General features: G+C 36.3%; 2 long non-coding RNA genes across 2 annotated transcripts; both read right to left on the bottom strand.

Annotated features, from left to right (window-relative positions):
- Positions 1-46,289: 46,289 nt before the first annotated feature.
- Positions 46,290-47,656, bottom strand: LOC130459953 (uncharacterized). Its single transcript, XR_008919718.1, has 2 exons — positions 47,519-47,656; positions 46,290-46,471 (listed from the first exon to the last, which is right to left on the bottom strand). It is a non-coding gene; the product is annotated as an uncharacterized lncRNA (long non-coding RNA).
- Positions 47,657-70,015: 22,359 nt separating this feature from the next.
- On the bottom strand, positions 70,016-71,382 carry LOC130459980 (uncharacterized). Its single transcript, XR_008919752.1, has 2 exons — positions 71,245-71,382; positions 70,016-70,197 (listed from the first exon to the last, which is right to left on the bottom strand). It is a non-coding gene; the product is annotated as an uncharacterized lncRNA (long non-coding RNA).
- Positions 71,383-72,089: the final 707 nt, after the last annotated feature.

Here is a 72,089-nt window from a genome sequence, read left to right as displayed (position 1 = left end):
AGATATGCGTGTGATACACATAGGACCAATTAAGTTTTACGTACTCCCACTAAACTTCTTATACATTTATAAGAATCATGTACATCTTATGAAACTAAAATACTTATTAGCTTCACTAAAATACCGTTCCAATTCCCAATTCACAATTGCTTGCTTAAATCAATACCCGAATTTCATAAGCCAACATTTATTTTTAAGCATTATTTGGATTCACAAATCCTATGACATACCATGTACATATTTTCTTCCAACATTTGATTGAGGAATTCTTTTTGTCATCCAATTGCCATATGTACCAATATGAAATCATTGCTTGATTCATAGACTTGAGCATTACGATTATGCATGAGGTTTCAACACAATCCACGCCATGAATTTTCTTGTAACCTTTAGAAACTAATCTATCTTTGTGTGTGAACATAATTCCATATTTGATGGTTTTTATCCTTAAAACCAATTTGCAACCAATAGATGTAAACCATTCTTGCAAATCAACAAAATTTCAATTTTGTCATCGAAACATTGAGTATGTTTTATGGCCTTTAACCATCTAAAACATTTGAGTCTATATATGGCCTCTAACCATTTTAGGGAATCTGGGTTTCGTCATAGCTTTCTTATAAGTCACAAACTCATTAATCTTCATGATAATAGTTTGACTGCAAGTTGTAGGTTTCTTCACTATCTAATAGAAGAATCTCATAGTTTTAGTGACCTGAAATCTATGTTTCTTCACTATCTAATAGAAGAATCTCATAGTTTAAGTGATTTGAAATCTATGCCTACATGGGTTAGAACATCAAACAATAAAATATCAATAGCCACTTTTAAAGTCCTTTGAATATTCTATTCTCTTTGAAGCACTTGTAAAGTCGTCTAAGAGATATCTATTCTTTAAAGCCACTTCTAAAGTCCTTAAAGAATAAGTGTTCGGAATTTCTGAAGAACTTCGAAAAGCCTCCGGAATGTCCGTTTATGTTTGTTGTTTGCCTCGAAGACTTTTGAGGTCTATTTTCTCCCACTTGTCATTTTGGAAACGAATCTCCAAAAGGACATTATTTCGAGCAAACAAACATTATGTTCTCAAAAATTCGTGGTAGAAACAATACCTTTGTGTCTCATTTGAATAAATCACAATGAAACATATATCTATACTTGGGCCTTAGTTTGTCGAATAACAAACACTAAGCTCCCACTGAGTTTAGCAACTCTTTATATATATATATATATATATATATATATATATATATATATATATATATATATATATATATATATATATATATATATATATATATTCTGAAATTACTTTTCAACAACTTTGACGAATTTGGTTTAGTTTTTGGTGGTAGTTGAGCATTTTGTTTAGAAATTATAGGAAAAATATTTATGATTCATCATTGATCAAATCAAGTACTAATTGACTTCGATCATTTCAATTTAGATATACCATATCTTATGGAGCTCGATCGTGAATTTACAACACACAATCATTGATGATCATTATTGACTTAAGTAATCATCAACATGATCTAACCTAGATCTTTATGATTTCTTGCCAAGTGGGTTTTATTCTTCTGAATCTTTGAACTAGCCAAACAGATTCAAATTTATATCACATTGAGTAAATAAACCTATATTCACTCTAATTCAGGTGAAATAATAAAGTTATACAATATTTCTTTAGCTTTGAACTTTATTGTCTAGGTGTTCTAACAATAGTTCATATCTTTTGTTACTTTCAACAAGTAAGACTAGCTTGTCTTGAATTGATCTGGAAATCAATCAACTTTCAAAAATCCATCAAAATAGAGCTTTTGAATGTTAACTTGTTGATATGGTCTAAGTAACAATGCCAAAGATTTGTAGAACTCAAATCAAGATATTGATTTGAACCTAGTAAAGTTCTCATTGTTAAAGAGTTGTTTGTTTTAATCAAGCATACTGACTCAACGCGTAAATGACCATTTCATTCAAATAAACAAACAAACAAACATTGTTTTTGTTTTTCTTGAATATGAGTCTTTCTGTGTTTGAAGCAGAAATTTAGGTATGCCGATTATGGAACAAAACAGCTATTAAGTTCCAACCATGAAAGGATCAACTTAAAACAAACTAGATGACCCTAGAAGTAATGTAGCAATGCCATGCTTCATTTTCCACTTGTAGGTCATTAGTGTAGCCTAGCTTCCATTGTTTGAGTTATTACCGAAGTAAGACCTCAAGCGGTATATGATACCAAGGAAGTTTGATTGCTAGGTCACTTCTCTTTAAACATAAATGTATAGGTAGATACAGAATCGTAAATTGCTTTCATTTGTTCCTTGTTTTCCTATTTCTTGTACCCTTTCTTATAGTCTTAAGAATTGATTTCTCTAGTGTTGACTTTTATACTTTGTTAGACATGTCCAATGTCACTCCAACAAAGTTCTTACCATTTTATTTATGTTGAATATTCTGTTTCAACTAGATGATCTTACCAGAAGCTTCTAAAGTTCTCTAAGCATCAATCTATTCGAATGTCTAGGGACTAGACTCATTCGAGAATTAAATGGACAAAGATATTAAGTTGTTAACCATTGGTAAAGCTGAGCGTTTAAACTCAATGCTTTATGATCTCAAAACTACATTGTATTTTGAATTCACAAGCACCAATTGGTTTTCCATTCGACTTTTCATACTCGAAAACGACCATAAAAGTCTCTAAAAGAAACGTACATTTTAAATTGCTCACTTTTTCTCATTTCCGTGAATCGTTCTTGGATTCATTACCAATCGAGGAAATTTACTGTTACCTTTCTAAAAGGATTTACTGCAGTAAAAGATATTTAATTATAAACAATAATTAAAACATACATTGAAGTAAGCAAAGTCTAAACATTTATCATGAGTAATAACTTGAAAATTAAAGCAATCATGCAATTTAAACAAGTCATTGGCATTTTATTCGAATTTATTGTTCCGGCAGGTGTGAATAAAATGAATCCAAGATCCTTAAATCATTGAAGAATTAAGCACATTATGTATTTAGACTCAATTCTAAAATATTTTAGGTAAGCAAATCTTTGCTAATAGTCTAGAAATAACTCTTGGTTGATAGGTTCGTCTAAGAACTTATTAGGTAAACCTATCTCATTTGCCACGACATAAAAGGACTCCTTACTTATATCGTTGAGTTTCACCAAAACTAACATGTACTCACAATTATTTGTGTACCTTACCCCTTCAGGATCAACAAGTAACACCTCGCTATGGCGGAAAACTATTACTTAGATTGATGTAAAGGTTATCCAAGTAAGTGTTATTTTGGCATGGCACCTTTTAACTCAATTTTTTTAAAAGTTTGGAACTTAAGGCTATTACTATGTTGGTTAGATTTTAAGTGAACTAAAATCCTTAATCATGCAACATAATCAAGCCATAATCTCATGCATAATTAAGACATATTTAAAGCAATAAATAACTTAAAGCATGCATAAGATTTAAATGTGATCTAGTATGGCTCGACTTCATCTTGAAGCTTCAACTTCAAACTCCGTCTTTCAAAATGGATTGGAAACTCCGTCTTGAATTTCACCATGGGAGTCACAATTTTCTTCAAATAGGATATTCTATAATTAAAACTAACTACAACTATACGCAGACCATATTTAAAATAAAAACTTTGGTGCATTAGACCAATTTTACATTCAAATTAATGGTACGCAGACCATATTTTCTATCCTATTTGGGCCATACTAGTCACTTTCCATAACCTTCAAAACAGTACATTTACGATATACCATTCACCCATTCATTTATCAATGAATGGCCCACATAGCAAGCTAGTAGAAAAAATCATGCATCACATAAACATTTGCAGCAACTAATTAAAGTTTCCAACAATCTACAAATTCAACCTTATTAGTTCTAATCGAGTTCTTTTAACCTTAAAGGAATGTAGACCTAATCAAGAGTTTAATGACTTAAAGCTCCCACTAAAACAAGAAATTTTCATGCTTTACAAATTTTAAACATAAAATTGAATTTCCTAGTCCAACCAGAAACTTACAAATTTAATTAAAATTTAAATCTCATATAAAATAATATTTAAATCCCTTAATTTTATTTTCAGTTGATTAAAATTAATTAATTTAAATTTTATCAAGGTTTTAATTTAAGTAAAATAATTAGTATAAAATAATTTAAAATAATTAAATTAAAATTAAAATTAAATTCCGAGATAAAATTAAATTACGAAATTAAATTTAATTAAAATCGTTTTCAACCGAAACATAAACAAAACGGCCCAAACGTGCCAAGGCAAGGCCATAGGCCGAAGCCCATGCCTCGCCCAAGCACCAACGCCGCAGCGCCCATGGGCCGCACGCACAAGGCATCGCCCAGGGCCTGCATTGCTGCTGGCCAAGTGATGCACCACAACAGCGCACAAGCCTCGTGTTGTGCCTGCTGCTTGTTGCTTGTGCGCTGGCAGGGGCTTGCGCAGCGGCATACGAGCTCCCTCTCTCGTTGTGCTGTTGCCTTGCCTCGTGCCTTGCGCTATGATGCATCGTCGCCCCTTTTGTCGACCACCCGCACACCACACACCGCACAGGGCCTAGCCTACCGCGCATGCTCGTGCTTGCTCATTGCTTCGTACCGCATGGGCGACGAGCTGCCTTGCTCGTCGTCGCATGCCCGCACTATCCAACACCCCTTTAAGGGTAACACTTAGACTCCATTGCTTCGTGCGTGCAAGATTGGTGATCGTTTTATAAAAATTAAAAAATTTTATATTTTAAATTTAACGACAAATTAATAAATCATATTAATTTCACTAAATTTAGAAGAAAAATCGAAAATTTATTATTCAAATTAATTTCCAATTATATTTATTTTAGGGATTAAAATCTAGGTCATAAATTTTTTAAAACTTTACATTTTTAACAAATTTTATGGTGGTTTTTAATCATAGGATCCTAATTAAATTATCAATTAATTATGAAATTCAAATCAAATTCTAAATTATTTGAAATTCAACAAATTAATTACAATTACAAATTAGGTTGTATAATTAACAAGATTAGGCCTTAAAATTGTTAAACATTTACAGTAGGTCAATCACAGATTTAAGATTTACATACAAGATTCGCAAATATTTAATTTAACATCATAAAAATTACAACTTTTGCATTCGAAAAACTAAAGCTTCCGAAAAGTCATAGTTAGGCTTCGAATTTGGGAATTCTGGGTTCGGCGTCAAATCTTTGATTTTTTTCAAAATTTTAAAATGCCGTTTACATGCGAAATTCACTATAAAAATATAAGATTCCGACTATTATTGACAAAACTGCCGAAAAATCCTGCGAACATATAATCAAATAATCCCACGAATTTGCAATTAATTACATGCACGAAATTAATCACCCTTTTAATTCATTGCAAATTTGTAAAATTTAATCCATGTTAACTATAATTGATTATGGAATTAATTAGAGGCTCGTGATACCACTGTAGAGTTACGAATAATATAAACAATATAATTCATGCGGAAAAACCATAAAGCCAATAATCCAAATTAATTGCCACATAGTCAATTATCATAATTAGTATACATACAATGTGATGCGTGCCTTCCCTAGCTGCTCCCGAACCGAACAAGAACAAGTACAAGACTCCAAATGTCGCCCCTCCGTAGATAGTCCACAACACGTTTGGATCCGCCTTAGATTCAACCAACTAGAATATTCTCTAAGGTTTTATGTGCACTGGGGACACTCACAATAGTGATAGGCAAGTATTAAATTCTCTCTTGAATTTAATGTGATAGAATAATATATTGAATTGCATTATAAATTGTGATCATGAACCACATATTTATAGGGTGGAAATAGAGGAGTTTGAATTCAACTAGGAATCGATTAACTAAATCAATTAGGATTCTAGTTAAGTAATAACATTAGAATTCTAGGGATAATCAAATACTAAGTATTTCAGATTTACCTAAATCATCTAATTTCAGTAAAATTAGGAAAACACGATTACTTGACTCGCAAGCAACCTAGCCGGCCAAGACTTTGAACGTGTGGCCTTGAGCCCACGTTGCTTGGTCGTGCAGCACACAACCCACAAATGGACGTTGCTGCCTTGCTCGGCCCATGCGCGCTGGGCGTAGCAGCAAGCAGCACGCGGCCCACTCATTAGGCGTTGCTGCCTTTGCTCGGCCCATGGCTTGCTGCTCCGCGCAGGCTTTCTTGGCGCTAGGCCCGGCGCTTGCGCTGGGCCTTGCGTCTCGCAAGCTCGTTCGTCGACCGTTCGCACGTAGCGCTTCTGATACGTTTTCTGTTTCCGGAATTCATTTCCGATTCGAAAAAAATATTTACGTTTCCGTTAAAAGTTCCGTTTCCGGAATTTATTTCCGATTCCGCCAATATTTCTGATTCCGGTAATATTTCCGTTTCCGGCAATATTTCCGACTCCGTCAATATTTCTATTTCCGATAATATTTTCCGATACAAACCATGTTTCCGTTTCCGGCAACATCTACAACTTGGATATTATTTATATTTCCGCCATGATCCATATTGCCGTTTCCGACAATATCATAATTTCCGGAGCATTCTATATTTTACCTTTTGACGATTTCAGCTCCCACTGGAACCGAGATCCGTCGTTTCCGAATGCTCATAAATGGAGTATTTAATGAATAATATATTCACTTAAATACTTGATTCGTTCACGTACTATTTGTGTGACCCTACGAGTTCAGTCAAGAGTAAGGTGTGGATTAATATTATTAATTCCACTAGAACTGAAGCAACCTCTAGCTAGGCATTCAGTTCACTTGATCTCACTGAATTATTACCTTGTTAATTAATACTGAACTGCATTTATTAGACTTAGCATTAAATGCATACTTGGACCAAGGGCATTATTTCCTTTAATCTCCCACTTGTCATTAGGGACAAGTGTGCATTTCATAATTTCTTTGTCGCTTGATGCATTCTCATGAACATCAGGTAAGAGTAGTCATCCTTATTATGTCCAGCGGTATTTCTCGGTTTTAGAGTTCACCTGATCAAATAAACAAATAATCATAGCCTATGATTCATCTTAGCACGGCCATGCATTTTTCATTTTCTAGCTCTCCGAGTGGCCTTGTACAACTTTCAGCATCTCATCCCGATTTATGGGAGGATAATCCCAATCTTGTGATCTTGAGGTCAGACTTCGTTTGATAGGTGATTACCTGAGCGTTGTTGTTATAGTCTCCTTTTACGGTGCGACGCTTGACAACGTCAAAGTAACCAGTTCTCAAACAAGTAATCTCAAATCACTCAGGTATAGAGGATTAGTGTCTAATAATGAAATGAAATTTACTTATGACAGATTTTCATATCTTACAGTAAAGTTTCATAGGTCTGTCCGATACTAATCTTCTCAAGTAAGTATCTATGCAAATGATTGCGACATTGCCATGTCCACATAGTTCAAGAAACTGAACTACTAGTCATCTTGAACTCTAATCGTCTAGCGTTTTCTGTGCGTCCACCTTTATAGAAAACTTCAAACCAGGGACCATTTTCAACTTTTGACATTCAAGTTCACTTGTAGACATTTCTTTGTCACAGCACTGGTCCCAACAATCTGTCTTGAATATATCATCAAATTGAAAGGACTCATCATTTAATAAACCACAAAATCAAATGAAAAAATGAATTCTATTCATTTATATGAATGGTTAACCACAAAAGTTTTACAAAGTATTAAACTCGAAAACTTTAAAACATTTATTAAGAACATCAAAGCCATTCTCCAACATGCTTGATTCCCATAGATGTAGTGTGCGAGTTATGCTTCGCTTGCCGCAGAGGTTTAGTTAATGGATCTGAGATGTTGTCGTCAGTTCCAATCTTGCTTATCTCGACTTCTTTTCTTTCCACGAACTCTCGTAGAAGGTGAAATCTACGAAGTACATGCTTGACTCTCTGGTGATGTCTAGGCTCCTTTGCCTGTGCAATAGCTCCGTTATTGTCACAATATAGAGCTATTGGTCCTTTAATGGAGGGGACTACACTAGTTCACCTATGAACTCCCTTAGCCAAATAGCTTCCTTTGCTGCTTCATAAGCAGCAATGTACTCCGCTTAAGTTGTAGAATCCGCATTGGTGCTCTGTTTAGAGCTTTTCCAGCTTACTGCACCTCGGTTGAGGCAGAAGACAAACCCAAACTGTGATCTGAAATCATCTTTGTCGGTTTGGAAACTTGCGTCCGTATAGCCTTTAACAATTAATTCATCATCTCCACCATAGATCAGGAAGTCATATTTGTGCCTTTTCAGGTACTTTAGAATATTCTTGGCAACAGTCCAATGTGCCTCTCCTGGGTCTGACTGGTATCTGCTCGTAGCACAAGTGCGTACGCAATATTCGGGCTTGGTCATACCATAGCATACATTATTGAACAAATCAATGATGCATATGGAATCCCACTCATTCGTCTACGCTCATCCAGTGTTTTTGGGCACTGAGTCTTACTTAGAGTCATTCAATGAGACATGGGTAGGTAGCCTCGCTTGGAGTTAGCCATATTGAACCTTTCAAGCACCTTATTGATATAAGTGCTTTGACTAAGTCCAATCATCCTTTTAGATCTATCTCTGTAGATCTTGAAGCCCAATATGTACTGTGCTTCTCCTAGATCCTTCATCGAAAAACATTTCCCAAGCCAAATCTTAACAGAGTTCAACATAGGAATGTCATTTTCGATAAGTAATATATGGTCGACATATAGTACTAGAAAAGCAATTTTGCTCCCACTGACTTTCTTGTATACACAAGATTCGTCTGCGTTCTTGACGAAGCCAAAGTCACTGACTGCTTCATCAAAATGTATATTCCAACCCCTTGATGCTTGCTTTAATCCATAAATGGATTTCTTAAGCTTGCATACCTTTTTAGCATTCTTTGGATCCTCAAAACCCTCAGGTTGTGTCATAAACACAGTTTATGTTAAAACGCCGTTTAAGAAAGCGGTTTTGACATCCATCTGCCATATTTCGTAATCGCAATATGCAGCGATTTCTAACGTTATCCGAATAGACTTTTGCATTGAAACTGGTGAAAAGGTTTCATCATAATCCACACCGTGGACTTGCCTGTATCCTTTTGCAACCAATCTAGATTTGAAATCTTCTAGTTTCCCATCCCTGTCCTTTTTCAGTTTGAAAACCCATTTGCTTCCTATTGCTTGGTAGCCATCTGGAAAATCGACCAAATCCCAAACTTGGTTTTCAGACATGGAGTCTAATTTAGATTGCATGGCTTTTTGCCACTGCTTGAGCTAGGGCTCGTCATAGCTTGTTTGTAAGTCGCAGGTTCATCGCTTTCCAGCAATAGAATTTCATGGCTATCATTCGTCAAAATACCTATGTATCTTTCTGGTTGAGACCTATATCTCTGCAATCTACGCGGGGTTACATTTCTAGTTGGTTCTTGATTCTCAGCAGATACTTCTAAAGATATCTGAGTTTCAACCTGAATGTCATCTTGAGCATTCTCTAGAGTTTGTCGTTCGACTCGAATTTCTTCGAGGTCTACTTTTCTCCCACTTGTCATTTTGGAAATGTGATCGTTTTCCAAAAAGATACCATCTCGAGCAACAAACACCTTGTTCTCAGATGAATTGTAGAACTAATACCCCTTTGTTTCCTTTGGGTAGCTGTAACACCCTAATAATTCCTTGCTTTTTATAAAACATTTTGCAACTTAAAACAAAGGAATTACCAAGATATTACCGCCACCGTGATAATGACTAAGGCTATTTACCAGAATTACGCAGCGGAATGTAACTAACTTTCAAAACATATTAAATAGTTAATGGTCATTAAAACAAACTGGAACCATCAAGGCCCAAACCAACATTAAATAGTTTGTAAAATCCATTAACTAAGTTTCAAACCATAATAGCAATAGTAGTAGTCATGACTATAAATAGAGTTTATAAAATACGGAAGATTAAACTCTCAACACGAATCCCATGATAACTTCTCCCGCAAGTTATCTCTACAAACCTGCTTTATTAAAATCTACTCCCCAACAACGCAAGTGGAATGATGGATCATCATAGGGTCAGTAAGGAGAAGGCCATGACCAGAAGACATGAAGCACGAAGTCAGCAAAAGTTGAGTACGAACAAGCTAGAATAACATTCTATCCTAACATGCTTCACTCAACGAATTAATAATCCACATGCAAAAGCCATTTAATAAACAAGTAAACATGGAGACAAGACTCGACACTTGACACGACTCTTGACTCACAGTTTAATAAAGAAAGTAGCTTCGAACGGGTAAAATAAAGTATCCTCAAAAGGAAAGAAAAGGGTGATGGGAGCTCACCATACACCAAAGAATAACAAGTCGGACTCCTACCGACAGTCGGACCATACCGACGGAATTCCAATGAACAACGACCTAAAACGAAAGAATGAAACAACGTCTTGTATCATTCAAGGAGTACAAGTTCTCCGACAAGACTCCCACCATTGTTCATACCCAAGGTATATACGTTCCAAGAGTTTTGAAGCTCATTCGGGTTACACTTTACGTTAATTAGTATGTTATGTTCAAGGCGACTCAAGACTCTACACAAGACATAACATGCAAACAATTAAGCAATGAAACAACTCAACAATGACACTTCGTTTTAATCCTTTAGGACTTGTGATCAAACATAGACTCAAGTGAAATTACTCCCATTGTTCCTTCTCAAAAACACTGGATAACCCGACATTTCCCATTAACAAGCGGGGTGTGCCCTTAGCACGAATTTTCCTTAGGTCAATTCACATAGACTCTCTAAACATATTCTACCCCTGTGGTAGAATAAACAATGAACTCTGGCAATATTCAATAGGCTCAACACATGCTAGACATCCCGTACTATAGCAGAATCATAATAACTTGCATGCACAACACTCATACATGCAAACCAACTTGAACAACATGCTTGACATAATTCAACGATTATAAAAGTCCATAACATGATAGTTCAACAGAATCTATAAAGCATAATTCAAATCATAACATGCTCGTTCACATAGATTCAATAATAATAAACGTATGCTTGTCTACACATCAAACATGAATTCCCAACATATAAGTTCACATGATTCGCATTCAATACACTTCACAAAGTCCTCAAGGGATGGGAGGTCACCCTAGTCTTATACGTACCTGGAATACCTAAGTACGGGGGCCACTGTGCGAATCACGACTCACTAGAAATCAACTCCAATAAACACAAAGGAGAAACTTAATTATTAATCATGTTTACTAAATTTCCAGAAACTATTTAAGAAACTAAAACCCTTGGTTTAATTAGAAATTAATCGTTATTCATTAAATTAATAGTCTCAAATAGTCAACTCAAGTCCTAGCATAAAAACATTGACTTTTTAGCTTTAAATTCATTAAAAATCAACTCTTTAAAGCTTATAAACAAATCTGAAAATTTAAGTTGATTTCCCATAATTTAAATCGTCATTAAATTATGTGAATCAATCTATTAAACACTCGGAATTAAAATCCTACAAATAGATTATTAATAAAACCATGTTTTGACCTTAAAAATTGACACTTTAATAAATCATTAAATCTGGAAATTATAATTCTTTGAATCAAAAACCAATCTCATCAATTCGAATACTAAATATTAAAACACGGTGTTCATAACCGTTCCAATCAATCTAAATAACCCAAACAATAAATAATCACAATTAAATAATTAAAACAATTTAAAAACTGAAAATTAAAAGTTCAAAAGTATACAATTTGATTATCACCAATCAACAACACACACACACACACAACAATTGATGTTTTGTGTGTGTGGGAGCGACGGAGCAACGACAACAACAACACACGCATAACACGCGGGCAGTGCACACAAGCACCGCGCACACGAGCAGCGTGTGGGCGAGGGGGCAACTACGAGGCTGGGCGCTGGGCGAGGGCACGCGAGTGCGCTGGACAAGAGAATGAGAGGGGCACGCGAGTGCGCAAGGCAGTAGCAGCAGCAGGCACGAGTGTTGCGCTGCGGGCTGCGAGGTGAGGCGAGGCAAGGCAGGCACGGCACGCGGGGCTAGCAGCGAGCCAAAGCAATGCTCGTTGCTTGGGGCAGAAGGCAAGGGCGGACGAAGGAGAGAGGAGGTGCCGCAAGGAGGAGAGAGAAGAGAGAGTTTGCTGAAAATTTGTGAGGGTTTAATGAGGGGGTGTATTTATAGTTTTTCCTTACCACATAGGCTAGGTTTTGGGAGTTTTGAGTTGGGCTTGCTTTCGGGCTTAACTAAAATTAATCCTTGCAAGCCTTGTTGGGTTTGACAATGAAATTGGGCTAGGCTTAGATTAGAATTAAATTCGTTTTCAAAATACGACCCAACAATTCCCGAATGAATAAATTCGTTGAATTTATTTAATAAAATACGATTTTCGTAATTAATTAATAATTCAATTAATTAAAAATAAAAACACATTAAATCCTCATTAAATGAAATTAAATTCTTAAAAATACTTTATAAATATAACAAAATACTTTATAAATATAATAAAATATATTTATAAATACAGAAAAATACGAGGTATTACAGTCTACCCTCCTTAAAAGAAGTTTCGTCCCGAAACTTGGGCACGGAAATCACAATTTAAAAATCTAGACTTGAGACTTTATGAGACTTTAGTGCGTTTTCTTCGTAAAAAGTTTTAGTTGTTGTACTCTTTACGTAATTCAACATCACAATAAACAGTGAAACTTCACTGAAAACAACAAATTAGGCATACCGTAAGGGGCAAATTAGGTAAATAAGGTAAAAAGCGCGAAATTCTACCGCACTCTACCCCCTTAAAGAAAACGAGTTACGGCCCCGTAACTCAACTAACCTCGGGAAAAAGCTCGGGATATTTCTTTCTCATTTCTTCCCCGGCTTCCCTGGTAGCTTCCTCAGATTCTTGGTTAGACCACAACACTTTAACAATCTTAACATCCTTAGTCCGTGTACTACACACTTTGCTATCAAGGATTTTGACAGGTCTCTCCTCAAATGTCAAACTTTGGCCTAACTCTATGGTCTCCGGTTGCAGTACATGAGACTTGTCCGGGATATACTTTCTCAACCGAGATACATGAAACACATAGTGCACTCTATGCAAGTCCATGGGCAAGGCTAATCTATACGCTACCTTCTCTATCCTTTCCAGGATCTCATATGGGCCTATATACTTTGGGCTTAGCTTTCCTTTCTTCCCAAATCTCATTACACCCTTCATTGGTGAAACCTTAAGCAACACTTTGTCGCCTATTTGGAACTCTTCATCCCTACGCTTTAAGTCTGCGTAGCTCTTTTGGCGATCTTGCGCGACTTGGATTTTGGATTGAATAGTCCTAAACTGATTCATAGTGTCCTCTATCATTTGGGGACCTAGTACAGCGGTTTCACTGATAACACTCCAACATAAGGGACTTCTGCATTTTTGCATATTCCAATATTGGCATGATAGCTATTGTTGTATGAAAACTCAATTAGGTCTAGGCTATCTTCCCATCCTCCTTGAAAATAAATCACACAAGCTCTTATCATATCCTCTAAGGTTTGGATAGTCCTTTCGGTTTGTCCATCTGTGGCTGGATGGAACGTTGTACACATTTTCAATGTCGTACCAAAGTTCTTCTATACACTCTTCCAAAAATTCGAAAGGAACCTAGAATCCCTATCTGATACGATATCCTTAGGAACTCCATGTAATCTTACTACATGTTTGATGTAAGCTTTGGCAAGTTGTTCCATTTTCCAGGTTTCTTTCATTGGTATGAACACTGCCGACTTAGTCAACCTATCACTACTACCCAAATGGTGTCATTCCCACTTTTCGACTTGGGTAAACAAGTGACCAAGTCCATTGAGATACAGTCCCACTTCCAAATCGGAATCTCTAAAGGTTGGACCTTTCCCTGAGGTCTCCTATGCTTTATCTTAACCTTCTGACAAGTCAAACATCTTGCCACGAATTCAGCCACTTCATTCTTGGCCACCAATAGACCTTTTTACGATTCTTATACAGCTTATCACCTCCCGGTGAACAGAATATGGTGTATTGTGACCTTCTCTCATCAACTTTTCCTTCAGTTCACTACACTTTTGAGGAACGCACCATCGTCCTTTGTACCTCAAACTTCCATCATCGTGGATCTTAATTAAAATCCATCTCCTTTCCTTGCGAAATCTTTTCCTTGATCCGCTCTAACTTAATATCACCAGCCTGATTCTCCCTGATTTCATCAAATACTGACGGCTGGATGGTTAAGGCATTCATCATTCCCTCAAGACATTCTCCACTCACTATTTCTAGATTCAATCGCTGCATGTCCTTACACAGCTCGTTAGCAACTACTAACACATTCACAATATGACTTGATTTCCTGCTCAAGGCATCTGCAACTACATTGGCTTTTCCCTCATGGTATTGAATGTCCAGATCATAATCCTTGATTAACTCCAACCACCTTCGTTGGAGCATATTCAAATCCTTCTGTGTGAAGATGTATTTCAAACTCTTATGATCCGTGAATATCCTACATTTCACACCATACAGATAGTGTCTCCATATCTTCAATGCAGACACTATGGCGGCTAGCTCTAAATCGTTGGTAGGGTAATTGGATTCATATGGTTTCAACTGTCTTGATGCATACGCAATCACCTTTCCGTCCTGCATCAGTACACACCCTAAACCATTCTTAGAGGCATCACTATATACATCATAGGTATCACTATCATCAGCAAAGTTAACACCGGCGCAGTTGTCAATCGCGTCTTCAAATCTTTGAACGCTTCCTCACACTGGTCATTCCACTCAAACTTCGCTTCCTTCTTCATCAAGGTTGTCATTGGTTTGGCGATTCTAGAAAAATCTTGCACAAAGCGTCTATAATAACCCGCTAAACCAAGAAAACTTCGAATATCGGTGACACTCTTAGGTGTAGGCCACTCACTAACAGCTTTTATCTTTGCAGGGTCCACTGCAACTCCTTCCTTGGATACAAAATGTCCTAAGAATGCAACTTTCTCCAGCCATAATTCACACTTCGAGAATTTGGCATACAACTGGTTGTCTCTCAGGGTACTCAACACTGACCTTAAGTGTTCCGCATGATCTTCCTCACTCTTGGAGTATACCAGAATATCATCTATGAAAACCACTACAAACTTGTCCAAGAATGCATGGAATACTCGATTCATTGAGTCCATAAAAATTGCAGGCGCATTGGTTAATCCAAAAGGCATAGCTGTGAACTCATAATGACCGTATCTAGTCCTAAATGCAGTCTTTGGTAAATCGTGCTCTGCGATTATCAACTGATGATAACCTGATCCCAAATCAATCTTTGATAACATTCCCGCTCCTTTCAACTGATCAAACAGATCATCTATCCTAGGCAAAGGATACTTATTCTTGATTGTGACCTTATTGAGCTCCTTGTAGTATATACAGAGTCTCATACTTCCGTCCTTCTTCTTCACAAACAAGACTGGCGCTCCCCAAGGCGATGCACTTGGTCTAATATAACCTTTCCCTAGTAATTCCTCAAGTTGACCTTTTAACTCACTCATTTCCGCCGGAGCCGTCCGGTATGGGGCTTTCGAGATAGGTGCAGTTCCGGGTAATAGGTCTACGGTAAAGTCAATTGGTCGATTGGGCGGCATTCCCGGGATCTCCTCCAGAAACACGTCCAAGAACTCATTTACCACTGCAATGTCCTCTGGTTGCTCTTTCATCATATGTTCTAAGTCTCTTACGTTGCATAAGAAAATAGGGTAGACTAGAATGTGGTTTTGGATATGGTTAAAGGTACATTTCTATGGATCTTAGTGCACTTCACAATCTCACCGGTTGGTATCACTATGGGTACTTCAATCTCTTCGGGTTCTTTCAGCTCTAACTTCTCTAAGATACCCTTTGATATAAATGAATAAGTCGCACCAGAATCAAATAGTACTTTAACTAAAATGGAGTTAATAGAAAAAGTACCAGCTATGACGTCAGACGAGTTTTCAGCTTCTTGCCTAGTGATTACATTCAGCTTTCCTTGGGCAACTCCCTTGTTATAGCCACCTCCATTGGCATTTCCATTGGTATTTCGGTTCCCATTATGCTGATAGTTTCCCCCAGGCTTTCTGTTACTCTGGCCATTATTGCCATTGTTACCATTCTGGTAACCCTTTTGGTTTCCAACGTTGTTTCCTCCATTCCGTTTCTGGTTATTCCGGTTGTTGTTCTGGCGGTTGCCTTGGTTGGGTTTCCCATTCTTGGCCCAACACTCAAATTCTCTATGGCCTAGTTTCTCGCAGAACCTACAAACAACTTGGTTTCCATTACAGTCCCGTCCTGGGTGATTATTATGGCAACGTCTACACTCATAGACTCTCGTTCCATTCCCTGCAGACTGGTTCTTATCTCCATTATTGTTGTGGAAATTGTTTCTGTTCCCACCATGATTTCCCTTGAACTGGAAATGATTATTTCCCTTGTTTCTCTTAAAGTTCTCTTGATTCTGTTGGCCACCACCTTGGTTTTGGTTACCAACATCCTTCCTCTTTTCACCAGTTCTATTCTTCCTTTGCTGCAGACCATACAAATGGGCAACCTTTCCGTACAGGGTGTCAAGAGATGTAAAGGTTGTTAGGTTATGATACATATGACAATTCATAAATCATGCGGAAAAACCATAAAGCCAGGAAAGCATATTATTTACACATAATCATTTAGCATAGTTTAGATGCATACTCTTTGTTGCGTGCCTTCCCTAGCTGCGCCCGAACCGAACAAGAACAAGTCTTTAGGACTCCAAGTGTCGTCCCTCCGTAGATAGTCCACAGCACGTCCGGATCCGCCTTAAGCTTGACCAACTAGGATCGCCCTTAAGGTACTTAGAATTTTCGGCACATATAGGCAATTGTATGACTGAATATTTGCTCTCAAAAATCACTTTGAATACTTGAATACTCAATATAAATTGTGAGCATTGATCACCTATTTATAGGGCATGGGTATCGGATATTAGAATCCTACTAGGAAACGATTTAGTGAATCTGAATTAATCTAAAATTCAATCACTTAATTTATCTAGTAGACTTAGGAAATCAATCTTATACGAATCCTAACCGATCAAGGTTTCGTACGCAAGCACAAACACATACGCAGGCGCAGTGATGAATCATATTTATATAGGGTATTCTAGGCTCATTTAGGTTGCATTTCTAGGCATTCGTCTCATTTTAGTTGCATTTAGAGTCATAATTGCATAAGTCGTCGTTATTGTACTCTATTACGCTCCGTTTGTGTTTTCTTTGATATTTCAGGTGATTTTACAATCATTTGGGTGCTTTCGGAGTGTTTGGAGGTGGAACGAATGATCACCGGATGGTTTGAGTCGGAGACGAAGTGTTTGATCGGAGAATTGAGTTTTCCGGGGATGATTAACTCGATGTATCGCTTGTGCATAGCCTCGCAAGATCCCCCGTTGGCTCGCAAGATCCCTCGTTGGCTCGCAAGATCCCTCGTTGGCTCGCTACATTTATCGTTGGCTCGCTACATCTATCGTCGTGCCTCATCGCTTCATGGTTGCTTGCTTCACTAGGCCAGCGAGGGATGGCTCGCTAGCTCCCTCGCTGCCTCGTTGCTCGTCGTCTTATCTTGCTGCACTTCACTAGGCCAGCGAGGGATGGCTCGCTAGCTCCCTCGCTGCCTATAGCTTCGTCGCTTAGCTTGCTACACACACGCGCAGGGCAGCGAGGGATGGCTCGCTAGCTCCCTCGCTGCTCTACCTTCTTGCTAGTCGCTCATCATGATGCCAGCGAGGGATGGTGCGCGAGATCCCTCGCTGCCCATGCCTCGCCATCTATCTTCCCGTGTGCGCGGCTCGTGCTCGGGTTTGGCTGCCACATCATCGCTCCATCGACCAATCATCGACGACTTTTATTTTTTATTTTCATATTTATTTATTTATTTTATTTTAGAAAATAGGAGCATATAAATACTCAAGGGAACTAATTTATTTCCCTCATGTTATTATTTCCTGAGAATTCTTTTAAACGCTCAGTTTTATTTCTCTCTCTACACATTATTGAGCCCTAGTTCATTCCATTCAATAAATCAATATAGAGGTATTTTTCATAATTTCTTTTGCTTTAATTTATTATTATTGTTTTCGTTCCTTAGTTTAATTTTTCCTTTGATTATGAAATTCATGTTTATTATTTCTATCATGTTTATTAATTCAATTATGAGCGAGTAGTCGTACTCTAGGGCTAAGTAAGGGAAGTCATGTTTATACCATGATTATTATGCATAAAGTTCGTTAATTTATAGATTATTGCTTGAGTATTCCGATTGATTTGTTTTAATTGTTGATTCATGTTATCGGCCAGTTTCATGAATTGATTATCTAGCTAATAGGAATTAGAATCGAAAGATCGTATTTTTAGAGGCTTAGTGCAATCGGCAATTCTGATTATGTTAGCGACCGTACTGCATATGTTGAATTGAAAGTGTTAAGACCCGACCGTAGGATTAACATGTACTTTAATTACTCGGCTTAGTTTATTCATTTATGGATTGATTTGTGTTCTTGGATTGGTATAAGCATGGTGAACCGAACAGACGCCCTAGACCTTTTAATTCATTGATAAGTTCACATTTACATTATTGCTTTAGCTTCATTAGTTAATAATATCCAAAATCAACTTTCGTTATTGAAATAGTTCGTATAATTGGGCAAAAACTAATAGAACTTGTCTCCCTGTGGGATCGACCCGTGTTTGCTAAGTATCTGCTAACAACAGACACCGTGCACTTGCGGTATCACTTTTTAATTCATCACGCAGCAGCCCACGAGAAGCGCCATGCGCGCGCGCGCGCTGAGCCCAGGCCCAGCAAGTGCTCGCAGCCCACGAGGGGCGCGCGCCTGCTGGCCTTGCTCTCGCGTTTGGGCTTTGCTTGCTTTGGTCGCGCGCGGGCTTTGCTAGGCGTTGGGCCTAGCTTCGTGCTAGGCCTTGCGTCTAGCAAGCTCGTCCGATGTTTATTCGTACGATACGCTTCCGATTAATTTCCCGGTTCCGGAATTCATTTCCGATACGAACAATATATAATATTTCCGATTCCGGAATCAATTTCCGTTTCGAACAAATATTTAATATTTCCGTTTCCGGAATTATTTTCCGATTCCGATAATATTTCCGATTCTGACAATATTTCCGTTTCCGACAATATTTCCGATTCCGGCAATATTTCCATTTCCGATAATATTTTCCGATACGTACCATGTTTCCGTTTCCGGCAACATCTACGACTTGGATAATATTTATATTTTCGATACGATCCATATTTCCGTTTCCGGCAATATCATCGTTTCCGGAGTATTCATTTCTTGCCTGTGACGATCTCAGCTCCCACTGAAACCAAGATCCGTCGATTCCGAATATCCATAGATGGAGTATTTAATGCCATTAAATACTTGATCCGTTTACGTACTATTTGTGTGACCCTACGGGTTCAGTCAAGAGTAAGCTGTGGATTAATATCATTAATTCCACTTGAACTGAAGCGGCCTCTAGCTAGGCATTCAGCTCACTTGATCTCACTGAATTATTAACTTGTTAATTAATACTGAACCGCATATATTAGACTTATGCATACTTGGACCAAGGGCATTATTTCCTTCAGTCTCCCACTTGTCCTTAGGGACAAGTGTGCATTTCCTAATTCCTTTGTCGCTCGATGCTTGCTCTTGAACATAAGGTAAGAGTTGTCATCCTTATTATGTCCAGAGGTGTTCCTCGGTTTCAGAGTTCAACTGATCAAATAAACAGATAATCATAGCCTGTGATTCATCCGAGCACGGCCATGCATTTCACAGTTTCTAGCTCTCCGAGTGGCCTTGTACAACTTTTAAGCATCTCATCCCGATTTATGGGAGGACAATCCCAATCTTGCGATCTTGAGATTAGACTTCGTTTGATAGGTGATTACCTGAGCGTTGCCTTTATAGCCTCCTTTTACGGTGCGACGGTTGGTCAACGTCAAAGCAACCAGTTCTCAAACAAGTAATCTCAAATCACTCAGGTATTGAGGATTTAGTGTCTAAAATTTTTAATGAAATTTACTTATGATAGATTTTCATCTCTTACAGTAAAGTTTCATAGGTCTTGTCCGATACTAGTCTTCCCAAAGTTAGTATCTATGCAAATGATTATGACATTGCCATGTCCACATAGTTCAAGAAACAGAACTACTAGTCATCTTGCATTCTAATCGTCTAACGTTTTCTATGCGTCCAATTTTATAGAAAACTCCGATTAGGGACCATTTTCAACCTTTGACATTCAAGTTCACTTGATAGACATTTCTTAGTCACAAGACTGGTCCTGACAGTCTATCTTGAATACATCGTCAAATTGAAGGGACTCATCATTTAATAAACCACAAATTAAATGGAAAAAATGAATTCTTTTCATTTATTGTGAATGATTAACCAATAATGTTTTACAAAGATTTAAACTCTAAAACTTTAAAACATTAAACAGGGATATCAAAGCCATTCTCCAATATGCTTGATTCCCATAGCTGCAGTGTGCGAGTTGTGCTTCGCCTGCGGCAGAGGTTTAGTTAATGGATCTGATATGTTGTCATCAGTTCCAATCTTGTTTATCTCGACTTCTTTTCTTTCAACGAACTCTCGTAGAAGGTGAAATCTACGAAGTACATGCTTGACTCTCTGGTGGTGTCTAGGCTCCTTTGCCTGTGCAATAGCTCCGTTATTATCACAATACAGGGCTATTGGTCCTTTAATGGAGGGGACTACACCAAGTTCACCTATGAACTTCCTTAGCCATATAGCTTCCTTTGCTGCTTCATGTGCAGCAATGTACTCCGCTTCAGTTGTAGAATCCGCAATGGTGATTTGCTTAGCACTTTGCCAGCTTACTGCACCCCCGTTGAGGCAGAAGACAAACCCAGGCTGTGATCTGAAATCATCTTTGTCGGTTTGGAAACTTGCGTCCGTATAGCCTTTAACAATTAATTCATCATCTCCACCATAGACCAGGAAGTCATCTTTGTGCCTTTTCAGGTACTTCAGAATATTCTTGGCAACAGTCCAATGCGCCTCTCCTGGGTCTGACTGGTATCTGCTCGTAGCACTGAGTGCGTACGAAACATCCGGGCGTGTACATATCATAGCATACATTATTGAACCAATCAATGAGGCATATGGAATCCCATTCATTCGTCTACGCTCATCAAGTGTTTTTTGGCACTGAGTCTTGCTTAGAGTTATTCCATGAGACATGGGTAGGTAGCCTCGCTTGGAGTCCGCCATCTTGAACCTATCAAGCACCTTATTGATATAAGTGCTTTGACTAAGTCCAATCATCTTTTTAGATCTATCTCTGTAAATCTTGATGCCCAATATGTACTGTGCTTCTCCTAGATCTTTCATCGAAAAACATTTCCCAAGCCAAATCTTGACAGAGTTCAACATAGGAATGTCATTTCCGATAAGTAATATGTCGTCGACATATAATACTAGGAAAGCAATTTTGCTCCCACTGACCTTCTTGTATACACAGGATTCGTCTACGTTTTTTATGAAACCAAAGTCACTGACTGCTTCATCAAAACGTATATTCCAGCTCCTGGATGCCTGCTTCAATCCTTAGATTTACTTCTTTAGCTTGCATACCTTTTTAGCATTCTTTGGATCCTCAAAACCTTCAGGCTGTGTCATAAACACAGTTTCTGTTAAAATGCCGTTTAAGAAAGCAGTTTTGACATCCATCTACCATATTTCGTAATCGTAATATGCAGCGATTGCTAACATTATCCGAATAGACTTTAGCATTGCAACTGGTGAAAAGGTTTCATCGTAATCCACACCGTGGACTTGCCTGTAACCTTTTGCAACCAATCTAGCTTTGAAAACTTCAAGTTTCCCATCCTTGTCCTTTTTCAGTTTGAAAACCCATTTGCTTCCAATGGCTTGGTAGCCATCTGGCAAATCGACCAAATCCCATACTTGGTTTTCAGACATGGAGTCTAATTCAGATTGCATGGCTTCTTGCCATTGCTTGGAGCTAGGGCTCGTCATAGCTTGTTTGTAAGTCGCAGGTTCATCACTTTCAAGTAATAGAACGTCATAGCTCTCGTTCGTCAAAATAACTAAGTACCTTTCCGGTTGAGATCTATATCTTTGTGATCTACGCGGGGTAACATTTCTAGATTGACCATGATTCTCACCAGATTCTTCTAAAGGTCTCTGAGTTTCATCCTGAATGTCATCTTGAGCATTCTCTAGAGTTTGTTGTTCGACTCGAATTTATTCGAGGTCTACTTTTCTCCCACTTGTCATTTTGGAAATGTGATCTTTCTCCAAAAAGACACCATCTTGAGCAACAAACACCTTGTTCTCAGATGTATTGTAGAAGTAATACCCCTTTGTTTCCTTTGGATAGCCCACAAGGATACATTTGTCAGATTTTGGATGAAGTTTGTCTGAAATTAATCGTTTGACGTATACTTCACATCCCCAAATCTTAAGAAAAGACACATTTGGAGGCTTTCCAAACCATAATTCGTATGGAGTTTTTTCGACAGCTTTAGACGGAGCTCTATTTATAGTGAGTGCAGCTGTATTTAGTGCATGTCCCCAAAATTCTAATGGAAGTTTGGCCTGACCCATCATTGACCTGACCATGTCTAGCAAGGTTCTGTTCCTCCGTTCTGACACACCGTTCCATTGTGGTGTTCCTGGAGGAGTCAATTCTGATAGAATTCCACATTCTTTCAGATGGTCATCAAATTCATAGCTCAGATATTCACCGCCTCTATCAGATCGCAGTGCCTTAATCTTCTTGCCTAATTGATTCTCTACTTCACTCTGAAATTCCTTGAATTTGTCAAAGGATTCAGACTTATGCTTCATTAGGTAGACATAACCATATCTACTGAAGTCATCAGTGAAAGTGATAAAGTAGCTGAAACCACCTCTAGCGTTTGTACTCATTGGTCCACATACATCTGTATGGATTAAACCCAATAGTTCATTTGCTCTTTCTCCAACTTTAGAGAAAGGTTGCTTTGTCATTTTGCCAAGTAAACATGATTCGCATTTACCATAATCCTCTAAGTCAAATGGTTCTAGAATTCCTTCCTTTTGAAGTCTTTCTAAGCGTTTCAAGTTTATATGGCCTAATCGACAATGCCACAGATAGGTGAGATCTGAATCATCCTTTTTGGCCTTTTTGGTATTTATGTTATATACTTGTTTGTCGTGATCTAATAAATAAAGTCCATTGACTAATCTAGCAGATCCATAAAACATCTCTTTAAAATAAAACGAACAACTATTGTCTTTTATTAAAAAGGAAAATCCCTTAGCATCTAAGCAAGAAACTGAAATGATGTTTTTAGTAAGACTTGGAACATGGAAACATTCTTCCAGTTCCAAAACTAGCCCGGAGGGCAACGACAAATAATAAGTTCCTACAGCTAATGCAGCAATCCGTGCTCCATTTCCCACTCGTAGGTCGACTTCACCCTTGCTTAACTTTCTACTTCTTCTTAGTCCCTGTGGATTGGAACATAAGTGTGAGCCACAACCTGTATCTAATACCCAAGAAGTTAAATTAGCAAGTATACAGTCTATAACGAAAATACCTGAAGATGGAACGACTGTTCCGTTCTTCTGATCTTCCTTTAGCTTCAAGCAATCTCTCTTCCAATGCCCCTTCTTCTTGCAGTAGAAGCATTCGGATTCAGAAGTGGGTTGACTGACCTTCCTCTTTACAGATTTGGCGCCAGTTTGCTTAGTTGGGCTGGCCTTGTTGCCACCTTTCTTAGCATTCCTCTTCTTTCCAGATTTCTTGAACTTGCCCCCACGCACCATAAGCACATCCTGCTTATCACTTTTGAGCGTCTTTTCAGCGGTCTTCAGCATACCGTGAAGCTCAGTGAGCGTTTTGTCCAGACTATTCATATTGTAGTTCAGTTTGAACTGATCATACCCGCTATGAAGAGAATGGAGGATGGTGTCTATAGCCATTTCCTGAGAAAATTGCTGATCCAGCCGACTCATATTCTCAATGAGTCCAATCATTTTGAGAACATGTGGACTTACGGGCTCGCCTTTCTTAAGCTTGGTCTCAAAAATTTGCCTATGAGTCTCGAATCTTTCGACTCGAGCCAGATCTTGGAACATGTTCTTCAACTCACTGATGATTGTGAAAGCATCTGAGTTGATGAACGTTTTCTGCAGATCTGCACTCATGGTGGCGAGCATTAGACATTTCACATCCTTGTTGGCATCAATCCAACGATTGAGGGCTGCCTGAGTGACCCCGTCGCCTGCGGCTTCGGGCATCGCCTCTTCCAGGACATACTCCTTTTCTTCCTGCATAAGAACTATTTGCAAGTTCCTTTGCCAGTCAAGGAAGTTTTTCCCGTTCAACTTCTCCTTTTCGAGAATTGATCGAATGTTGAATGAATTGTTGTTTGCCATATTTAAAACTACAATTGAAAAGAATAAACAAATAAATAACCATTCACAGTTTCTCTTAATAAACTTAAATTCTAGCATACATGCATAATTCAATGTTCATTAAGCATTTTATTCAAGTTATGTGTTCCGGCAGGTGTGAATAAAATGATTCCAAGATCCTAAAATCATTGAAGAACTAAGCACAGTTTGTCGACTTAATCTTAAAACATCTTAGGTAAGCAAAAGCCTTTTGCTAATAGTCTAGAAACTATTCTTGGTTGATAGGTACGTCTAAGAACTTATTAGGTAAACCTATCGATTTTGCCACGACATAAAAGGACTCCTTACTTATATCGTTGAGTTTCACCAAAACTAACATGTACTCACAATTATTTGTGTACCTTGCCCCTTTAGGACCAATAAGTAACACCTCGCTGAGCGAAAACTATTACTAGATTGATGTAAAGGATATCCAACCAAGTGTATATTTTGGCATGGCACCTTTTAACTCAATTTTTTAAGTTTGGAACTTAAGGCTCTTACTATGTTGGTTAGATTTTAAGTGAACTAAAATCCTTAATCATGCAACATAATCAAGCTTTTGATCTCATGCATTTTAAGACATATTTAAAAGCAATAAATAACTTAAAACATGCATAAGATAAATGTGATCTAGTATAGCCCGACTTCATCTTGAAGCTTTAACTTCAAAGTCCGTCTTGAAAATCTCCGTGGGAGGCACCATTTTCTTCAAATAGAATAAGCTATAATTAAAACTAATTACAACTATTTGATGGTACGCAGACCATATTTGAATTGAAAAACAACTTTGGTACTTTAGACCAATTACATTCAAATTAATGGTACGCAAACCACATTTTCTATCCTATTTGGGCCATACTAGTCACTTCATAACCTGCAAAACAGTACATATACAATATATACCATTCACCCATTCATTATCATGAATGGCCCACATAGCTGGTGTAACGCCCCGACCTCTAATTCAATTATTAAAGCATAATTAGCAGCGGAATTAACCTAACTTGGTCGGGACATTACCTGCCGTAATTCCCTCTTGGAAATTACAAGGCAACATCATACATAAGCCATAAAAACCTCCAATTTAATATAATAATCCTTTATATTCTCAAAATTAAAGTACATAACTTACTAAAAGTCTTTTAATTAAACTATTATAACTTTAAGCATAAACTAGGTGAATATTATTAAAGTGAAATTCCTCGCCTCTACTCGTTTCCATCGATCCCCGCAGTACCTAAAATGGAAAACAAAACGGTGAGCCGAAGACTCAGTAATGACTACCCTAGCAACGTAAATTCATTTCAACTCATTTTATTTAATAACACAGGGCGAATAGAATGGGTAAAACATTTAATAAAACATCATATTTAATTCATTCATAAACTTTTAATGAAAAACGTCATTCATAAACTTTTAATTAACATGCTAGTTGTCGGCAAGTACGAACCGTGAAGGAATTCTCCACTGGGCCTGGGCCCTGAGCCTGGGCTCATCATCGTAACATGGGCCTGGGCCCTGAGCCTGGGCTCATAAACCATGGGAGCCTGGGCTCGTGATCCATGGGTGGACAGGTGTCCGTGGTGCATGCATGACCGGTAGATAGGAAGATGGTAGTTTATATACCGCAAGACAAACCAGGTCTTTCCCTTTCATTTATCATGTTTTATGTATTTTTACCAAGCCTTGGCTTGTATTTCAGTTGAAATAACATAACTCATTTAACTCATAAAACATCATTTTGATCCTGGGATCAATAAACATATTATTTCTTTCAAAGCATTGCATAAACATAATTTTATGAGAAAACTCAATCAAATCATATTATAATAAACAATTCAAACAAATCATATTTCATCCCACAATCCATAAAACACATCAAAACATTTAATTCTTAAATTCAATCATAACGTCATAATTTCATAATACATTTATAAAGGGATTGCGGGTACTAGCAATAGCCGTTACCTCACTTCCGCGATTTGCTAAGGATTTTCGGTGGTTCGTTCGTCCTGAGCTCCGAGTCCAATTTCTTCCAAAATAATAAATTATGGAATTAGTACTAAATCGATAAATAATTTGAAATCAATCTTTTATAAATCATAAATTTTATAAGTAACGAATTTATAAATAACGAATTTTAATAAAAAGTATAATTTCGAAATCTAACGAAAAATATTATTATTAATCGAATTTTTAATCGAAATATATATATATTTTATAAATCGATTTTCATGTAAATAATATTTTAAATTCCATTTTGATAAATAAAACTAGAATCTTATTCTTATAAAATCGAAATTAAAACCTGAAAATAAGAAAAAAATTATTAGTAATTAATTAGATTATAAAAACTATTTATTAAAACGTAAATACTATGGAAATTCTGAAAATTTTAGATTGTTCTTACCCAAGCCCAAATGGTTATGTGGCCCAATTTGTGAGGGGGGTTTTGATGAGAATAAAAAAAAGAAACAAGGTATTTTGGTTCTCCCCCTTTTTTTCCTAGAAATAGAACACGGCAGGGGGAAGGGGAGAGGAGCGAAACAGGGGGAGCACGCAGGGAGGAGAGAGGGTGGTGGTTGGCTGGGTGGCTCGGTGACAAGGTGATGTGCCGGTGAAGGCGACGGTGGTGATAGGTGGTTGGTTTGCGGCGGCGGTACAGCGAGGGAGGGAAAAAGGGGTGCGAGCAGGGGAGGTTCGGGGGGGGGGGGTGTTTCTGGGCGTTTTGGGCGGCGGTAGGGCGGCTCGCCGAGTTGTTTTGGGGCGGTGGTTGATTGGCAAGGTGATGAAGGTGGTTGAGTTGGTGGTGGTTGAGTTGGTGGTGGCGGGTGTGGTGTTGCGAGGCGGGGAAGGGGGAGGCAGGGGATGCGTGAAAAGGGAAAGCAGAGGAGGGAGAGGCGGTGAGGGGGTGGTGTTCGGTGGTGCTGGGGGTGTTGGGTGGCTGCGGCGGTGGTGGTTTAGCAGTGGTGGTTATGGTGGTGAAATATGGTGTTCGTGGGTGGTGGTGGTGATAAAAAGTGGTGGTGAGATTTTCAATTTCTATTTTTTGTAATTGATTTTGGTTGAGGAAATGGGTGAAAATTTGTGTCTGATAATAAGGTGAAGTAGAGTGAAGAAGAAGGAGCATTGCTTGGGGTCCAAGGAGTGAACTTGGACAGAATTGAGGGAAGGAGGGAAGGAAGGAATTGCTTCCTGGTTGTATGTGGAGAGCAAGGGAAGAGGAGAAAAGGGAATTTTGGTTCCTTGAGGGTATTTCAGTAATTTCACATGGTTGGACTAAAATTCAGAAATTTTGTTGCTATTTTAGGAAACTACTAAAAATAGAAATGTTTAACTAAATTAATTCTTTATAAAAATATCGTTAACGAAAAATAAATTTAGTTTCCGAATGAAATAAGAACGTTAAATAATTAATTTAGTTTCCGAATAAAATAAATAAATTTAGAAATCCGAAAATAATTAAAATTTAAAAAGGTCGTTAAGCTCGTAAATATAAAATTAAATTATAAACTAAAAAAAATAAATCTTGTAGCAATATTAAAAATTCAAGCGAAATAAAACTTCGTTAATTAAAATAAAGTTCAAATTTAGGCTTTAAAACGATTTTAAGCTAAATAAAAATAATTAAGCATAATTAATCGAGTTTTAAAAATTCGGGGTATTACATTCTTACCCCCTTAGAAAAAGTTTCGTCCTCGAAACTTGAAAATTAGATTTATAAAATGTTTGTTGAAAATTAGAAACGCTCGAATAAAAGTATGATGTTTTATTTTAAAACCAAGATCTCAAAATTTTATTTCAATCCCGACAATGTCTAGCCTTCATTCCGCCATCATCTTTTAGGACTCCGCTTCAACTCGAGACCTAGAATCGAAGAGTAAAGAATGCAAAAGGGGCAAAATTATATATTGATCCTTAATTGTCATTAAGGTCAATAACATCTCGCCATCGTCTTTCGTATCTCCACTTGATTTCATATAATAGGATCGAGGAGCAAAGAACATAAAAGGGGCAAACTTGTTAGCATAGACTAGGCTCCTATTTTACTTTGCGAGATCCTGTTTGAAAATATTTTCCACCAAAAATAGTAGTTTTTAATGCAAAATTTATAATTCTAAAAATATATGTATATGTAATGAAAATAAATATTTATCTATCAATTGCAATACTCAAATAGTTGTAAAAGTTATTTATTATAATAATCTCGTACTCTGAGCTCAGGAGAACTTCCATCAAAGACGGCATTCGCGTATAACCATTAGATTACTAGTACAATCATGTCAGCATAAACATAATCCATATCATAGAGACATAGTTCATAAATTGAAAATTTCAAATTCAACATAAGCATAACATTCATAATCATTTGATCTAACACACGAGCATGGTTGACAATAACATAATCATTCATAGAAAACATAGTCATTAATACATCATATTGTTCATGGGCGAATAATTAGAGACATTTCACTTTCATTTGGTATTGGCTCCTTTGCTGCAGAAATCTTTGTCGTTGACTTTCATTATTTGATTCTTTTTGATTTCGATCTCCGGTCTTTCGTCTATGTTGAGTGACTTCGTTAACTGCGTTCGTTGTAGGGGTTCGAATTCAATCACGTGACTAGAAATATATCGTTAGACATACGACTTGGTTACTTATCCTTAGGTCGAAAAATCTCATATTTTGCGAAGAATGCTAAGCCATCAAGCATGCCTTTATCATAAACAATCTAGCTTCTAGAAAACTTAGTTCATACTACCTGGTTTTATAAACATGTCATTTTGTCAATTTCTATTCTCAACTCCATTTCATTCCTCAATCATTCATAACTCTTTTCGAATTTCATAACATTCATTAATATCATCAACGTCATAGACAGAATTCTCGATAACTTATTTCAATGCTTTATATGCAACTCAATTTCATGTCCTCACTATAAATCATACTTTTCCTCACAACATTTTTGCAAAACCTTAAATTCTCTAGTTCAGCTTTTCTTTTATGGAGTTAATCAAGCGTCCTTTCCGATAACTACACAAAAACAATCCTTATAAATGATGCGAAAAGGTAAACCAAGAATACCATCAACCTTAGTGAAAAACTAATTCTTGATAACTTCTTTTATAATTCTCAGAACTTCATGTGTAACCTTAATCATGTTTGGTTTCGCATAATATTCTTACATAACTTTACAATTCTAGCTTAGCTTCCTTAACATATCTAAAAATACACTTAGGTACTTACAACCATAGAACAATCATTATAAAGGGTGCGGAATAGTAACTCAAAAATCAATTATACTCACACGCTTTAAACCTTGTATAACCTTGATTTAATCGGTGACTCGCCACTTAAAATACAAACTTATGTTCTTTCGGTACCCTATCATTAAATCTTATCGACAGACTAATTCTTGATAGCTTATTTTGGTAAAATCCTCAAGAACTTATTCATGTGTCAACTCAAATGGGTCATTTATCATAACTCATGTTGGGTTCATAACTTTTCTGTATAACTTCTTAGCTTCCTTACTCAATCATTCTAGATATTAGACTTTAGTACTTATAAACATCAAAATATTCATCGGAAAGGTAACCCAATAATCACTTTTGTTCATAACTTTAATACTTTGAAATTCGAATAATCTTAACTTAATTAGTGATCAACCATAACCTTATGCTCGCTTGGTATTCCTAACATTTATACCATCCTTAAAGATCAAAATTCCTCAAAACCATTCATATCCACAAAATCTTTGAGTTCGAACCATGCTTAACTTAACTCCTTTGAAGAAAATAGTAATGCTTAAACTTTTCCTAGACTTCCTAGGGTAGGAAACTCATAATATGACATATAACAATAAAAGTGAAATCAGCTTCAAAGCGAGAGAAAACTAAATTAAAATAATATCAACGTTGGCGTCATCTTCGTCTTTCATCATGTAAGCTCTTACATATGTTGACGGGCGTGATCGATTTAGCATTGTTGTTGTTTCGTTCATGATTGGTCGAGGTTGATGTTCCGGTATTCGTTGGAGGTGGTTTAGGACAATCTTTAACAAAATGATCTTTTCCTTGATATTAATAACAAGTATTCTTTTTTCGCACGATATTCGCTTCCATTCGTTAGAGCATGTCGAAAGTCTCGAGTAGTTGATCCATATGATTGATCTAGTCTTCAAATTTCATCGAATCGGCTTGCGATCATAGATTGGTGGATTCGGAGGTGAAAACTTCTTAAATAGTGACGCATTTTCGTTCGCATTAGTGACTTTCGTTTTTTGAGAATCTTTGACTAATTCAGTTGACATCGTACTTTCCGTTCCTAATCGTTCCATCGTCTCCTTGTGATCTCTTATAGATTGGTCGTCATAGAAATCGTCATGGGAAACATCATTGTGGGCGACGTCATCGTAAATGTTGCGCTTGATGTGAGCTTCGTTCGTGGCATCATTAGTACCTTGATAATCGATATTTTGCATAACATATTCAATCAAGAAAACATACATAACAGGAGAAATGAATCCCTTTTATCCCGTGCGTTCCTACGCTCACACTCATTTCATTTTAACTTAACATGATTTTAACATATTCTTTTTAACTAAACTCTTTGCTTAAAGCCTATTGAATTCTATTACGTGCAAATCTGTAAGGTTTAGCACTTATGATTCAGAACCTTGGCTCTGAATACCAAACTGTAACGCCCCGACCTCTAATTCAATTATTAAAGCATAATTAGCAGCGGAATTAACCTAACTTGGTCGGGACATTACCTGCCGTAATTCCCTCTTGGAAATTACAAGGCAACATCATACATAAGCCATAAAAACCTCCAATTTAATATAATAATCCTTTATATTCTCAAAATTAAAGTACATAACTTACTAAAAGTCTTTTAATTAAATTATTATAACTTTCAGCATAAACTAGGTGAATATTATTAAAGTGAAATTCCTCGCCTCTACTCGTTTCCATCGATCCCCGCAGTACCTAAAATGGAAAACAAAACGGTGAGCCGAAGACTCAGTAACGACTACCCTAGCAACGTAAATTCATTTCAACTCATTTTATTTAATAACACAGGGCGAATAGAATGGGTAAAACATTTAATAAAACATCATATTTAATTCATTCATAAACTTTTAATGAAAAACGTCATACATAAACTTTTAATTAACATGCTAGTTGTCGGCAAGTACGAACCGTGAAGGAATTCTCCACTGGGCCTGGGCCCTGAGCCTGGGCTCATCATCGTAACATGGGCCTGGGCCCTGAGCCTGGGCTCATAAACCATGGGAGCCTGGGCTCGTGATCCATGGGTGGACAGGTGTCCGTGGTGCATGCATGACCGGTAGATAGGAAGATGGTAGTTTATATACCGCAAGACAAACCAGGTCTTTCCCTTTCATTTATCATGTTTTATGTATTTTTACCAAGCCTTGGCTTGTATTTCAGTTGAAATAACATAACTCATTTAACTCATAAAACATCATTTTGATCCTGGGATCAATAAACATATTATTTCTTTCAAAGCATTGCATAAACATAATTTTATGAGAAAACTCAATCAAATCATATTATAATAAACAATTCAAATAAATCATATTTCATCCCACAATCCATAAAACACATCAAAACATTTAATTCTTAAATTCAATCATAACGTCATAATTTCATAATACATTTATAAAGGGATTGCGGGTACTAGCAATAGCCGTTACCTCACTTCCGCGATTTGCTAAGGATTTTCGGTGGTTCGTTCGTCCTGAGCTCCGAGTCCAATTTCTTCCAAAATAATAAATTATGGAATTAGTACCAAATCGATAAATAATTTGAAATCAATCTTTTATAAATCATAAATTTTATAAGTAACGAATTTATAAATAACGAATTTTAATAAAAAGTATAATTTCGAAATCTAACGAAAAATATTATTATTAATCGAATTTTTAATCGAAATATATATATATTTTATAAATCGATTTTCATGTAAATAATATTTTAAATTCCATTTTGATAAATAAAACTAGAATCTTATTCTTATAAAGTCGAAATTAAAACCTGAAAATAAGAAAAAATTTATTAGTAATTAATTAGATTATAAAAACTATTTATTAAAACGTAAATACTATGGAAATTCTGAAAATTTTAGATTGTTCTTACCCAAGCCCAAATGGTTATGTGGCCCAATTTGTGAGGGGGGTTTTGATGAGAATAAAAAAAAGAAACAAGGTATATTGGTTATCCCCCTTTTTTTTCCTAGAAATAGAACACGGCAGGGGGAAGGGGAGAGGAGCGAAACAGGGGAAGCACGCAGGGAGGAGAGGGGGTGATGGTTGGCTGGGTGGCTCGGTGACAAGGTGATGTGCCGGTGAAGGCGACGGTGGTGATAGGTGGTTGGTTTGCAGCGGCGGTACAGCGAGGGAGGGAAAAAGGGGTGCGAGCAGGGGAGGTTCGGGGGGGTGTTTCTGGGCGTTTTGGGCGGCGGTAGGGCGGCTCGACGAGTTGTTTTGGGGCGGTGGTTGATTGGCAAGGTGATGAAGGTGGTTGAGTTGGTGGTGGTTGAGTTGGTGGTGGCGGGTGTGGTGTTGCGAGGCGGGGAAGGGGGAGGCAGGGGATGCGTGAAAAGGGAAAGGAGAGGAGGGAGATGCGGTGAGGGGGTGGTGTTCGGTGGTGCTGGGGGTGTTGGGTGGCTGCGGCGGTGGTGGTTTAGCAGTGGTGGTTATGGTGGTGAAATATGGTGTTCGTGGGTGGTGGTGGTGATAAAAAGTGGTGGTGAGATTTTCAATTTCTATTTTTGGTAATTGATTTTGGTTGAGGAAATGGGTGAAAATTTGTGTCTGATAATAAGGTGAAGTAGAGTGAAGAAGAAGGAGCATTGCTTGGGGTCCAAGGAGTGAACTTGGACAGAATTGAGGGAAGGAGGGAAGGAAGGAATTGCTTCCTGGTTGTACGTGGAGAGCAAGGGAAGAGGAGAAAAGGGAATTTTGGTTCCTTGAAGGTATTTTAGTAATTTCACATGGTTGGACTAAAATTCAGAAATTTTGTTGCTATTTTAGGAAACTACTAAAAATAGAAATGTTTAACTAAATTAATTCTTTATAAAAATATCGTTAACGAAAAATAAATTTAATTTTCGAATGAAATAAGAACGTTAAATAATTAATTTAGTTTCCGAATAAAATAAATAAATTTAGAAATCCGAAAATAATAAAAATTTTATTTCAGTCGTATTTAAATTAATTCATGATTTTAATTTTAGTAAAATAATTAGAATAAATAAAATTTATTATAATTACAATATTCAAAATTAAAATCCAAGAAAATAATTTAAATTATCAATTTTAAAATTAATTAAAATTACGTAAACTGAAAATTTCAAATTAAAAATTTCAAAACGATCTAATCGCAACGCAACAATCCCACGCAACGCACGCCCATGGGCCACACGCACACAGTCATTGCTGGCCATGTGCGCGCAGCCCATGCGCTGCGTCGCATCGCTGCTGCTCACCATCGCAAGGCATCACGCGAGCTGGTGCTCGCTGCGCGCGCCAGCGCTCGACGCAACGAGCATGCTGCCGCAGCCCATCGCTGGGCGCAGCGCTCTTCGTATGTCGCAACAAGCAAGCTGCTTGCCATCGCTGGGCGTAGCGCTCGTCGCACGTCGCAACAAGCACGCTGCACGCCATCGCTGGGCGCAGCGCTCGTCGCACGTCGCAACAAGCACGCTGCACTCCATCGCTGGGCGCAGCGCTCGTCACACGTCGCAACAAGCACTCGCACGCCATCGCTAGGCGCAGCGCTCGTCGCACGCACAATAGCGCTCGCTGCGCGCGAGCGATCGATGCTGGAGCGTAGCACTCGTGGCACGCGAGCTTGCGCTCGCTGCGCGCGAGGCTCCGCACGCTTGCGCGAGGCAGTGCGCGCTGTGGCGCAGCTCGCTTGCTGCCCACACGCGACTGCTCGTGCCTTGCTCTCGCCCTCGCCCATTCGCCCATCGCACACAGCCCACGACACAAGGCAGGGCTGCTGCCTTGTGCTCGTGCACCATGGCCTTGCTCATTGCATTCGTACCGCATGGGCGACGAGCTCCCTTGCTCGTCGTCACATGCCCGCACTATACAACACCCCTTAAGGGTAACACGTAGCGTCCATTGCTTTGTGCGTGCAAGTTATATGAGCGAATCGCATAAAATTTAAAATTTATATTCAAAATTAATGACAAATTAATAAATAATATTAATTTCATAATTTTAGGGCGAAAAATCGAAAATTTATTATTCAATTGATTTCCGATTAACATGGATTCAAGTCTAGGTCATAAAAATTTAAAATTTAACATAAATTTACAATTATTATGGTGGTTTTTAATCATAGGTATCTAATTAAATTATAACTAATTATGAAAATCAAATTAATTCTAAATTATTCCAATTTTCAACAAATTAATCATAATTACAAATTAGATTGCATAATTAACAAGGCTAGGCATTCAAACTTGTTAAACATATACAGTAGGTCAATCAAAAATTCAAGATTTATCAACAAGAATCGCAAATATTTAATTTAACATCTTAAATTTACGAAATTTTGCATTCGAAAAAACTAAAACCTCCGAAAAGTCATAGTTAGGCTTCGAATTTGAGAATTCTGGGTTCGGCCGAAAAATATTTTTTTTTGTCAAAATTTTAGAATGCCTTTTACATGCGGAATTGACACAAAAATCACTCGATTTGGATGAGTAACGAAGAAACTGCCGAAAAACTGCGTACGTATAATTAAATAAACGCAATTTGCAATTAATTAACAATTACGAAAATTAATCACCCCTTTTAATTCTTGCAAATTTGTAATATTTAACCATGTTCATGCAATTTAGATTATGAAAATAATAAGAGGCTCGTGATACCACTGTTAGGTTATGATACATATGACAATTCATAAATCATGCGGAAAAACCATAAAGCCAGGAAAGCATATTATTTACACATAATCATTTAGCATAGTTTAGATGCATACTCTTTGTTGCGTGCCTTCCCTAGCTCCGCCCGAACCGAACAAGAACAAGTCTTTAGGACTCCAAGTGTCGTCCCTCCGTAGATAGTCCACAGCACGTCCGGATCCGCCTTAAGCTTGACCAACTAGGATCGCCCTTAAGGTACTTAGAATTTTCGGCACATATAGGCAATTGTATGACTGAATTTTTGCTCTCAAAAATCACTTTGAATACTTGAATACTCGATATAAATTGTGAGCATTGATCACCTATTTATAGGGCATGGGTATCGGATATTAGAATCCTACTAGGAAACGATTTAGTGAATCTGAATTAATCTAAAATTCAATCACTTAATTTATCTAGTAGACTTAGGAAATCAATCTTATACGAATCCTAACCGATCAAGGTTTCGTACGCAAGCACAAACACATACGCAGGCGCAGCAGCCCACGAGGGGCGCCATGCGCGCGCCCGCTGAGCCCAGGCCCAGCAAGTGCTCGCAGCCCACGAGGGGCGCGCGCCTGCTGGCCTTGCTCTCGCGTTTGGGCTTTGCTTGCTTTGGTCGCGTGCGGGCTTTGCTAGGCGTTGGGCCTAGCTTCGTGCTAGGCCTTGCGTCTAGCAAGCTCGTCCGATGTTTATTCGTACGATACGCTTCCGATTAATTTCCCGGTTCCGGAATTCATTTCCGATACGAACAATATTTAATATTTCCGATTCCGGAATCAATTTCCGTTTCGAACAAATATTTAATATTTCCATTTCCGGAATTTATTTCCGATTCCGATAATATTTCCGATTCTGACAATATTTCCGTTTCCGGCAATATTTCCGATTCCGGCAATATTTCCATTTCCGATAATATTTTCCGATACGTACCATGTTTCCGTTTCCGGCAACATCTACGACTTGGATAATATTTATATTTCCGATACGATCCATATTTCCGTTTCCGGCAATATCATCGTTTCCGGAGTATTCATTTCTTGCCTGTGACGATCTCAGCTCCCACTGAAACCAAGATCCGTCGATTCCGAATATCCATAGATGGAGTATTTAATGCCATTAAATACTTGATCCGTTTACGTACTATTTGTGTGACCCTACGGGTTCAGTCAAGAGTAAGTTGTGGATTAATATCATTAATTCCACTTGAACTGAAGCGGCCTCTAGCTAGGCATTCAGCTCACTTGATCTCACTGAATTATTAACTTGTTAATTAATACTGAACCGCATTTATTAGACTTAACATTGAATGCATACTTGGACCAAGGGCATTATTTCCTTCAAAGGTCTCTCCAGCAAGCATCAATTGCAAATCCATAGTTAATCCACTCTCAAATCTCTGAGCCCTAAGCTCCTCCGTTGCCACCACTTCAGGTGCAGATCTAGACAGCTCTATGAACTTGGAATAATATTCAGTTACAGACATCCCTTCCATCCTCAACTCGATGAACTCTTGGGCTTTCTTCTTCTTCAGATATGGTGGATAAAACTTGTTTCTCAAGGCTACTTTGAATAATTCCCATCCAAATCCAGGTGTAGCTCTTAAAGCATTCTCACACCTTTGCCACCACAAATCAGCTTCTCCCCTATGGTAATACACAACACTATTAACCCCTAAGGTTTTCTGGGAACTTCACAGCTCGGATAAGCTTATCCAACTCCCTTAGCCAGTTCTCAAGTATAGTTGGATCTACTTCCCCTTGATACAAAGGAGGCTTACTATGGGCCACCTTCTTAAACATCTCACCAGCTGGATCAAGTCCCTGATTATTCCTATTCTGTGCTAAGTTCTGCAATACTTCAGCTAGTTGCCTAACCACATCGGCAATCCCTTGGGTAGTCATTTTTCTTCTCCGGAATAAAACAAAGGACTAACTTTAACAAATGGGCTTGGACACTGCCTTGCTAAAGCATTGCATTAACAAGTCACACAATTAGCACAACATGCATGAAAATTTCGGACCCTTAAGGCAAGATTGGCGCCTACTATTTGGCCAATTCCCGCTTTACTCCGTACCATAACTTTTAAGTGGTGAAAATTGAACCACCTTACAAGTACAATTTCATCGAAGAAATACATGAAATTCTTTTGCGATAATCGCTCAAAGAGAACGTAAAACTTAGAATTAGAGGTAAAAGAAAGAACTATAAACTTTTATTACTTCAATGAGAAAATAATACATTCTTTGGATTGTACTTTATTCGAGAAACCATAAAATGAACTACTAAAACCATAAATAGTAGCTTGCTACTTTATTACTTCACTAAAATTTAAGCACTAGCTATTACATTCGAAATGTCTTTGAATGCTAGAGTCATCTTGATGATCATTTCTCTCCTTGTAGTGCTCCGGGGTAAAGTCTTGATCATTAGGATCATCAAAGTCATCCAAGTCTTCCTCCGGATCAGATTCATACTCAATATCCTCATCATCCTATTGTAGCTCACTGTTCACCTCATCATTAGTCTCAGGCTCAATTTCTGTATCACAACAGATCTCAATAGATTCATCTTTTCTCACGGGCCATCTATTATAGTTCAGATATCTATACCACTTCAAGGGTATTTCATACACTATATATTAGTGTTTTCTTTCTTTTAAAAAATATCATCAACTGCATTATCTTGCCCTTTCATATAAATAATTCTATAACTCATCACTATGTTGGAACCGCATATATATTCTACACTTCAGGTGTAGAGATTTAAATAAATATTGGCAAGATATATTTCTCAACACTTACTATGTGTAACATCGAGTACTATGACTAACATATACCTTTATGTCTCTAGACAGGTAAAACTTAACATAATTATGTCATAGATATTTATGTCCTAACATACTTCGAGGATATAAAGTTGGCATGTACACTTACTCATAAGGGGAATAATTTATTATATCTTTTAATTTTGTCAACTTATTCTTGCTCGTCTCCCCCTAAGTTGGGAAAATATTTTCAATTTATCATGGGGCATAAAATCCTTCACCAACTAATAATACACTTTTCAACGTGTATTTTAATAAATGTTTCATATTTTCATTCTCTTCTGGAGATCAACATTAATCACGGGGAGTAGATGCACTGTGCAGTTGTATTTTTTTTCTTCATATTTTCTCATTTCGTGCTGACGTATGATTGCCCCAATCAAGAGATTTATGATACTTAAATCAATCACAAAACACTTGTAAACTTTTTGGTGATCTTCAAGTCACTTACTATCATTTTTGGTGAACTTCGGGTCACTTACTATCATTGTGAACTTCAAGTCACCTATCATATCATTATACAAAGTAATTAATATCTCTTGTATTTATTTTTTCAATCGATTCATTATAACTATTTGATTGAAATACAATTCAAACTCATCATTATGTCTTGTCTTTGAATATAAACAACATATGAGGGAATGTCAGCACATAAATTTTTTATTTGACAAGAATTTTCAAATTTCATGACGGATGTTCTTAAACCCGGATAGCCTGAATTATCACATCGTACGTATATAATATCATATAAAATATTTCATTCTTTAACTGTTGGTTATCTTCCTAAAGTGATCACTGTAATTATAAAATACTATAATTTGGACATATTGTGATGTGATATAACGACATAAACTTGTTCCTTGTTTGTAATGGCAAGACAATCCAACAAACTTATGGAACGATAGCTTGTACTCCTCTGGAGTATGCGTTGTAATTATGATACATATCAATTTCAATAAACATATTCATATTTTTTCATCTTCATACTCGAAAACTTGTACCACATTTAAAATCCATGTATCATTTTAATCCGTATACCACTATTTTGTAAAGTTAAAAGTTATCACCCCTGATTTTTTGCATATGTTCTTAACTATTGTGGGAGAAATTGTACCTACCCACTAAACATATGTCTTCATAATCTATTGTAATTATATCCGAGAGACATTCTTAGACTTTAATAACATAATTACTAGTTATTTCTTTCTGCCAGGAGAGGTGATCAAGCAATCAACCATGTTCAAATGGTTGTCCAAGACTAATTTCTCCATATTCATAAACCAGATTTGTCATAATTAAAATCAATATAAACCATTTAAAATTTAATTATTCCCTCTAGCGGTGGTAAGAAAATCAACAACTTGTACTCAATAATATGTTTTGGTGTGCGACACACACGAGACCAATGTTTTCCTCCACAAAAATAACATATATTGGTCAGAATTCTCACTTTTATCATTCTCACTATTACCATCTTTGAGCTCCCACTTCAGGTGGGAATGTGAGTTCACGAAATAATCTCACGATCTCTACCATGTCCACCAAATATAATTCCACGTCAATAATCACACAATTGGCCACAACCGGTACTTTCGGTATGGTCTTTATCAGTCAATTCTTTCTCAATATCGGATGTCATATTCTCTTCAGGGAATGAAGTTGAGCCAGTAAAACGTGATTCATGATTTTCATCAATATCTCATTATTTTTATCACCCACGAGAAGAAAATCCATTTAGAATACTTCTTAAAACTTGTTTTTCTCAATATTGTGTCTGCAGGACAACATTGTATGCATGAAATGTGAAAAACATTGCAAAGGATTTTGGGTCTTTAACAATCAGATATGTAGATTTTTTCCTTTCGTGGAGGTGATGGAAAATAAATATCATATATTTTTTTCTGGCCTATATACATCAACATGTTTCTTGATTTCCCTCTTTGATTGTTTCAAACTTTTCTTTTTGGTGTACCTCACTATCTAACACCCTTGAGAAATAGTTCTTTCAAGTAATACCAATTGCCTTAAAATTCACTTATAGCGAGGTCCAACTTAATTCATTGTACAAAATGATATTGCAAATTAGAACTTATAAATTAAAGGTAAACTTATACATATCAAGTTATATGGAGGAAGTTTAAGCATAGATATTTATGAACTAATCTCAAATTTAATTTGTTAAGTCATTATAATACGCCTTATTAACCATAGAAAATCAAGTACTAAGTAAGGCTCCGTTTGGTAAGGCGTAAAACGTTTTCATTGTAAAATGATTTTTCATTGAAAACATTTTTCAAGGGAAAACACAATTCCAAACTAGATTTCCTTTGTTTGGTACCTTAAAGGAAAATGGGAGAAGATGGTGAAGATTGAAGGGAAGAAAGGAGAGGGAGGTAAGAAGGAAAGAAGGAAAAGTGGTTCCCCTCCCTTTCAAATGGAAAATGGTTTTCCACCTTTAAGGGAGTCATGGAAAATTGTTTACATCTCTTACCCAACCAAACAACGTAAAATGATTGAAAAGGGGAAAATCGTTTTCCATTAAAACGTTTTACGCCCTACCAAACGGAGCCTAAGTACAAAAGACAAAGAAAAGTTCCACTGTAAACAAATCCAACAGGATAGAGCCAAGCCATACTCTACTTGATCAACAATCAAGTACCACTCTTATTAGCTAGTGGTGTACGAATGTGACCTAACTAAACAAATGTTTTAATTTTAAACTGATAAATTATTAATCCACTTATATATTGAGGAATAGAACAACATCACTTAGAAAACACACAAATTAACCGCATATTTGCCCAATATTCGTAAAACTCCGCTTTACCACAAGAAATCAATCATCAGAATCATGGAGCATAAACATATAACTATAATTATAGCAATAGTAGTATAAATCAAAGTTGTAGAATACTTCGTAAAATTATTTTGCCAACTTGATTATAAATAATATAAACTTTTTTATAAGGCGGTCTAAAACAAAAGACCACCTTGGTATCATATAAGTTAAGCAATAGAATCAATTAGTTAAGCACTTGAACTAATTAGTTAAGCATTGAAACCAATTAGTAAAGCAAAGGAATCAGTTAGTTAAGCAATTGAATCAATTAATTAACTAATGTAACCAATTAGTTAAGAAATCGAACCAATTAGTTAAGCAACCAAAGTGGTCTTTCCGATAAGGCGGTCTTACCCAAAAGTTGCCGTATAAATAAACCCCATAGGACTGAGGAAATAAAAAAAATATTTAACATAATGGAATCATTAATCCACAAAACTTACTAAACTCCGTTAACTGTAGCATACACAAACCTAAATGATTATATAGCGTAGTAACAACGCACACACAAAGTAAATTATTCCCATGGCACAAAATTAAACTCCATTAACCATAAGTCTAAATTCTATTAATCACCCAAAACAATAAAAATATGTGTTGACTGGCTATAACATAATTTTGAATCAAAGAAAGATAAAATTAAATGCAATCATGCATACACAAAAATGAATAACCAAATCAATGTAAAAGTGAATTACGGAGTACAAAACAAGGGAACATCGACATTAGTGATACCCTATCTATAATTACAACATTAGAAACACGGAGTACTTTATTAACATATGAAGTATCGGTTGTGGCGGAAAAACTTTGATTATTTATCATGCATATCACAAACACAAAATCGTGAATCATGTAAATCAATTAGTACAAAGAAAAAACTTACATTTATATAGATGATGACGATCCCCTTTGTTATTTTGTTGTTGTTCGATCTTTTTGATTTATGTCAGCGGTTAGCAATGGTGCTGATAACGTGTTATGAAAATAGGGAGAGAGGGGAAGAGAGAATTTGACGGTTATGATCTTATTCCAATCACCAAAATATGTACACATACATATATTATATGGGATAGGAGGTCAGGAGTATAATGGCATCCATAATACAATATATTTATAACACTTATTGATTTGACAACACATAATCTCACTTAATTTGATGATTCATAACACGACCTACAACTCTACGAATATCCACAACCAATTCAAGCTCAACTTTTACACCCTCTACTCTAACACCGCATATATCAAGCATTTTCTACGGAGTAGCAATATATTAGCATTGTTACTGTAAATCAAAAAAGTAACTCCACCAATTAATGCTACCTAGCTAGTTTCTTAACTAGCAACTACTACAACTAATAATCATTTAAACTAGTGTGTAGCCCGGGCGTTGCCCCGGGTTTTGACTTTTATTCGGGTCTTTTTTTTTAATTATGTGCACCTAGAGATGGTGTCATCATCAAATTACGGTGGTGACATAAGATTAGTGGCCGATCAACAACCTCCCAAATCTAAAACCCCACATCCATAAATCTAAACAAAGCCGAATCCTTTTCTTCAAAGTAATAACTGTACATTTATAAATTAAATAATCATTCCTTTTTTTGCATTCACTTTTATTCAATGTATTGTTTATTGTAAAAAGAATATATTTGCTTATATAGAAAGATATTACATAAGTTGTAGTTGGTTAAGATGGTAAGAAGTGTAACTTTTAACATAGAGGTCTTGTGTTCGATCCTTATTAGATATTTTTTGGTTGTAATGAAATGTCATGATGCTAATTAGTGGTGACGTGGCGTAATAAGGAGAGGTTTACGTGACATATACGTTCTTCAAAACGCCTTATATTAGTATAGATTGATCCCAATGCATGAAATTTAGTCAAGTTAGTTGTTACTTAGCTTGTTGGTGGACATATTAGATTTGTAAAAAAGTTGTATTTTGGTTAGGGTTACATTTGGGTCGGATCGAATAATATTTGTTCATGACTTAATCCCTTTGTATTTCAGTTGATCCAACGGTAAGAAATTTTAAAAGTTTTATTTCAATTTATTTATCTTTATTAAATAGTGTGTCATATAAAGATGGAATGTCTAACTTAATAAATATCTTTGGTACGTAAAAAGGTTAATCATACATTAGTACGGAGTACAACGTAGGTAAAAATACGTTACAATAAATAAGTTTATTTGTAAATTCATTCAATCATTAGATATTCACTACATTCCTTTTTGTTTGCCCTACTTTTCTCTTAGGGTGTCTCTTTGAGATTGTTCCACATTTTAAATGAAATTTTTTCCTACTTGTTCTCTCTATCGATCTCTCTCCTCTTGAGACCACTTTATTAAACCATGTGGACATTTGACACTAAATTTTCATAAAGTGTATTTTTACTAATAGGGCCATAAAAAAAGGGCAGAGGAGTAGTCATAGAACCAGCCAACACAACCCTAGCTAGCTACCTAGCTACCTAGGGAGACTCTTGATGTTAGGACAAAACATGATTTAACACAATAATTACATGGACACAAGGTCATATGATCCTAGAAACTACTCATTCCGTCTCTTTTTGTTATTTATGTTTGTTATTTTACACGCGTTTTAACGAATAATTAATGTGCATTGAGATTCCCCTATTTTTTTTAAACAGGACAAATTACGTTTATTTATAATGTTTTCACTTTTATTTTAATATTGGAAAAATGAGAACAAAATCTCAATGGAAATGTGTGAGAGATTAAATGACCTATGCATTTAATTGGTTAAAATAATAATTGGATACAAATTTTGATAGAATACTCCCTCCGTCCCTTAATACTCGCACCGTTTTGACTGGACACACTTGCCAATGCACAACTTTGACCATCAATATCTTAACTACATATTATAAAAACTTACAAAGTATTAATATTGTCAAAATATACATTAAGATGAAGCCAACAATATATTATATACTAACATTTATTTTCATATACTAGAAATAAAATAAGGTCAAAGTGAACTATGTGAATAGTGTAAAAAGTCAAAACGGTGCGAGTGTTAAGGGACAAAGGGAGTATTAAAACATTTATGCGATAACGTAAAAGGAAATGTAAAGAACATTTTTGAACACCTAAAAAGAAAAACGTAAATAAAAAAAAGAGACGGATAGAGTAATGGGAAATAGGAAAACACATTATACTCTCAACTTGGAGTTAAGCTAATAAATTGGGGTCTAACCTTTCAATTTTTTCACCGTTTGGGACCCTTTTGGACCTACTATTCCTTTTCCAGCCAAATTTAACCAATGCATATAAAAAAGTAGTCCCTTTAGTTAGCTTTTTAGATCCTTCGGTTAAAAAAAAAATCCCCCTTTTTTATTACTCCTTTAACCCACATTCATTGAAACAATCATCATTGCCACTAAAACCGTTGCCTCTTACCTTCATCCTCACCGCTGCCATCACCAAAACCAACCATGCACCACCCTCAAAGAACCAGCCACACACCACCCTCGCCAAAAACATCCAATTAGGAAAAAAAATACACCATTCAACACTCTCAGCAACAACACCAACACCCATTAAATAAAACAACCATTCAACACGAACTTTTTCCCTCTCCTTTCCAAGGTTACCCAACAATTGTTGTCCAACAATCCCAATTCGACCCAGCTAAGGAATTAATCAAACACCTCGTCACTTCTAAAACCTTATTTATTTTCCCTCGAAGCTCTCGAATCTTTTCTTTACAATCCGCCGCTAACAAGGAATTTCACCAGCTTGCTTGATCAGAATGTTCATCATCGGGAAAAAAAAAAATTAAGATGATATGATTTTAATTCTTTGAGGTGCTTGATTGCGTTTATTGAGGAGAGCAATTGAAAAAGAGGAAGATGGCTGATAAAGAAGGAGAACATGCCCAATAATTTTGATCCATTAAAATTGTAAATCATAAAGACCGAGTAAATTTGTTAAATCTAACAAAACGAAGGATATCTTCTCAACAAAGAAGAAAACTAGGATATCATTCTCTAGAAGTCGGGATAAAAGAAGGATTATGAAAACGCTGCATAACTTACACAATAATAATCAATAGTAAATATAAACTAATCTAATATATATCTATAAAGGGGAGTTATTTAAAGAGATTTTGGAGTGCCACATAGGATTGTACAGTCATAATTTTATTCTATATTAAATACTTGGTAAAAGATAAAAACGAATGGGGATAAAACAATATGGTTGGATAACTTATCACAAAATATCTTTTTACATACTACTTTACAAAATTTATCTAATTAAATGATAAGTTATAGCTTGACAGAACCACACACAAATATCTCATTCTTATATATTATTGTGCAAAACTGCAAACAACGTATATGAAATTAAACCATATGGCGTAGTTTTTTTTCCCACCGGTCTCTCTATCGTCCCTACAATTCTATGTAAACAAGGTTTTTTTTCTTATAATTATTTAAGTTGGTTGTATTCCCTGTTACATAGCATGTCGATTTCAATTATTTTATTTTATTTTATTGTGCACTCTATGTTAAATCCTGGCATTCTTGCCGGAAAGGCGGATAGAGATTCACGGAGGTTTCCTGGTCATGAGGAGGTGTTGAGATATCTAGCGTACTTTACTCATAATCCTGGTTTAAACAGAGCGGTGTTGGTTCTACCAGGTTGTAGTCTTGATAGGGAGTTCTGCGAGCGCTGTCGATATATGATAACTTGTGGCTCCATCCAATGGTAAAACCACTCAGTCACTCACCTAGGGTAAGAAATAGGTGGCCATCATGAGAAAAAGTTCGTTGATGGCATTGTTTGTCCCTGATGGCGGGGATTAGTATTTACTTAAGTTGTGAAAACTAGATCAGTAAATTAATGTATGACAATCAAAAGCAATCCTGCTAATGTAACACCCCGACAATTCTCTCTTTTCTAAAATAATCTTTTAATATAAAACGTAGAGAATTATCAAGGCATTATCGCCCGTGTGAAAACGTAACGGCTTATTCAGAATTTTGCAGCGGAAAACATAAAACTAACTTTAGGTTTATAAATAATCGATTACAGATTTAGTCCAAAACCCATTTAACTGAAATAAGGAAATACGAATAGTACGACAAATTTCAAATTTAAGTTAACAAACCAAATCACTTAATAAAGCAAATCTAACTACAAGCTCTCTAATCCCGATCCCCAATGATGCATCATCTTCAAACCTGCAGATGGACAATGCTTATTGATCCTTAGAGACTGCTCACCAAGATTGGGTCATCACAGGATCAATAAGGCATAGCCATGATCAACATGCACAAGCAAAAGCACGTAATCAGCAAAGCTGAGTACTACATACTAAATCAATAATAATCCTAACATGATTCTATTAAACGAACAATCCTAACATGATTCTATTAAACGAACAATCCTAACATGGTACTAAATAAAACATAAGCAAGGATAATCAAGATATATTGACTTGAAGACTATGTTTGACTGAACTAGACTTTTGTATCATTAACATTATTTAAATTGAAATAGTCAATGGACTGAGTTGTCTACTAGAAACTTCTTCTTCTTCACTAAGGAAGACGAGGTACGGGCGCGACTCCGTAAACCCCAATGACCTGCGATATCGAGGGACTTTTAAATAAAAATAGAACCGGTGATCAATCCGGCCCCAGAAAAAGCCATAGGCTACCCATGACCCCAACTCCTGATTGTCCGTCACTTTAGACGTGCACAGTCTAAAGCTATTGCTACTCATTTTCACTTTACATGACTTAACTTTTAATACTTGGTTATGACTCATCAAACATAAATATTATATTCAACAAGTAAACACAACTTCTTTTATCTTTGAATTAAACCAGTGATCACAGAGACGTCACACAAGACTTATTCCAATTAATTCAACCTTTCCTTTGATACTGATAAACCCCTCTATATGGGTATAAGGTTTCAACTTACTAAACAAGGTCCTCGGCCCTTATAAAGTAGTGAAAAGCTAAAAGGGAACAATGAACAATCGATCTGAATCAACATATATAATAATTTAATGTTCCCAACCAGCATGTTCGCATCAATCATCCATACCAACATGCTATAATTCTCATAACGAAATATATATGCTTAACATGTCCATCCAACAATATTAAACATGCACTTTCAACATAATCTAGTTCATCAACAATTTCAACATAACCAAGTTCCTTAATCATTTCAACATAACGAAGTTCATGAATCATTTCAACATGGTTTCCACAAATCACACACATTCCAAGCACACAGGTATGTACGTACCTTGTGTAAACAAACTGATAGGCCACTTTAACGAATTCAAAAGTCGCCCACAAAGAATTCTCCGCCTAAAATAATCAAGAAACGTACCCAAATCAATTCCTAATAATTTACAGCAACACTAACGTATTCTAAATACATCCTAAACCTATTTAGGACATTCCCCAATATCGAAACTTAATTAAATAATCTCCAAGCATAATAACTATTAAACTAATGATCCCAAAACGTTCTAAACTCCAATAAAACATCCCTTTTAAAATTTCCAGCAATATAGAATAATTTCAAACGTCCACAAAACATAATCAACGTTCTTAAAATCGTAAAAATAATAGCTTTAATAATATATAGTCATTCTATTATGATTTAATCATTAAAAACCTTAAAAATTCACACTTTAATAATTAAAAACTCTTATTTCAATTCAATTATGTAATCTGAAAATTAAATTATTAATTAAGCATAGTATATAATCTGAAAATCTAACTTAATCATAAAAGCTTATAATTTATATTCAAGAAACATGAATTAAATTATTAAAACTCCATTAAAACCCTAACTTAACGTAATTAACAAATCTGAAAATAATTAAATTAGTTTCAACAACATATAATCTGAAATTTCATAACTTAATCATAAAAATCATAAATTTAATTCAAGAAACATAAATTAATTTAATAAACAAAATTAAAATAATTAGCTACTTAGGGTTTAAGAAATAACCAAAAAGAGAAGAGAGAGAGAGCTGGCCGGCGGCAGGGGCGGCGGCAGCGAGGGAGTTGAGCGGCGGAGGGAGCTGGGCGGTCGCGGAGCTAGGCGACGCAGCAGGTGGCTGCAGGTGGTCGCGGTGGTGGTTGCACGTGGCTGAGCAAGAAACAGAGAAGCAACAAGTGGAGAGATGAAGGAGGGCGGTGGCTGGTCCTTTCGGCGGCGGCGATACAGAGGGTACGGCGAAGGGCGACCGGTGGTCTGGTGATTGGTTGCCGGCAGTCGAGAGCTTGGTGGTTGCTGGGATTGCTGTCGGTGGTGGTGAGAGAAGCACGTAGAGGAGGAGGGAACTCCACGCGAATTGAAAGAGGAAGAGAGTAAGGGAGGCCGCCGACTGGTTGACGGCAGCGGTGCAGCCAGGGGCGTGGTTGGTCGACGATGGTGGCTGAAGCAGAGTTGTGTGGTGGTGGTGGCTGAAGCAAAGGGTGTAAGAGTTCACGTGAATTCTTGAAGAGGGTTTAAGGGTTTTTCTGCTTTTCTTTTCACGTGAAGGAGAGGAGAGGATTGAGAGTTTTACATGAATTTGGAATATGGGTAAGGGATGTGGGTTTACTTATTTTGGGCTTTGCTAACTTGGGCTAGGATTAGAATTAAGTTTGGTATTTGAATTCAACACCGCTTAAGATTGGTTTCTAAATTCAATCGATTTTCGTAATTTAAATTCTTTTTAACTTAAAATTCTAAAATTATTCTTTATTGCACAAACCGTTAAAATATTTAGAATATACTTAAATAAAATTAAATATACATTAAATATATAATAAAGTTCTAAAATCGTTAAATATTTAGAACGTACTTAAAATAAAATAAATATACGTTAATTATATATTTATTACTTAAAATTCATAAATTCTATTTAAATATAAATAATGTACGTTAAAATATATTAATAAAATTTATAAATTTACGGGGGATTACAATCTACCCCTCTTAAAAGAAGTTTCGTCCCGAAACTTGACACGAAATTTCCCACATTTTCCCCCAAAAGCTTTTAACTCATTCTTAATAGAGAAGTATGAAGGAAATAATGCCCTTGGTCCAAGTATGCATTCTATGTTAAGTCTAATAAATGCGGTTCAGTATTAATTAACAAGTTAATAATTCAGTGAGATCAAGTGAGCTGAATGCCTAGCTAGAGGCCGCTTCAGTTCAAGTGGAATTAATGATATTAATCCACAGCTTACTCTTGACTGAACCCGTAGGGTCACACAAATAGTACGTAAACGGATCAAGTATTTAATGGCATTAAATACTCCATCTATGAATATTCGGAACCGACGGATCTTGGTTTCAGTGGGAGCTAAGATCGTCACAGGCAAGAAATGAATACTCCGGAAACGATGATATTGCCGGAAACGGAAATATGGATCGTATCGGAAATATGAATATTATCCAAATCGTAGATGTTGCCGGAAACGGAAACATGGTACGTATCGGAAAATATTATTGGAAATGGAAATATTACCAGAATCGGAAATATTGTCAGAATCGGAAATATTACCGGAATCGGAAAATAATTCCGGAAACGGAAATATTAAATATTTGTTCGAAACGGAAATTAATTCCGGAATCGGAAATATTAAATATTGTTCGTATCGGAAATAAATTCCGGAACTGGAAATTTAATCGGAAGCGTATCGTACGAATTAGCATCGGACGAGGCCTGCCGGACGAAGGCCCAGCACGAAGCCGGGCCATCGCCCAGCAAGCACGCGCGCCACAAGCCCAGCCAAGGCAGCGCCCAGGCCTACCGCAAGGCAGGCCCAGCGCGCGCCAAGGCCACGGATGCGTGGGCCGCGCTGCGTGGGCTGCTGCTCGCACGCGCATGGGCAGCCCTTGTGGCTGCCGTGTGTGTGTGAGTTTGTGCTCATGCGTGATTCCTAAATCTACAGAGTTAGTGTATGATTAAATTCCTATTCCTAATTGGATAAATTAATTAAATAGAATTCATGTAGGATTCTAATTTCAATTAATTCGTATCCTACTAGGATTACGATTCCTTTTCCATAACTCTATAAATTAAGGCCTAGGGGTCATTATTTATACATAAGTTTTAAGTATTCAAAACTAAGATTTTTAAGCAGAAAAATCAGCCAATATTCTTGCCTACCTAACCGAAAATATTAGAACCTTAAGGGCGATTCTAGTTGGTCAATCTTAAGGCGGATCCGGACGTGCTGTGGACTATCTACGGAGGGACGACACTTGGAGTCCTAAAGACTTGTTCTTGTTCGGTTCGGGCGCAGCTAGGGAAGGCACGCAACAAAGAGTATGCATCTAAACTATGCTAAATGATTATGTGTAAATAATATGTTTCCTGGCTTTATGGTTTTTCCGCATGATTTATGAACTGTCATATGAATCATAACCTAACAGTGGTATCACGAGCCCCTTATTATTTTCATAATCTAAATTGCATGAACATGGTTAAATATTACAAATTTGCAAGAATTAAAAGGGTGATTAATTTTCGTAATTGTTAATTAATTGCAAATTGCGTTTATTTAATTATACGTACGCAGTTTTTCGGCAGTTTCTTCGTTACTCATCCAAATCGAGTGATTTTTGTGTCAATTCCGCATGTAAAAGGCATTCTAAAATTTTGACAAAAATAGTATTTTTCTGCCGAACCCAGAATTCTCAAATTCGAAGCCTAACTATGACTTTTCGAAGGTTTTAGTTTTTCGAATGCAAAATTTCGTAAATTTAAGATGTTAAATTAAATATTTGCGATTCTTGTTGATAAATCTTGAATTTTTGATTGACCTACTGCATATGTTTAACAAGTTTGAATGCCTAGTCTTGTTAATTATGCAATCTAATTTGTAATTATGATTAATTTGTTGAAAATTAGAATAATTTAGAATTAATTTGATTTTCATAATTAATTGTAATTTAATTAGAAACCTATGATTAAAAACCACCATAAAAATTGTAAATTTACGATAAATTTTAAATTTTTATGACCTAGACTTGAATCCATAACAATCGGAAATCAATTGGATAATAAATTTTCGATTTTTCGCCCTAAAAATTATGAAATTAATATTATTTATTAATTTGTCATTAATTTTAAATATAAATTTTAAATTTTTATGCGATTCGTTCATAAAACTTGCACGCACGAAGCAATGGACGCTTCGTGTTACCCTTAAGGGGTGTTGTATAATGCGGGCATGCGACGACGAGCAAGGGAGCTCGTCGCCCGTGCGGCACGAATGCAATGAGCAAGGGCATAGTGCACGAGCACAAGGCAGCAGCCCTGCCTTGTGTCGTGTGCCACGAGCAATGAACGAATGGGCATGGGCGAAGGGCGAGCCAAGGCAGTCGCGTGTGGGCAGCAAGCGAGCTGCGCCACAACGCGCGCTGCCTCGCACAAGAGCGCGCAGCCTCGCGCGCAGCGAGCGCAAGCTCGCGTGCCACGAGCGCTGCGCCCAGCATTACTCGCGCGCACAGCGCGCGATGTCGCCCGCCCAGCGAGCGATGTCGCGCCCCAGCGAGCGATGTCGCGCGCCCAGCGAGCGATGTCGCGCGCCCAGCGAGCGATGGCTCGCGCGCCCAGCGAGCAATGTCGCGCGCGCGCACTGCGAGCGATAGCTCGCGTGCGATGAGCGCTGGCGCGCGCAGCGAGCACCAATGCGTGCGGAGGCTTGCGATAGGGAAGCAGCAGCTATGCGACGAGCGCATGGGCTGCGCGCACATGGCCAGCAATGGCTGTGTGCGTACGGTCCATGGGCGTGCAACGCGTAGGGTGTTTGCGTTACGATTAGATCGTTTTGAATGTTTAATTTGAAAATTTCAGTTCACGTAATTTTAATTAATTTTAAAATTAATAATTTGAATTATTTTCTTGGATTTTAATTTTGAATATTATAATTATAATAAATGATATTTATTCTAATTATTTTACTAAAATTAAAATCATGAATTAATTTAAATACGACTGAAATTAAATTAAATTTTTGGATTCAATTATAAATTGATATGAGCTTTAAATTTTAATTAAATTTGTATGTTTCCGGTTGGACTAGAAATACATTTTTATGTTTAAAATTGGTAAAGCATATGAATTTATTGGTTTAAGTGGGAGCGCTTTTTAGTCATAAACTCTTGATTAGGTCTACAAATCCTTAAGGTTAAAACAACTTGATTAGAATTAATAAGGACTGAATAATTGGTAGATTATTGGTGCCCTTGATTAATTGCTGCAAATGTTTACGTGATGCATAATGTGTTTTACTAACCAGCTATGTGGGCCATTTATGATAATGAATGGGTGAATGGTATATATTGTATATGTACTGTTTTGCAGGTTATGAAGTGACTAGTATGGCCCAAATAGGATAGAAAATATGGTCTGCGTACCATTAATTTGAATGTAATTGGTCTAAAGTACCAAAGTTATTTTTCAATTCAAATATGGTCTGCGTACCATCAAATAGTTGTAATTAGTTATAGCTTATCCTATTTGAAGAAAATGGTGCCTCCCACGGAGATTTTCAAGACGGACTTTGAAGTTAAAGCTTCAAGATGAAGTCGGGCCATACTAGATCACATTTATCTTATGCATGCTTTAAGTTATTTATTGCTTTAAATATGTCTTAATTATGCATAAGATTGTGGCTTGATTATGTTGCATGATTAAGGATTTTAGTTCACTTAAAATCTAACCAACATAGTAAGAGCCTTAAGTTCCAAACTTAAAAATTGAGTTAAAAGGTGCCATGCCAAAATATACACTTGCTTGGATATCCTTTACATCAATCTAGTAATAGTTTTCGCTCAGCGAGGTGTTACTTATTGGTCCTAAAGGGGCAAGGTACACAAATAATTGTGAGTACATGTTAGTTTTGGTGAAACTCAACGATATAAGTAAGGAGTCCTTTTATGTCGTGGCAAAATCGATAGGTTTACCTAATAAGTTCGTAGACGTACCTATCAACCAAGAGTAGTTTCTAGACTATTAGCAAAAGGCTTTTGCTTACCTAAAATGTTTTAGAATTGAGTCGACAAACTGTGCTTAATTCTTCAATGGTTTTAGGGTCTTGGAATCATTTTATTCACACCTGTCGGAACAATAAAATCGAATAAAATGCTAATAACTTGTTTGAATTGCATGGTTGCTTTAATTTCAAGTTATTATTCATGATAAATGTTTAGACTTTGCATGCTTCAATGTATGTTTTAATTATTGTTTATAATTGAATATCTTGCACTGCAATAAATCCTTTTAGAAAGGTAACAGTAAATTTCCTCGATTGGTAGTGAATCCAAGAACGATTCACGGAAATGAGAGAAAATGAGCAATTTAAAATGTACGTTTCTTATATCGACTTTTATGGTTGTTTTCGAGAATCAAAATCGAATGGCAAACCAATTGGTGCTTGTGAATTCAAAATACACTGTAGTTTTGAAATCATGAAGCATTGAGTTTAATACGCTCAGCTTTACCAATGGTTAACAACGTAATATCTTTGTCCATTTAATTCTCGAATGAGTCTAGTCCCTAGACATTCGAATAGATCGATGCTTAGAGAACTTTAGAAGCTTCTGGTAAGATCATCTAGTTGAAACAAAATATTCAACATAAATTAAAATGGTAAAGAACCTTGTTGGTGACATTGGACATGTCTAACAAAGTATAAAAGTCAACACTAAAGAATTCAATTCTTAAGACTATAAGAAAAGGTACAAGAAATAGGAAAACGAGGAACAAATGAAAGGAATTTACGATTTCGTTTCTACCTATAAGTTTATGTTTAAAGAGAAGTAACCTAGCAATCAAACTTCCTTGGTATCATATACCGCTTGAGGTTCTTACTTCGATAATAACTCAAACAATGGAAGCTAGGATACACTAATGACCTACAAGTGGGAAATGAAGCATGGCAATGCTACATTAGTTGTAGGGTCATCTAGTTTGTTTTAAGTCCTTTCAAAGGCTGGAACTAAATGGCTATTTTGTTCCATAATCAGCATACCTAAATTTCTGCTTCAAAACAGAAAGACTCACATTCAGAAGAACAAAAACAATGCTTGTTTGTTTGTTTATTTGAATGAAATGGTCAATTACAGGTTGAGTCAATATGCTTGATTAAAACAAACAACTCTTTAAAGAACTTTACTAGGTTCAAATCAAACCCTTGATTTGAGTTCCATTAATCTTTGGCATTGTTGCTTAGACCATATCAACAAGTTAACATTCATAAACTCTATTTTGATGGACCTTTTGAAAGTTGGTTGATTTCTAGATCAACTTAAGACAAGCTAGTCTTACTTGTTGAAAGTAACAAAGAATATGAACTATTGTTAGAACGCCTAGATAATAGAGTTCAAAGCTAAAGAAAGGTTTTATGACTTTATTATTTCACACAGATTTGAGTGAATATAGGTTTATTTACTCAAATGTGATATAAGTTGAATCTGTTTGGCTAGTTCAAAGATTCAGAAGTATAAAAACCACTTCGCAAGAAATCATAAAGATCTAGGTTAGATCATGTTGATGATTACTTAAGACCAAATATGATCATCAATGATTGTGTGTTGTAATTTCACAATCTAGCTCCATAAGATATGGCATATCTACGTTGGAATGATCGAAGTCAATTAATACTTGATTCGATCAATGATGAATCATAAAGACTTTTCCTATAATTTCTAAAACAAAATGCTCAACTACCACCAAACTAAACCAAATTCGTCAATGCTATTGAAAAGTAATTTCAGAATATCTTTTCAAAATATATCTAGAGAGTTGCAAAACTCAGTGGGAGCTTAGTGTTTGTCATTCGACAAACTAAGGCTCAAGTATAGATATATGTTTCATTATGATGAAACACAAGGGTATTGTTTCTACCACAAATTTTTGAGAACATAATGTTTGTTTGCTCGAAATAATGTCCTTTTTGGAAATTCGTTTCCAAAATGACAAGTGGGAGAAAATAGACCTCGAAAGTTTTCGAGGCGAACAACAAACATAAACGGACATTCCGGAGGCTTTTCGAAGTGCTTCAGAAAATCCAAACTTATTCTTTAAGGACTTTAGAAGTGGCTTTAAAGAATAGACATCTCTTAGAAGACTTTACAAGTGCTTCAAGGAGAACAGAATATTCAAAGGACTTTCAAGTGGCTATTGATATTCTATTGTTTGATGTTCTATACCCTAGTAGGCATAGAGTTCAAGTCACTTGAAGCTATGCGATTCTTCCATTAGATAGTGAAGAAACCTACAACTTGCAGTCAAACTATTATCATGTAGATTAATGAGTTTGTGACTTGTAAGAAAGCTATGACGAAACCCAGATTCCCTAAAATGGTTAGAGGCCATATATAGACTCAAATGTTTTAAATGGTTAGAGGCCATAAAACATACTCAATGTTTTGATGACAAAATTGAAATTTTGTTGATTTGCAAGAATAGTTTCACACCTATTGGTTGCAAGTTTGTTTTAAAGGATAAAAACCATCAAACATTGAATTGTGTTCACACACAAAGCTAGATTAGTTGCTAAAAGTTACAAGCAAATTCACGATGTGGATTGTGTTGAAACCTCATGCATAATCGTAATGCTCAAGTCTATAATTCAAGCAAAGATTGCATATTGGTACATATAGCAATTGGATGACAAAACGTATTCCTCACTCAAATGTTGGAATAAACTATGCACATGGTATGTCATAGGATTTGTGGATCCAAATAAATGCTTGAAAAGGAAAGCTAGCTTATGAAATCTAAGTCCAGATTTAAGCAAGCAATTGGGAATTAGAACTGTATTTTAGTGAAGCTAATAAGTATTTTAGTTTCATAAAATGTACATGATTCTTATAGATATATAAGAAGTTTAGTGGGAGTACATAAAACTTAATTGGTCCTATGTGTATCACACACATATCTCTCTGTTGTAAAATAACATTCAAATGCTAATGACTTAGATTTGAGATTATTCATCAATAATGGACCATGGCGAAACTTAGTACATACTGGGTATTAAGATCTATTTACAAAGATCTTATGATATTGTTTTGGATTAAGTAATGGCATTTACTAAATCAAACACGAAAGTCTCCATTGGAGATATTCGACCCATGTGAATAAATCTAAGTAAAGGATGTTTGAACTATGTATAAGCATTTACTAAGTTAAACATCAAAGAATCTAAGTAAGATTCTTAAACCTATATTATATGTCAAAGAATTTAGCTGGATTTAGTATCTACTGAAACTAGATGAGCTAAAGTTACAAGAATAGAATTCAATTGGGAATTATTCTGCAAAAGAATTTATCATGTATGATATAATATGAGGATCGCCAAAAATGTATCGTATGACTTTAGCCATGACGAACATATACCAATCTCTATTGATCTAAGTAAAGATCAACTAGATTGAGATCAAGAATACTTATGGTACTTGAAAAGGTACATAGGAATAGTTCTTGATTCAAGGAAATAAAGATATGCTAAATATTGATGCTACACGCATAAACACTGGCAAAGGATCAAGCAAGACCCTTTGGAGTTAACCATTGATAAGGACGAGCTATAGAGCATCGTGTTTTGAAATGGCAACATGGATTGGAGACCATGAGTTGTTGCGTGGGAAATTAAAATAATAATTTCTATGTTCTAAGATATAGTTGGAGAGACTTCCACATATCTATGAACTGCTTGGATAGGTAAATCCAAACAAAGCATCACTAGCAACCTATACAGTTGAAGTAAAAGTGATTATTGCCTAAGAAGCAATAAAACAGGGTTGTTTAAAGTTCTTCACTGAACTTGGGTAGATCACCTATCTGCTGGCTTGATGGTTCTTCATTGAAAAATGCGTAGAACCACTCTTGAAGCAAGAAAAACGTCTGCTAACTTGATGGTTCTTCATTGCAAAATGAGTAAAACCACCATCGAAGTAAGAAAGACTAGATCACATAATAAACAAACTCGAAAAGATCTTATCATCATATCTCGAAGAACATTCGATGAAAAGGATATTAAGATTGGCAAAGCATGATAACTAAACCTATGCAACAAGTGAGAAGCAACACTCACGTTGTAGCACTGGAAATCAAGCATAGCTTTGAATTCCATGAATTGTTTTAGAAGATGGGTTTGAGGCCCATGGTTATAAAACATTTGGGTTGAACATTTATCATATATGAAATGTATTTTCATATTCCATTTAATCTTGGTTTAGTATTAAATGATGAGTCCCTTCAATTTGACGATATATTCAAGATAGACTGTCAGGACCAGTCCTGTGACTAAGAAATGTCTATCAAGTGAACTTGAATGTCAAAGGTTGAAAATGGTCCCTAGTCGGAGTTTTCTGTAAAATTGGACGCATAGAAAACGTTAGACGATTAGAATGCAAGATGACTAGTAGTTCTGTTTCTTGAACTATGTGGACATGGCAATGTCATAATCATTTGCATAGATACTTACTTTGGGAAGACTAGTATCGGACAAGACCTATGAAACTTTACTGTAAGAGATGAAAGTCTGTCATAAGTAAATTTCATTAAATTATTAGACACTAAATCCTCAATACCTGAGTGATTTAAGATTACTTGTTTGAGAACTGGTTGCTTTGACGTTGACCAACCGTCGCACCGTAAAAGGAGGCTATAAAGGCAACGCTCAGGTAATCACCTATCAAACGAAGTCTAATCTCAAGATCGCAAGATTGGGATTGTCCTCCCATAAATCGGGATGAGATGCTTAAAAGTTGTACAAGGCCACTCGGAGAGCTAGAAACTGTGAAATGCATGGCCGTGCTCGGATGAATCATAGGCTATGATTATCTGTTTATTTGATCAGTTGAACTCTGAAACCGAGGAACACCTCTGGACATAATAAGGATGACAACTCTTACCTTATGTTCAAGAGCAAGCATCGAGCGACAAAGGAATTAGGAAATGCACACTTGTCCCTAAGGACAAGTGGGAGACTGAAGGAAATAATGCCCTTGGTCCAAGTATGCATTCTATGTTAAGTCTAATAAATGCGGTTCAGTATTAATTAACAAGTTAATAATTCAGTGAGATCAAGTGAGCTGAATGCCTAGCTAGAGGCCGCTTCAGTTCAAGTGGAATTAATGATATTAATCCACAGCTTACTCTTGACTGAACCCGTAGGGTCACACAAATAGTACGTAAACGGATCAAGTATTTAATGGCATTAAATACTCCATCTATGAATATTCGGAACCGACGGATCTTGGTTTCAGTGGGAGCTAAGATCGTCACAGGCAAGAAATGAATACTCCGGAAACGATGATATTGCCGGAAACGGAAATATGGATCGTATCGGAAATATGAATATTATCCAAATCGTAGATGTTGCCGGAAACGGAAACATGGTACGTATCGGAAAATATTATTGGAAATGGAAATATTACCAGAATCGGAAATATTGTCAGAATCGGAAATATTACCGGAATCGGAAAATAATTCCGGAAACGGAAATATTAAATATTTGTTCGAAACGGAAATTAATTCCGGAATCGGAAATATTAAATATTGTTCGTATCGGAAATAAATTCCGGAACTGGAAATTTAATCGGAAGCGTATCGTACGAATTAGCATCGGACGAGGCCTGCCGGACGAAGGCCCAGCACGAAGCCGGGCCATCGCCCAGCAAGCACGCGCGCCACAAGCCCAGCCAAGGCAGCGCCCAGGCCTACCGCAAGGCAGGCCCAGCGCGCGCCAAGGCCACGGATGCGTGGGCCGCGCTGCGTGGGCTGCTGCTCGCACGCGCATGGGCAGCCCTTGTGGCTGCCGTGTGTGTGTGAGTTTGTGCTCATGCGTGATTCCTAAATCTACAGAGTTAGTGTATGATTAAATTCCTATTCCTAATTGGATAAATTAATTAAATAGAATTCATGTAGGATTCTAATTTCAATTAATTCGTATCCTACTAGGATTACGATTCCTTTTCCATAACTCTATAAATTAAGGCCTAGGGGTCATTATTTATACATAAGTTTTAAGTATTCAAAACTAAGATTTTTAAGCAGAAAAATCAGCCAATATTCTTGCCTACCTAACCGAAAATATTAGAACCTTAAGGGCGATTCTAGTTGGTCAATCTTAAGGCGGATCCGGACGTGCTGTGGACTATCTACGGAGGGACGACACTTGGAGTCCTAAAGACTTGTTCTTGTTCGGTTCGGGCGCAGCTAGGGAAGGCACGCAACAAAGAGTATGCATCTAAACTATGCTAAATGATTATGTGTAAATAATATGTTTCCTGGCTTTATGGTTTTTCCGCATGATTTATGAACTGTCATATGAATCATAACCTAACAAAGTACTCGTGCCACCTATGTGCACTCTTTTGCCAACTCAAAGCTGTTTGTGTTACTCATGAACACCTTTTCTTATGCGGAGAGTCTATTTGTTTTGCCTAAACTTGTAAAATTTGCTAAAATACGCATAAAATGCATAAAAATACCATAAAAATAGGTAAAAAGCGCGAATTTCTATCGCATTCTACCCCCCTTAAAGAAAACGAGTTACGCCCTCGTAACTCACATCAGGGAATAGCTAACCAAAATTCTCTTTCGACGAATTCTATTCTCAAAATTCCTATTTCATTAAAACTACTAACTTTAGACTTTTCACAACAGATGACGAAACAAAAGAACAAGTCACCCACGAACTAAATAATGCTTAACTTGTGCGGAGTAAATAGAAAAAGTACCAGAATCTATATCGGTAGATCGTTCATCCTCATTCTGATTCATCATGTACAATTTTCCTGGAGTTTTATTCGGGTTGTTGTTATCATTTGCAGGCTTATTATAGTTCTTTTGATTGTTTTGTGCCCCTCCAGGCTTTGAATTTTGAGCTCCAGACTGGTTAAACTTCACTTGGTTTCCACCTCCATTACTATTTTGTTCCTTTCTGTGCTTAGTGAAGCACTCATACTCTCTATGCCCCCTTTTCTGACAATAGTTGCAGGTCACTAATTCTCCTTTGCAGTTCTTACCAGGGTGATTGTTACTGCACATCTTGCAATGATGCACTCTCTCAGATGAGTTCGAGTTGTTGTGGTGCCCCTGATTGTTTCCTCCTTGGAAATTTCCATTTCCATTCCCATTTCCGTTTCTATTCCTTTTAAAGTTTTCTTGGTTACCCCCAGCATTAAAATCTTTCCTCTTTTCCCCAATTACCACAGTTTTCTTTTCCCTTCTAGACTGCAGACCATAAATATGAGCAGCTCTCCCATACACTATGTCTAAGGAAGTAAAAGTTTCTCCACCTAATCCCAGTTGAATTTCATCCGTCAGCCCTTGCTCAAACCTTTGAGCCTTTAGCTCCTCAGTAGCTACCACCTCAGGTGCAAACCTCGATAAAGCTATAAACTTGCTATAGTATTCAGCAATAGTCATATTCCCCATCCTAAGGTTGATAAACTCCTGCGCTTTCTGCTTTCTCATAAAAGGAGGATAAAACTTCTCCCTCAAGGCAACAATAAATGAATCCCAATTGAATCCCTCAACAGCACTTAGTCTATTTCCATTTTCTTTCCACCATAAATCGGCTTCATCTTTTAGATATAGGACAGCTTGACTTACTCTCATACTCCCAGGGCAACTCACAGCCTCAAATAGTTTCTCAAACTCCCTAATCCAGTTTTCCAGGAAGGTAGGGTCTGCTTGTCCCTTGAAATACGGTGGCTTAACCTTAGAAAGTCTTTCAAACATTTCCCCTGCAGAATCGGGGCGCTCAGTTCTCTCATGGGTTAGCTTTTCCGCCAAGAGGCGAATCGCAGCAGCTAGATCATTGTTGTTGGCCATTCTAGAACGCGACCTGCAATTAGTATACTCTATTTTAGGTTTGAAACATCACCTATACGTTATCCCATACAATTTAATACTTGAATTGGCCATAAAGATCGCCTCAACCAACAATGTTCACATTAATACACATCATTTACGAAGGCACGACAATCGTTTACAAATGTGCAACGATCGTCTACAAGATGCAATAATCATTAAAAAAAAAATACTCATCCTCAATAGTTCACGAAAGACATTCACACTGCACGTAAGGCATAACATTTTGAATTATATTGGTCATGAGGGTCTAGATTGGCCCTCACTTCCTTTATGTACTCATCATTTAATATTATTGTGGCAATTAAATTGATCCACAATTCACATTGAGTATGCAAACAATTAATCCATGACGTACTACCTAGAGGTTGGAGTATTATGGAATCCTCAAAATAGAATAAAGAACACTTCCTTGAAAACTTTAACTTTTATTGCTAACTCCATAGAGGTTTATTACATCCTTGAAAATAATAAAGAACATTTCAAACTTCAATAAACTTAAACCTTAAACAGTTGTAGCTTTGCTACTTATTCTTTAAAACATAAAAGAGCTAATTAACTATTTATGACTTCAAAATATTTGTGGCCTCTTGCCTATCCATTGCCCTTGAAACTTGCGGAGTGAAATTTAGATCTCAAGATTATCGAACTCTTCTTCAGGGTCTTCATCGGGGTCTTCCTCAGGGTTTGCATCTTCACCCATGTCTTCATCTTGATTAGGCTCACTTGCCATCTCCTGTTCACTTTCGAGCTCTGCATCCGAATCACTAGAGATCTCAATGGTTGGCTCATGAGCCGCTGGGTTAGGATTCTCTGCCTCAACACCTACATTCTCATTCTCCACAGCTACATCATTTTTCTCTAGGTTATTATTTACACTAATTCCCATAGGTTCTTCTGTAACTGAATCCCCAACATGACTCCCTACGATTTTACCGTCTCTAAACCCACTTTCTGCCGCTTCAATAATGGTGGTCAGAATTTCTGAATCATATTTCCATCTACCATCCCAAGTTCCATACTTAACCAAGTTTGGAGTTCCATTATCAGAATGCATGTCTTTAAACCTTTCCTTGAGTTCTAGGTATGGAAATTTGTTAGGTAAGCAATTAATGATAGTGGCTGCTATGATATCCTTTCTCATTAAGATAGGTTGCCCTTGAACCTTAGCATAATATTCACATCCAAACACAATTTTCTTCACATAAATATCTGGGGTTTCTATATCAAGTTTCTCGAAGGATCCTATATTGGTATACTTGGAAAGAAACATTTTATTCCTGAAATAAACAATTCAAGGTCTCACTAACGATTTTCCAGCCAAAACATAAACAAGGTTCAATGATCAATAAGTTTGGTGGAATCAAACAATTCTTTATGCACATGTAAATGTAACACTTAAACAATTAGCACACGCACGTACATAACAATCAATTTCTAATGCTAGCGTTGACTAGCCACTAATGCACATATAATTCTATCTTATATGCCCTTCTTATACTACCCATCTCTCATAAGCTAAAGCATTGGAATAATTTAAATAACAAGGTAAGATGACGCTAATATAATAACATAAATAAAAATATAAAATAAATAAAGTAAAATAAATTAAGGAAATGCGTAGCGAATAAATTCGAAAATAAAGTTAATAATTCGAAAAAGATTTTATATTTTCTAATAACGAATTCTAACTCTTGAAACAACTAAAAAAAAAAATGTACTCATTTTTTTTTTTTGTTTTTTTTTTTTTTTTTTTTTTGAATAATAAATAATAAGAAAAATAAAAATGTCGAAAGTATCACTTTAACTTTAATAATAATTTGATTTCGAACTTAAATAAGAAATATTATATACTTTCAAACAGGATAAAAGGAAATCGGCCCCCCAAAAAAAAGTACCAATTTTTGAACACTATAATCCGTAGAAGCTCGATTTTTAAGAAATCTATTTTAAATAACTAGGTAGTTAGGCGCCTAAAAATTTATTAAAATAAAACCTTAGCTTCTGGATACCACTTTGTAACACCCCGACAATTCTCTCTTTTCTAAAATAATCTTTTAATATAAAACGTAGAGAATTATCAAGGCATTATCGCCCGTGTGAAAACGTAACGGCTTATTCAGAATTTTGCAGCGGAAAACATAAAACTAACTTTAGGTTTATAAATAATCGATTACAGATTTAGTCCAAAACCCATTTAACTTAAATAAGGAAATACGAATAGTACGACAAATTTCAAATTTAAGTTAACAAACCAAATCACTTAATAAAGCAAATCTAACTACAAGCTCTCTAATCCCGATCCCCAATGATGCATCATCTTCAAACCTGCAGATGGACAATGCTTATTGATCCTTAGAGACTGCTCACCAAGATTGGGTCATCACAGGATCAATAAGGCATAGCCATGATCAACATGCACAAGCAAAAGCACGTAATCAGCAAAGCTGAGTACTACATACTAAATCAATAATAATCCTAACATGATTCTATTAAACGAACAATCCTAACATGATTCTATTAAACGAACAATCCTAACATGGTACTAAATAAAACATAAGCAAGGATAATCAAGATATATTGACTTGAAGACTATGTTTGACTGAACTAGACTTTTGTATCATTAACATTATTTAAATTGAAATAGTCAATGGACTGAGTTGTCTACTAGAAACTTCTTCTTCTTCACTAAGGAAGACGAGGTACGGGCGCGACTCCGTAAACCCCAATGACCTGCGATATCGAGGGACTTTTAAATAAAAATAGAACCGGTGATCAATCCGGCCCCAGAAAAAGCCATAGGCTACCCATGACCCCAACTCCTGATTGTCCGTCACTTTAGACGTGCACAGTCTAAAGCTATTGCTACTCATTTTCACTTTACATGACTTAACTTTTAATACTTGGTTATGACTCATCAAACATAAATATTATATTCAACAAGTAAACACAACTTCTTTTATCTTTGAATTAAACCAGTGATCACAGAGACGTCACACAAGACTTATTCCAATTAATTCAACCTTTCCTTTGATACTGATAAACCCCTCTATATGGGTATAAGGTTTCAACTTACTAAACAAGGTCCTCGGCCCTTATAAAGTAGTGAAAAGCTAAAAGGGAACAATGAACAATCGATCTGAATCAACATATATAATAATTTAATGTTCCCAACCAGCATGTTCGCATCAATCATCCATACCAACATGCTATAATTCTCATAACGAAATATATATGCTTAACATGTCCATCCAACAATATTAAACATGCACTTTCAACATAATCTAGTTCATCAACAATTTCAACATAACCAAGTTCCTTAATCATTTCAACATAACGAAGTTCATGAATCATTTCAACATGGTTTCCACAAATCACACACATTCCAAGCACACAGGTATGTACGTACCTTGTGTAAACAAACTGATAGGCCACTTTAACGAATTCAAAAGTCGCCCACAAAGAATTCTCCGCCTAAAATAATCAAGAAACGTACCCAAATCAATTCCTAATAATTTACAGCAACACTAACGTATTCTAAATACATCCTAAACCTATTTAGGACATTCCCCAATATCGAAACTTAATTAAATAATCTCCAAGCATAATAACTATTAAACTAATGATCCCAAAACGTTCTAAACTCCAATAAAACATCCCTTTTAAAATTTCCAGCAATATAGAATAATTTCAAACGTCCACAAAACATAATCAACGTTCTTAAAATCGTAAAAATAATAGCTTTAATAATATATAGTCATTCTATTATGATTTAATCATTAAAAACCTTAAAAATTCACACTTTAATAATTAAAAACTCTTATTTCAATTCAATTATGTAATCTGAAAATTAAATTATTAATTAAGCATAGTATATAATCTGAAAATCTAACTTAATCATAAAAGCTTATAATTTATATTCAAGAAACATGAATTAAATTATTAAAACTCCATTAAAACCCTAACTTAACGTAATTAACAAATCTGAAAATAATTAAATTAGTTTCAACAACATATAATCTGAAATTTCATAACTTAATCATAAAAATCATAAATTTAATTCAAGAAACATAAATTAATTTAATAAACAAAATTAAAATAATTAGCTACTTAGGGTTTAAGAAATAACCAAAAAGAGAAGAGAGAGAGAGCTGGCCGGCGGCAGGGGCGGCGGCAGCGAGGGAGTTGAGCGGCGGAGGGAGCTGGGCGGTCGCGGAGCTAGGCGACGCAGCAGGTGGCTGCAGGTGGTCGCGGTGGTGGTTGCACGTGGCTGAGCAAGAAACAGAGAAGCAACAAGTGGAGAGATGAAGGAGGGCGGTGGCTGGTCCTTTCGGCGGCGGCGATACAGAGGGTACGGCGAAGGGCGACCGGTGGTCTGGTGATTGGTTGCCGGCAGTCGAGAGCTTGGTGGTTGCTGGGATTGCTGTCGGTGGTGGTGAGAGAAGCACGTAGAGGAGGAGGGAACTCCACGCGAATTGAAAGAGGAAGAGAGTAAGGGAGGGCGCCGACTGGTTGACGGCAGTGGTGCAGCCAGGGGCGTGGTTGGTCGACGATGGTGGCTGAAGCAGAGTTGTGTGGTGGTGGTGGCTGAAGCAAAGGGTGTAAGAGTTCACGTGAATTCTTGAAGAGGGTTTAAGGGTTTTTCTGCTTTTCTTTTCACGTGAAGGAGAGGAGAGGATTGAGAGTTTTACATGAATTTGGAATATGGGTAAGGGATGTGGGTTTACTTATTTTGGGCTTTGCTAACTTGGGCTAGGATTAGAATTAAGTTTGGTATTTGAATTCAACACCGCTTAAGATTGGTTTCTAAATTCAATCGATTTTCGTAATTTAAATTCTTTTTAACTTAAAATTCTAAAATTATTCTTTATTGCACAAACCGTTAAAATATTTAGAATATACTTAAATAAAATTAAATATACATTAAATATATAATAAAGTTCTAAAATCGTTAAATATTTAGAACGTACTTAAAATAAAATAAATATACGTTAATTATATATTTATTACTTAAAATTCATAAATTCTATTTAAATATAAATAATGTACGTTAAAATATATTAATAAAATTTATAAATTTACGGGGGATTACAATCTACCCCTCTTAAAAGAAGTTTCGTCCCGAAACTTGACACGAAATTTCCCACATTTTCCCCCAAAAGCTTTTAACTCATTCTTAATAGAGAAGTACTCGTGCCACCTATGTGCACTCTTTTGCCAACTCAAAGCTGTTTGTGTTACTCATGAACACCTTTTCTTATGCGGAGAGTCTATTTGTTTTGCCTAAACTTGTAAAATTTGCTAAAATACGCATAAAATGCATAAAAATACCATAAAAATAGGTAAAAAGCGCGAATTTCTATCGCATTCTACCCCCCTTAAAGAAAACGAGTTACGCCCTCGTAACTCACATCAGGGAATAGCTAACCAAAATTCTCTTTCGACGAATTCTATTCTCAAAATTCCTATTTCATTAAAACTACTAACTTTAGACTTTTCACAACAGATGACGAAACAAAAGAACAAGTCACCCACGAACTAAATAATGCTTAACTTGTGCGGAGTAAATAGAAAAAGTACCAGAATCTATATCGGTAGATCGTTCATCCTCATTCTGATTCATCATGTACAATTTTCCTGGAGTTTTATTCGGGTTGTTGTTATCATTTGCAGGCTTATTATAGTTCTTTTGATTGTTTTGTGCCCCTCCAGGCTTTGAATTTTGAGCTCCAGACTGGTTAAACTTCACTTGGTTTCCACCTCCATTACTATTTTGTTCCTTTCTGTGCTTAGTGAAGCACTCATACTCTCTATGCCCCCTTTTCTGACAATAGTTGCAGGTCACTAATTCTCCTTTGCAGTTCTTACCAGGGTGATTGTTACTGCACATCTTGCAATGATGCACTCTCTCAAATGAGTTCGAGTTGTTGTGGTGCCCCTGATTGTTTCCTCCTTGGAAATTTCCATTTCCATTCCCATTTCCGTTTCTATTCCTTTTAAAGTTTTCTTGGTTACCCCCAGCATTAAAATCTTTCCTCTTTTCCCCAATTACCACAGTTTTCTTTTCCCTTCTAGACTGCAGACCATAAATATGAGCAGCTCTCCCATACACTATGTCTAAGGAAGTAAAAGTTTCTCCACCTAATCCCAGTTGAATTTCATCCGTCAGCCCTTGCTCAAACCTTTGAGCCTTTAGCTCCTCAGTAGCTACCACCTCAGGTGCAAACCTCGATAAAGCTATAAACTTGCTATAGTATTCAGCAATAGTCATATTCCCCATCCTAAGGTTGATAAACTCCTGCGCTTTCTGCTTTCTCATAAAAGGAGGATAAAACTTCTCCCTCAAGGCAACAATAAATGAATCCCAATTGAATCCCTCAACAGCACTTAGTCTATTTCCATTTTCTTTCCACCATAAATCGGCTTCATCTTTTAGATATAGGACAGCTTGACTTACTCTCATACTCCCAGGGCAACTCACAGCCTCAAATAGTTTCTCAAACTCCCTAATCCAGTTTTCCAGGAAGGTAGGGTCTGCTTGTCCCTTGAAATACGGTGGCTTAACCTTAGAAAGTCTTTCAAACATTTCCCCTGCAGAATCGGGGCGCTCAGTTCTCTCATGGGTTAGCTTTTCCGCCAAGAGGCGAATCGCAGCAGCTAGATCATTGTTGTTGGCCATTCTAGAACGCGATCTGCAATTAGTATACTCTATTTTAGGTTTGAAACATCACCTATACGTTATCCCATACAATTTAATACTTGAATTGGCCATAAAGATCGCCTCAACCAACAATGTTCACATTAATACACATCATTTACGAAGGCACGACAATCGTTTACAAATGTGCAACGATCGTCTACAAGATGCAATAATCATTAAAAAAAAAATACTCATCCTCAATAGTTCACGAAAGACATTCACACTGCACGTAAGGCATAACATTTTGAATTATATTGGTCATGAGGGTCTAGATTGGCCCTCACTTCCTTTATGTACTCATCATTTAATATTATTGTGGCAATTAAATTGATCCACAATTCACATTGAGTATGCAAACAATTAATCCATGACGTACTACCTAGAGGTTGGAGTATTATGGAATCCTCAAAATAGAATAAAGAACACTTCCTTGAAAACTTTAACTTTTATTGCTAACTCCATAGAGGTTTATTACATCCTTGAAAATAATAAAGAACATTTCAAACTTCAATAAACTTAAACCTTAAACAGTTGTAGCTTTGCTACTTATTCTTTAAAACATAAAAGAGCTAATTAACTATTTATGACTTCAAAATATTTGTGGCCTCTTGCCTATCCATTGCCCTTGAAACTTGCGGAGTGAAATTTAGATCTCAAGATTATCGAACTCTTCTTCAGGGTCTTCATCGGGGTCTTCCTCAGGGTTTGCATCTTCACCCATGTCTTCATCTTGATTAGGCTCACTTGCCATCTCCTGTTCACTTTCGAGCTCTGCATCCGAATCACTAGAGATCTCAATGGTTGGCTCATGAGCCGCTGGGTTAGGATTCTCTGCCTCAACACCTACATTCTCATTCTCCACAGCTACATCATTTTTCTCTAGGTTATTATTTACACTAATTCCCATAGGTTCTTCTGTAACTGAATCCCCAACATGACTCCCTACGATTTTACCGTCTCTAAACCCACTTTCTGCCGCTTCAATAATGGTGGTCAGAATTTCTGAATCATATTTCCATCTACCATCCCAAGTTCCATACTTAACCAAGTTTGGAGTTCCATTATCAGAATGCATGTCTTTAAACCTTTCCTTGAGTTCTAGGTATGGAAATTTGTTAGGTAAGCAATTAATGATAGTGGCTGCTATGATATCCTTTCTCATTAAGATAGGTTGCCCTTGAACCTTAGCATAATATTCACATCCAAACACAATTTTCTTCACATAAATATCTGGGGTTTCTATATCAAGTTTCTCGAAGGATCCTATATTGGTATACTTGGAAAGAAACATTTTATTCCTGAAATAAACAATTCAAGGTCTCACTAACGATTTTCCAGCCAAAACATAAACAAGGTTCAATGATCAATAAGTTTGGTGGAATCAAACAATTCTTTATGCACATGTAAATGTAACACTTAAACAATTAGCACACGCACGTACATAACAATCAATTTCTAATGCTAGCGTTGACTAGCCACTAATGCACATATAATTCTATCTTATATGCCCTTCTTATACTACCCATCTCTCATAAGCTAAAGCATTGGAATAATTTAAATAACAAGGTAAGATGACGCTAATATAATAACATAAATAAAAATATAAAATAAATAAAGTAAAATAAATTAAGGAAATGCGTAGCGAATAAATTCGAAAATAAAGTTAATAATTCGAAAAAGATTTTATATTTTCTAATAACGAATTCTAACTCTTGAAACAACTAAAAAAAAAAATGTACTCATTTTTTTTTTTTGTTTTTTTTTTTTTTTTTTTTGAATAATAAATAATAAGAAAAATAAAAATGTCGAAAGTATCACTTTAACTTTAATAATAATTTGATTTCGAACTTAAATAAGAAATATTATATACTTTCAAACAGGATAAAAGGAAATCGGCCCCCCAAAAAAAAGTACCAATTTTTGAACACTATAATCCGTAGAAGCTCGATTTTTAAGAAATCTATTTTAAATAACTAGGTAGTTAGGCGCCTAAAAATTTATTAAAATAAAACCTTAGCTCTGATACCACTTTGTAACACCCCGACAATTCTCTCTTTTCTAAAATAATCTTTTAATATAAAACGTAGAGAATTATCAAGGCATTATCGCCCGTGTGAAAACGTAACGGCTTATTCAGAATTTTGCAGCGGAAAACATAAAACTAACTTTAGGTTTATAAATAATCGATTACAGATTTAGTCCAAAACCCATTTAACTGAAATAAGGAAATACGAATAGTACGACAAATTTCAAATTTAAGTTAACAAACCAAATCACTTAATAAAGCAAATCTAACTACAAGCTCTCTAATCCCGATCCCCAATGATGCATCATCTTCAAACCTGCAGATGGACAATGCTTATTGATCCTTAGAGACTGCTCACCAAGTTTGGGTCATCACAGGATCAATAAGGCATAGCCATGATCAACATGCACAAGCAAAAGCACGTAATCAGCAAAGCTGAGTACTACATACTAAATCAATAATAATCCTAACATGATTCTATTAAACGAACAATCCTAACATGATTCTATTAAACGAACAATCCTAACATGGTACTAAATAAAACATAAGCAAGGATAATCAAGATATATTGACTTGAAGACTATGTTTGACTGAACTAGACTTTTGTATCATTAACATTATTTAAATTGAAATAGTCAATGGACTGAGTTGTCTACTAGAAACTTCTTCTTCTTCACTAAGGAAGACGAGGTACGGGCGCGACTCCGTAAACCCCAATGACCTGCGATATCGAGGGACTTTTAAATAAAAATAGAACCGGTGATCAATCCGGCCCCAGAAAAAGCCATAGGCTACCCATGACCCCAACTCCTGATTGTCCGTCACTTTAGACGTGCACAGTCTAAAGCTATTGCTACTCATTTTCACTTTACATGACTTAACTTTTAATACTTGGTTATGACTCATCAAACATAAATATTATATTCAACAAGTAAACACAACTTCTTTTATCTTTGAATTAAACCAGTGATCACAGAGACGTCACACAAGACTTATTCCAATTAATTCAACCTTTCCTTTGATACTGATAAACCCCTCTATATGGGTATAAGGTTTCAACTTACTAAACAAGGTCCTCGGCCCTTATAAAGTAGTGAAAAGCTAAAAGGGAACAATGAACAATCGATCTGAATCAACATATATAATAATTTAATGTTCCCAACCAGCATGTTCGCATCAATCATCCATACCAACATGCTATAATTCTCATAACGAAATATATATGCTTAACATGTCCATCCAACAATATTAAACATGCACTTTCAACATAATCTAGTTCATCAACAATTTCAACATAACCAAGTTCCTTAATCATTTCAACATAACGAAGTTCATGAATCATTTCAACATGGTTTCCACAAATCACACACATTCCAAGCACACAGGTATGTACGTACCTTGTGTAAACAAACTGATAGGCCACTTTAACGAATTCAAAAGTCGCCCACAAAGAATTCTCCGCCTAAAATAATCAAGAAACGTACCCAAATCAATTCCTAATAATTTACAGCAACACTAACGTATTCTAAATACATCCTAAACCTATTTAGGACATTCCCCAATATCGAAACTTAATTAAATAATCTCCAAGCATAATAACTATTAAACTAATGATCCCAAAACGTTCTAAACTCCAATAAAACATCCCTTTTAAAATTTCCAGCAATATAGAATAATTTCAAACGTCCACAAAACATAATCAACGTTCTTAAAATCGTAAAAATAATAGCTTTAATAATATATAGTCATTCTATTATGATTTAATCATTAAAAACCTTAAAAATTCACACTTTAATAATTAAAAACTCTTATTTCAATTCAATTATGTAATCTGAAAATTAAATTATTAATTAAGCATAGTATATAATCTGAAAATCTAACTTAATCATAAAAGCTTATAATTTATATTCAAGAAACATGAATTAAATTATTTAAACTCCATTAAAACCCTAACTTAACGTAATTAACAAATCTGAAAATAATTAAATTAGTTTCAACAACATATAATCTGAAATTTCATAACTTAATCATAAAAATCATAAATTTAATTCAAGAAACATAAATTAATTTAATAAACAAAATTAAAATAATTAGCTACTTAGGGTTTAAGAAATAACCAAAAAGAGAAGAGAGAGAGAGCTGGCCGGCGGCAGGGGCGGCGGCAGCGAGGGAGTTGAGCGGCGGAGGGAGCTGGGCGGTCGCGGAGCTAGGCGACGCAGCAGGTGGCTGCAGGTGGTCGCCG

Source organism: Spinacia oleracea, chromosome 4 (assembly GCF_020520425.1).
Source record: "Spinacia oleracea cultivar Varoflay chromosome 4, BTI_SOV_V1, whole genome shotgun sequence".
Classification (NCBI taxonomy): domain Eukaryota; kingdom Viridiplantae; phylum Streptophyta; class Magnoliopsida; order Caryophyllales; family Amaranthaceae; genus Spinacia; species Spinacia oleracea.
The sequence above is the reverse complement of the archived record's forward strand: the minus strand, read 5'-3'. Positions and strand labels throughout refer to the sequence as shown.